Source organism: Ranitomeya imitator, chromosome 9 (assembly GCF_032444005.1).
Source record: "Ranitomeya imitator isolate aRanImi1 chromosome 9, aRanImi1.pri, whole genome shotgun sequence".
In the NCBI taxonomy this organism is placed as follows: Eukaryota; Metazoa; Chordata; class Amphibia; order Anura; family Dendrobatidae; genus Ranitomeya; species Ranitomeya imitator.
Genome location: NC_091290.1, coordinates 153,595,656 through 153,661,995, shown reverse-complemented (window position 1 = coordinate 153,661,995; position 66,340 = coordinate 153,595,656). Strand labels below are relative to the sequence as shown.

Genomic DNA, 66,340 nt, shown 5'->3' with positions numbered 1-66,340 from the left:
GCCCTCCTGATGTGATAGCACTGGGCCTCATTGTGACATTACCGCCCTCCCGATGTGATAGCACTGGGCCTCATTGTGACATTACCGCCCTCCTGATGTGATAGCACTGGGCCCCCATCGTGACATTACCGCCCTCCCGATGTGATAGCACTGGGCCTCCATCGTGACATTACCGCCCTCCCGATGTGATAGCACTGGGCCTCATTGTGACATTACCGCCCTCCTGATGTGATAGCACTGGGCCCCCATCGTGACATTACCGCCCTCCCGATGTGATAGCACTGGGCCCCCATCGTGACATTACCGCCCTCCCGATGTGATAGCACTGGGCCTCCATCGTGACATTACCGCCCTCCCGATGTGATAGCACTGGGCCCCCATCGTGACATTACCGCCCTCCCGATGTGATAGCACTGGGCCTCCATCGTGACATTACCGCCCTCCCGATGTGATAGCACTGGGCCTCCATCGTGACATTACCGCCCTCCCGATGTGATAGCACTGGGCCTCTATCGTGACATTACCGCCCTCCTGATGTGATAGCACTGGGCCTCATTGTGACATTACCGCCCTCCCGATGTGATAGCACTGGGCCTCATTGTGACATTACCGCCCTCCCGATGTGATAGCACTGGGCCTCATTGTGACATTTCCGCCCTCCCGATGTGATAGCACTGGGCCTCATTGTGACATTACCGCCCTCCCGATGTGATAGCACTGGGCCCCCATCGCGACATTTCCGCCCTCCCGATGTGATAACACTGGGCCTCTATCGTGACATTACCGCCCTCCCGATGTGATAGCACTGGGCCTCCATCTAGTTACTATCATATATGCGATTCGCCTGAATACTTTTTGTGAAGGAAACCCAGGTTCCTCCCACGTCACCAAGCAAGTGGCCGCCAGGGAGACTGCCCTGTTACCCATACTGGGTATTCTAAGATTCGCAATCAGAGTAAAAGGATCAGCCCAAAATTAATTTATGATTTAATTGCCTTAAGGGCGCACTAGGTAATTACAAGTAATATACAGACAAAATATATCAAGAGTTACAGTCAGTAAAATATAACAATCACAATACAGGGCTTAAAGGTATACAGCTGGAAGTCAATTTACCAGGTTGAAGGTCGCTTGTGGAAGCCGGGGGGGCGCAGCCTTCCGCAGGTCCAAGACTTAGTTGCCGGGCAGCCCCCAGAAAGCGTGTGCTTGCTCCCCTCTGGCTGGCGTACCCTGTTCCTTAGTTTATCATCATCTTCTTCTGTTGTGAGTTCCAGTGTCCTCAGCTCTTAAACCTTCTATGACTGTAACTGGGTGGGCTAGCAATCTCCACCCCTCAGCTTAACTGCAAAATCTGTGCCCAGTATCTAATATATGGAATAGCTGCTCTCAGGGTGGTCGGGTCAGTATACGGGCAGTACCAGCACATGAGGTTTGTTCTGCCAGTCGTAAAGGGATCAAACCTGGACTCATTCAGTCGCTGTGGGAGGCTGATCTCCATATCTCAGGTTTCAGAACTCCCACGGACCCGGGAGTTGCACGGTCAGATGCGCAATTTCTTCAGGGCCATGAGGATATTTTTTATGAGCCTGTACCTCGGATGACGCGTTCATAATTTCATGGCGGAGACAGTCCGGCTGGGCAGATAATAGACTTAGGCTCCTGGAGCCACCTGACATGCGTGCTTTAATTGATCCCTCAGGTTTCTCCATGCCCCCTGCTGGTGTGACTTTCTCATTAAAGGGACTCTGTCACCTGAATTTGGAGGGAACAATTTTCAGCCATAGGGGTGGGGTTTTCGGGTGTTTGATTCACCCTTTCCTTAACCGCTGGCTGCATTATTGGATTGAAGTTCATTCTCTGTCCTCCATAGTACACTCCTGCGCTGTGCAAGATTACCTTGTGCAGTCATATGTACTACGGAGGACAGAGAATGAACTTCAATCCAATAATGCAGCCAGCGGGTAAGGAAAGGGTGAATCAAACACCTGAAAACCCCGCCCCTATGGAAAATTGTTCCCTCCAAATTCAGGTGACAGTGTCCCTTTAAGCTTTGAAGTACCTTCTGCCTGCTACACTGAGCTTAACTTCATTACCATGCTAAAAGGAACTTTATTCATCACACTTTTCATTGTAAAAACTGAAGATTTATTTTGAAACGTCGCGTCGGTGTCTCAACAGCAGCGATAATTTCTGCTCCAACTGTGGAGAATATACAATGAAAGCCCAAAAGGAAATGACTCTACTTGTTGAGAAAGCGTAGGAACTATTCTTTGAATTTTGAATTGGAGATCAGGACAAACACCGGCCCCTCATATACGTTGTGCGTTTTCCTCTAGAAGCCTTAGAGCTGGCGGAATGGATCACAACCTTCAATGCCGTCCGCTGTCCCAATGATATGGAGAGAGCAGAGATCATTGCTACTTCTGCCTCACAAATGTGACAGGATCTTCAGCAAAGAACAAGAAATCAATAGAATATCCTAATCTTCCTTCAGCCATAAGACCGGTGCCACCCGATTAAAGTCTTCATGTTCCAAAGTATGGACAATGGAGGACGACGAAGAACTAGCAACGTCTGTGGATAATGAAGCTGCTGCAGACCCAGACTTTGAGCCTTCTACATCTAATCCACATTGGCCGAGCTGATCGGAGGGACTTGGTCAGAGATATGAAATTGTCCAAGAGGTGGAATTATTGGGATCAAGGCTACAAGAACGGAATCTCTTATTACCAGGAACAAGAGTTTCTGTTTTTTGCAGTCGTCAAGAAGACCTTAATCAATTTTTCAACCATGTTGACAGTTTAACCTTTTGCAGCGACGTCTCGGGGTTGTTCGATTCTCTTGGATGCGAACATGACCAGAAGGAATGGCGACTGTTCATTGACTCATCAGTTTTAAGTCTGAAGGCTGCTTCACCACACAACGGAAATATCTATCCTTCTATACGTACTGGACAGGCCATACACATGGAAGCAATGTAGGAGAATATGGAGTAACTGTTGACCCACATTAATTATAGAAATTATAACGTGGTGATCTAGAAGTTGTTGCACTTCTTGGATATACCAAGTGTTGTTGTTTTTTGTGAGTGGGACAGTCGGGCACGAGAAAGCCACCATTTCAGAAAGGACTGGCCGCTCCGCGAAAACCTGGCTGCTGGACAGAAGATTGTTAAACATAATCGTCTCGTTGATCCAGCAAAGATATTTCTCCCCGCTTTGCATATTAAACTTGGGCTTATGAAGAATTTTGTCAAAGCGATGAACAAAGAATCGGAAGCCTTTTCTTACTTGCGACAGAAGTTTCCAAAAATAAGTGATGCAAAGATGAAAGCCGGTATTTTTATTGGCCCACAGATCTAATGAATGACGGTGGCTTTGATGGACTTTTCCAAGGTGCTGAACAAGTGGCATGGAGAAGCCTTCAGAGATGTGACCTTCAGCTTCCGTGGCCACAGCACCGAACTGTGAACAACTTGTGGCCAACATGCTCGCAGCTGCAATAAGTCACTAATTGATCTATCAATAAAAAAAATTTACCTGATCGCTAAACGGCGTAAGGATAAAAAAAATCAAAGCTCCAGAATTACGTTTTTTTTTTTGGGTCACCGCGACATTGCATTAAAATGCAATAACGGGCGATCAAAAGAACGTATTTGCTCAAAAGTGGTATCATTAAAAATGTCAGCTCGTCCCACAAAAAATAAGACCTCACACGGACATATTGACGGAAAAATAAAAACATTATGGCTCTGGAAAAAGGTGAGCAAAAAATCGAAAAAAGCTCCGGTCATGTAGGAGTTAAAAACCTTACGTGACACAGACTTTTGGAGCAAACATTCGTGTTCAGCAGATCAAAATCTACAAGATACAGTGACGTTTTCTCAGGGGACAAGAACGTCCCTGACATTTGTTGATTCGCAGTGTAATTGTCCCCATCCAATAGTGGCACAGTCGCCTCGCCGGGTGCGGACCCCGGGGACTCGCTGAACGCCGCGACCACTACACACAGGAAACCTAGATGTCATTGTTTGCACATATTTAACATACACAGATGATGGAGATCAATATGGCGCCTGCAGAGAGGGACGAGTGTTGTGAATTCTGTGGCTGAATTCACTCCTGTGGTCACAAGTGGTACTGCAGCTTCTGAGCTTCCTCCCTCAGGTGTTCTGGTGAGCTCGTTAACTGCTTCATTACTTAACTCCGCCTGATGCTGCTATCCTTGCTCCTTGTCAATGTTTCAGTGTTGGATCTGAGCTTCTCCTGATTGTTCCTGTGACCTGCTGCTCTGTATAGCTAAGTGCTTTTTGCTTTTTTGTTGTTTTTTTTTCTGTCCAGCTTGGCTTTTGTTTTGCTGGAAGCTCTGAGACGCAAAGGGTGTACCGCCGTGCCGTTAGTTCGGCACGGTGGGTTTTTTTTGCCCCCTTTGTGTGGTTTTGCTTTAGGGTTTTTTGTAGACTGCAAAGTTCGCTTTACTGTCCTCGCTCTGTCCTAGAATATCGGGCCCCACTTTGCTGAATCTATTTCATTCCTACGTTTTGTCTTTTCATCTTACTCACAGTCATTATATGTGGGGGGCTGCCTTTTCCTTTGGGGAATTTCTCTGGGGCAAGTCAGGCCTATTTTTCTATCTTCAGGCTAGCTAGTTTCTTAGGCTGTGCCGAGTTGCCTAGGTAGTTGTTAGGCGCAATCCACAGCCGCTTTTAGTTGTGTTTAGGATAGGATCAGGTGTGCAGTCTACAGAGTTTCCACGTCTCAGAGCTCGTTCTTGTATTTTTGGGTATTTGTGAGATCACTGTGTGCGCTCTGATCGCTAAGCACACTGTGTTTCTGGATTGCCTTCATAACACCTGTCATTAGCAAACATAACAGACGAGGATGCCGCCCACTGAAGATCCGATGTGACAGTCTCCCCAATCACTGATCTGTATAGAGGGAATAGCCGCCTGCCGTCCTGTGCAGCGATCAGGTAACGTGCGTCCAGGTGATAACTGTCATCTAGTGAGGGGACGACATCCTGCGGGGAGGAGGCGAAGAGCGAGAATAGCGCGAGCACCTGAGACGTAAGATGGGGCAGGAGATACTCGGGTCATGAATGGACGTAATATTCATGTGTTACCAATTTGGGGTCTGCTGTAAAGATGAGTAATTGAGAGCAGTGTAGAGCCCGGTATACAGGCTGCCACTTATTAGTGTAGTGCGTCCCTCTTCCCCGACGCGCGTTTCGTCCACACTTCGGGGGACTTGTCACAGGAGAGCGTCACTGTACCTTAAATGTGAGCTCAATTAATAGACGTGAACCATATCATGTGCGAAGATGTAATATAGGAAATTTCCTAAATGGGAGGGTAATATGCGGTGCAGTGTGAGGAGAGTGCTGGAGATTGGTGCTAGTACTATGGGCCGCCTGATTGTGGTTTATGTGGATGTAAATGAGCTTATTACTGCAGGAACGGTATGATATAATAAGGGACAGTGACAGAAATGACAATACCAGTGACACACCGGCACTGGGACTAAATGGCAATCGGCATAATGTGACTGAATCCTGAGCTGAATATTCTGTCCGTGTAAATTGGGCGAGTTGTGCGGCTGCGTGAACAGACCGATGTGGGGAGGGGCACAATCCGCGTGTACGGAGGCGCTGCACTAAACTAATCCACAGTCCTGATATACGGCATCTTTTCTGTCTCACCGTAGGTGAATCTGTTACGTAGACGTTCTAATATTTATCATCAAAGAACGTAAATGTGTGATGATTTCTGTGGATATTCTCATAATGAATCGTCGGGGCCATGAGAAAAAGGCCAAAGTTTGCTCCAAGGACAACATCCGCCAGCATGCAGACAGTATGGGGGGGGTAGAGAGAGCCGTGACGGTGGAATCTGAAAATCAAAAAGATGAACAAAAAAAACAGCCAGCCCCCTCCATCCATCCCTCTAAAACACCAGAATGGAACCGCGATGCCTGAAAAGATTACAGAACTTCTCGTTAAGTCCATATGGGGTGATGCCCTCTACTCTAAAGATCTATTTGCTTTCCATTTTGGCAAGAGACTGATTCAGTTACCCCTCTAGGGCCCAAGGAAGCCATGTCTGTAGCCGTTACTTTTAGAAGACTGGCGTTGCTTTGATGACGCTGATGGCAGTGTCTCGGTCAGGGTTTCGGTAGCGATGGCTCCTCCGTGGTCAGGCCTTTCTCAGTGCCGCGGCTGTGCTACTTAGTGCGACTTCTTCATTCCCATGTGGTCAAGGCCACGTATGTGTCCGCATGGGCATCCTGCACAGTATACTCCGGCCTTGGAGGCCCAGGATACCTGATGTCGCAGGGGCGACCTACACCAGTGTTGGGGCAAGTCTCGCGGTTGCACATACTGCAGCGGGCTCTTCAATGGCCGCAGGGATCAAATCTGTTGGTCTTGGTTGGTGGCTGCGTTCCACTAGATCTGGCATTTCTTCAGGTCCACTAGTAACACTGGCCACCGACTGTGGTTTTCAAACAGTCTGGTCATGTCAGGGGTTAACTTTCGCTGCTATTTCCCTGCGCTGCATCCTGCAGGCAGTGGCAGTTATATTTCCTGCCTACGGCATTCCATAAGGTAACGTTTCCACCATGGCCCTGCTCTTCATCAGACCTTATAATAGAGGTTTGCTTTTCTCTACTGCAGTGAAGCAATTTTCTTTATTTGATGATTGAAATAAATCCTTTTTTTTTTTTAAATGATATGAGACTGAGTGCGACTGTTTATCCTGTGGATTACGGTGAGTGGAATATATTCACGTTCAGTCAGCAGCTCCCAAGCCGGAGTGCGCGTCTTTATATCCGCGGCACAGAGTATCAGAGCTGTGCCTGGCACCACCGCCTCGCCACCAGGAGGGGCAGCATCTCGGGAATCCATCGGCTGCAGTGCGGACCCTTCCCTCACTATAAACACCACCGGCTTGTGGGAAAAGCTAGAAATAGGAGACAAACTATGCAGCGGCCCCCCGGGACCGGCCGGCGCTTCCCAGCCTCCTCCGTCATATCAGCTACTTTCCTATGTGAACACTGGCCCATCGTTCATGGCTCCGGCCCCGTGCCCCTCTGATCCTGACCTGCACCGCGGAGACCCCCAAAGGACCGAAAAGCCTTCCCAAAGTTACACTGCACAGATCTGATTATGGGGGAGGGGTACAGGACGAAACCCTGATATAATGTATCCCGTCCGTGCCCCCCATGGTGTCATATACCCGCAGTGTTGTAATCGCTGGCACCGCGCGGCCCCGGAGGGGAAGGGGCCACAAGGACGGACCGAGAGGGCAACAATGGCCGACATGTTACACTGAGGTCTGCTGTATCCAGTATAAGTCAGTGTATGGTCCCCACTGTTCCCAGTACAGATCCCCGCGGTCCCCACTGCTCCCGGTACAGATCCCAGCGGTCCCCACTGCTCCCAGTACAGATCCCCGCGGTCCCCACTGCTCCCGGTACAGATCCCGCGGTCCCCACTGCTCCCAGTACAGATCCCCGCAGTCCCCACTGCTCCCAGTACAGATCCCCGCGGTCCCCACTGCTCCCGATACAGATCCCAGCGGTCCCCACTGCTTCCAGTACAGGTCCCCACTGCTCCCAGTACAGGTCCCCACTGCTCCCAGTACAGATCCCCACGGTCCCCACTGCTCCCAGAACAGATCCCCGCGGTCCCCACTGCTCCCAGTACAGATCCCCGCGGTCCCCACTGCTCCCGGTACAGATCCCGCGGTCCCCACTGCTCCCGGTACGGATCCCAGCGGTCCCCACTGCTCCCAGTACAGATCCCCGCGGTCCCCACTGCTCCCGGTACAGATCCCGCGGTCCCCACTGCTCCCAGTACAGATCCCCGCGGTCCCCACTGCTCCCGGTACAGATCCCGCGGTCCCCACTGCTCCCAGTACAGATCCCCGCAGTCCCCACTGCTCCCAGTTCAGATCCCCGCGGTCCCCACTGCTCCCGGTACAGATCCCAGCGGTCCCCACTGCTTCCAGTACAGGTCCCCACTGCTTCCAGTATAGATCCCCGCGTCCCCACTGCTCCCAGTACAGATCCCCGCGGTCCCCACTGCTCCCAGTACAGATCCCCGCGGTCCCCAATGCAGATCCCAGCGGTCCCGACTGCTCCCAGTACAGATCCCCGCGGTCCCCACTGCTCCCAGTACAGATCCCCGCAGTCCCCACTGCTCCCAGTACAGATCCCCGCGGTCCCCACTGCTCCCGGTACAGATCCCAGCGGTCCCCACTGCTTCCAGTACAGGTCCCCACTGCTCCCAGTACAGATCCCCGCGGTCCCCACTGCTCCCAGAACAGATCCCCGCGGTCCCCACTGCTCCCAGTACAGATCCCAGCGGTCCCCACTGCTTCCAGTACAGGTCCCCACTGCTCCCAGTACAGATCCCCGCGGTCCCCACTGCTCCCAGAACAGATCCCCGCGGTCCCCACTGCTCCTAGTACAGATCCCCGCGGTCCCCACTGCTCCCAGTACAGATCCCTGCGACCCCCACTGCTCCCAGTACAGATCCCCGCGGCCCCCACTGCTCCCAGTACAGATCCCCGTGGCCCCCTCTGCTCCCAGTACAGATCCCCGCGGTCCCCCCTGCTCCCAGTACAGATCCCCGAGGTCCCCACTGCTCCCAGTACAGATCCCCGCGGTCCCCACTGCTCCTAGTACAGATCCCCGCAGTCCCCACTGCTCCCAGTACAGATCCCCGCGGCCCCCACTGCTCCCAGTACAGATCCCCGCGGCCCCCACTGCTCCCAGTACAGATCCCCACGGCCCCCTCTGCTCCCAGTACAGATCCCCGCGACCCCCACTGCTCCCAGTACAGATCCCCGCGGCCCCCACTGCTCCCAGTACAGATCCCCGTGGCCCCCTCTGCTCCCAGTACAGATCCCCGCGGTCCCCCCTGCTCCCAGTACAGATCCCCGAGGTCCCCACTGCTCCCAGTACAGATCCCCGCGGTCCCCACTGCTCCCAGTACAGATCCCCGCGGCCCCCACTGCTCCCAGTACAGATCCCCGCGGCCCCCACTGCTCCCAGTACAGATCCCCGCGGCCCCCACTGCTCCCAGTACAGATCCCCGCGGCCCCCACTGCTCCCAGTACAGATCCCCGCGGCCCCCACTGCTCCCAGTACAGATCCCCGTGGCCCCCTCTGCTCCCAGTACAGATCCCCGCGGTCCCCCCTGCTCCCAGTACAGATCCCCGAGGTCCCCACTGCTCCCAGTACAGATCCCCGCGGTCCCCACTGCTCCTAGTACAGATCCCCGCAGTCCCCACTGCTCCCAGTACAGATCCCCGCGGCCCCCACTGCTCCCAGTACAGATCCCCGCGGCTCCCACTGCTCCCAGTACAGATCCCCGCGGCCCCCACTGCTCCCAGTACAGATCCCCGTGGCCCCCTCTGCTCCCAGTACAGATCCCCGCGGTCCCCCCTGCTCCCAGTACAGATCCCCGAGGTCCCCACTGCTCCCAGTACAGATCCCCGTGGCCCCCTCTGCTCCCAGTACAGATCCCCGCGGTCCCCCCTGCTCCCAGTACAGATCCCCGAGGTCCCCACTGCTCCCAGTACAGATCCCCGCGGTCCCCACTGCTCCTAGTACAGATCCCCGCAGTCCCCACTGCTCCCAGTACAGATCCCCGCGGCCCCCACTGCTCCCAGTACAGATCCCCGCGGCCCCCACTGCTCCCAGTACAGATCCCCGCGGCCCCCACTGCTCCCAGTACAGATCCCCGTGGCCCCCTCTGCTCCCAGTACAGATCCCCGCGGTCCCCCCTGCTCCCAGTACAGATCCCCGAGGTCCCCACTGCTCCCAGTACAGATCCCCGAGGTCCCCACTGCTCCTAGTACAGATCCCCGCAGTCCCCACTGCTCCCAGTACAGATCCCCGCGGCCCCCACTGCTCCCAGTACAGATCCCCGCGGCCCCCACTGCTCCCAGTACAGATCCCCGTGGCCCCCTCTGCTCCCAGTACAGATCCCCGCGGTCCCCCCTGCTCCCAGTACAGATCCCCGAGGTCCCCACTGCTCCCAGTACAGATCCCCGCGGTCCCCACTGCTCCTAGTACAGATCCCCGCGGCCCCCACTGCTCCCAGTACAGATCCCCGCGGCCCCCACTGCTCCCAGTACAGATCCCCGCGGCCCCCACTGCTCCCAGTACAGATCCCCGCGGCCCCCACTGCTCCCAGTACAGATCCCCACGGCCCCCACTGCTCCCAGTACAGATCCCCACGGCCCCCTCTGCTCCCAGTACAGATCCTTGTGGTCTCCTCACTGATCTCTGGGGTGGCGTGTCTCTGCTTTGTGGGGGGGACATGTTGGGGTCTCCTCTGCTCTGTGGGGGGGGTTATATTGGGGTCTCCTCTGATCTGTGGGGGGACACGTTGGGGGTCTCTGCTCTGTGGGGGGTTATATTGGGGTCTCCTCTCTGCTCAGGGGGGACATGCTGGGGGTCACCTCTCTGCTCTGAGGGGGATATATTGGGGTCTCCTCTGGTGTGTGGTGGGACATGTTGGGGTCTCCTCTGGGGGGGGGGGTATATTGGTGTCTCCTCTGTGGGGGGATACATTGGGGTCTCCTCTGTGGGGGGGTACATTGGGGTCTCTGTGGGGGATACATTGGGGTCTCCTCTGTGGGGGATACATTGGGGTCTCCTCTGTGGGGGGATACATTGGGGTCTCCTCTGTGGGGGGTACATTGGGGTCTCCTCTGTGGGGGGGTACATTGGGGTCTCCTCTGTGGGGGGGTACATTGGGGTCTCCTCTGTGGGAGGGTACATTGGGGTCTCCTCTGTGGGGGGTACATTGGGGTCTCCTCTGTGGGGGGATACATTGGGGTCTCCTCTGTGGGGGGGTACATTGGGGTCTCCTCTGTGGGGGGGTACATTGGGGTCTCCTCTGTGGGGGATACATTGGGGTGTCCTCTGTGGGGGGATACATTGGGGTCTCCTCTGTGGGGGGATACATTGGGGTCTCCTCTGTGGGGGGATACATTGGGGTCTCCTCTGTGGGGGGTACATTGGGGTCTCCTCTGTGGGGGGATACATTGGGGTCTCCTCTGTGGGGGGATACATTGGGGTCTCCTCTGTGGGGGGATACATTGGGGTCTCCTCTGTGGGGGGTACATTGGGGTCTCCTCTGTGGGGGGGTACATTGGGGTCTCCTCTGTGGGGGGTACATTGGGGTCTCCTCTGTGGGGGGACACATTGGGGTCTCCTCTGTGGGGGGGTACATTGGGGTCTCCTCTGTGGGGGGATACATTGGGGTCTCCTCTGTGGGGGGATACATTGGTGTCTCCTCTGCGGGGGGTACATTGGGGTCTCCTCTGCGGGGGGTACATTGGGGTCTCCTCTGCGGGGGGTACATTGGGGTCTCCTCTGCGGGGGGTACATTGGGGTCTCCTCTGCGGGGGATACATTGGGGTCTCCTCTGTGGGGGGATACATTGGGGTCTCCTCTGTGGGGGGATACATTGGGGTCTCCTCTGTGGGAGATACATTGGGGTCTCCTCTGTGGGGGGTACATTGGGGTCTCCTCTGTGGGGGGTACATTGGGGTCTCCTCTGTGGGAGATACATTGGGGTCTCCTCTGTGGGGGATACATTGGGGTCTCCTCTGTGGGGGGATACATTGGGGTCTCCTCTGTGGGGGGTACATTGGGGTCTCCTCTGTGGGGGGTACATTGGGGTCTCCTCTGTGGGGGGATACATTGGGGTCTCCTCTGTGGGAGATACATTGGGGTGTCCTCTGTGGGGGATACATTGGGGTCTCCTCTGTGGGGGGATACATTGGGGTCTCCTCTGTGGGGGGTACATTGGGGTCTCCTCTGTGGGGGGTACATTGGGGTCTCCTCTGTGGGGGGATACATTGGGGTCTCCTCTGTGGGGGGGTACATTGGGGTCTCCTCTGTGGGGGGGTACATTGGGGTCTCCTCTGTGGGGGGTACATTGGGGTCTCCTCTGTGGGGGGATACATTGGGGTCTCCTCTGTGGGGGATACATTGGGGTCTCCTCTGTGGGGGGGTACATTGGGGTCTCCTCTGTGGGGGGTACATTGGGGTCTCCTCTGTGGGGGGTACATTGGGGTCTCCTCTGTGGGGGGATACATTGGGGTCTCCTCTGTGGGGGGATACATTGGGGTCTCCTCTGTGGGGGGTACATTGGGGTCTCCTCTGTGGGGGGTACATTGGGGTCTCCTCTGTGGGGGGTACATTGGGGTCTCCTCTGTGGGGGGATACATTGGGGTCTCCTCTGTGGGGGGATACATTGGGGTCTCCTCTGTGGGGGGTACATTGGGGTCTCCTCTGTGGGGGGATACATTGGGGTCTCCTCTGTGGGGGGTACATTGGGGTCTCCTCTGTGGGGGGATACATTGGGGTCTCTCTGGGGCTGCTCTCAGGTCCCGACGCTCTGGCGCACTGATCCCGCCGCAGCACATTCCTCCGTGACGTCGCACCGCCGTCTCCCTCCGCACATTCCTGTCCGGGAGCCGCAGACACAGAAGAGCAGCGGCGGCAGCAGGAAAAGAGTCCGCCCGCCCCCTGCCCTCTCCTCCCTGCTGCCCTCTCCTCCCTGCTGCCCTCTCCTCCCTGCTGCCCTCTCCTCCCTGCTGCCCTCTCCTCCGCCCGGCGGGGTCCCAGCCGCCCCCGGAGCCCCGCACCTCGCAGCCCGGGCTGGGATGAAGCTTCCCCCCTCGCCAGCATGGAGCAGTATCCGGAGGAGGAGGACGTGGGCCGGCTGATGGACGAGCTGTGCCTGGAGGAGGGCCGGCCCCGGAGGCTGAACGGCGCGGGCCTCCAGCTCTACCACTGCCCGGCCGAGCCGTACCGGAGCCGCCAGGAGGCGGAGGTGGCGCTGCCCTGCTACCCGGGCCGGCCGGGCATGTACCCCGGGAGCAGCGGCGGCAGCAGTCCCCGCTCCAGCACCGCCTGCCCGGAGCTCGGCCGCCTGTCCAGCCCCCGCTGCAGCCTGGCCCAGTACGAGGCGCCCAGCCCGCGCTCCAGCTACGCCAGCACCGCCAGCGACACCAGCAAGCACTCGAGCCCGCGGGCCAGCCTGCACGACGGCGGCTCCAAGCCGAGCAGCGCCCGCACCAGCGGCATCAGCCTGGGCTACGACCAGCGGCACGGCAGCCCGCGCTCCAGCTACTGCCCCGGGGAGGCGGCGGCGGACGGCGGCGGGGGAGGAGGAGGAGGAGGCCGCAGCCTGCAGGACGGCCGCGCCAACACCCTGGCCAGCCCGCGCTCCAGCATCTCCAGCCACAGCTCCCGGAGCTCCCGCGGCTCCATGGGGCCCTCGCCCCGCTCCTCCATGCTGGCGCCGGGGCTGCAGGAGGAGGCGCTGCCGGGGGAGGGCGCGGAGCTCGGCGGCTACAAGCTGCTGGCGCACTCTCCCCCCCGACACGAGCAGCTCACGGCCGAGCCCGCCACCGCCTCGTACGGCTACAGCTCGGCCCGCGGCTCCGCCACCCTGCACCGCTTCAAGCTGCCCTACCAGGTGACCCCCGGGAAGGAGAGCGGCCCGAGCCCGGCGGAGAGGAGGCTGGAGGCCCTGACCCTGGAGCTGGAGCGGGAGCTGGAGATGCACATGAAGAAGGAGTACTTCGGTAAGAGCCGGGGCGGGGGGGACCGGAGGACTGGGGGGGACCGGAGGACTGGGGTAACCTGGGGGGGACCGGAGGACTGGGGTAACCGGGGGAGGCTGGAGGGACCGGAGGACTGGGGTAACCGGGGGGGGCCGGAAGACTGGGGTAACCGGGGGAGGCTGGAGGCCCTGACCCTGGAGATAAACATGAAGAAGGAGTACTTCGGTAAGAGCCGGGGCGGGGGGGGACCGGAGGACTGAGGGGGACCGGAGGATGGGGGGGACGGAGGGCAGGGGGGACCGGGGGACGGAGGGCAGGGGGGACCGGAGGACCGGGGGACGGAGGACTGGGGGGACCGGGGTAACCGGGGGACGGAGGGCAGGGGGACCGGAGGACTGGGGTAACCGGGGGAGGACTGGGGGGGACCGGAGGACTGAGGGGGACCGAAGGATGGGGGGGACGGAGGGCAGGGGGGACCGGAGGACTGAGGGGACGGGGGTAACCGGAGGAGGCTGGAGGCTCTGACCCTGGAGATGCACATGAAGGAGTACTTCGGTAAGAGCCCGGGGACCGGAGGATGGGGGGGACCGGAGGACTGGGGTAACCGGGGGGGACCGGAGGACTGGGGTAACCGGGGGGGACCGGAGGACTGAGGGGACCGGAGGACTGGGGTAACCAGGGGACGGGGGTAACCGGAGGAGGCTGGAGGCCCTGACCCTGGAGCGGGAGCTGGAGATGCACATGAAGAAGGAGTACTTCGGTAAGAGCCGGGGCGGGGGGGACCGGAGGACTGAGGGGATCGGGGGACGGAAGGGGGGGGGACACCGGGGTAACCGGGGGACGGAGGGCAGGGGGACCGGAGAACTGGGGTAACCGGGGGGAGCCGGAGGACTGGGGTAACCGGGGGGGACCGGAGGACTGGGGTAACCGGGGGACGGAGGGCAGGGGGGACCAGAGAACTGGGGCAACCGGAGGAGGCTGGAGGCCCTGACCCTGGAGATACACATGAAAGAGTACTTCGGTAAAACCCAAGGACGGGGGGACGGAGGACTGAGGGGACAGGGATGTCCGGGGGACGGGGGTGTCTGTGGGACCGGAGGACTGGGGTAACCGGGGGACCAGAGGACTGAGGGGACGGGGGTGTCTGTGGAACCAGGGTGTCCGGAGGGCAGGGGGGACCGGGGTGTCCAGAGGACTGGGGAAATGGTGGTGTCTGGGGGACCGGAGGACTGAGGGGATGGGGGTTTCAGGGGATGGGGTTTCAGGGGACGGGGGTGTCAGGGGACAGGGGGTGTCCGGAGGACTGAGTGGATGGGGGTTTCAGGGGACGGGGTTGTCAGGGGACGGGGGGTGTCCGGAGGACTGAGGGGACGGGGGGGTGCAGGGAGAGGACGGAGGGTCCCGTCGCCGGCCTGTGTAACCCTTTGTGCACCGGGCTTCATCTCCGGCCGTGTCGTCTCTCGCTCGTCATTGGTGACGACTGCGCTCTGATCTGACACATGACGTTGCCCGGCGGTGGCCACTTGCGCAGATCTGATTGGTCGGCCTTGTTTCCCTCGTTGCAGCGTCTCGCGGTGTTGCGCTCTGGAGCTGACGCTCTCCGTCCCTTGTGTCCTACTTGCGGCGCCGTTAGAGATGGAGCAGAGCTGATGCGACGCCGGCTGCAGTGACCGGACGTGATGTGCATGTGACTGACTTTTTGTTCTTTTGTTGGGGGCTTCTGTGGACCCCTCCAACACTCATCATCTTGTAACAGCAGATTTTTGGGGTCTCTTTAGTGATTATCTGGGGTTCTGCCTCATTGACCCCGCTGACCTGTCAAAATCCAAACACAGGCCGCAGTCATGCATGAGGTGAGAAATGTCCATCATTATGGAGCATCTTGAGGGGTGCATGGGATCGATGTGCTGAAGACCCCACATGCCTGCTCGGGGGTCACAGTTGGGTACTGTCATTTCCCAGTGCAAGACCGACCCCACTGACCATAAGAGCTTACACTCTACAGGAGAGAGGACCCCACTGACCATAAGAGCTTACACTCTACAGGAGAGAGAGAGGACCCCACTGATCATAAGAGCTTACACTCTACAGGAGAGAGAGAGGACCCCACTGACCATAAGAGCTTACACTCTACAGGAGAGAGAGGACCCCACTGACCATAAGAGCTTACACTCTACAGGAGAGAGAGGACCCCACTGACCATAAGAACTTACACTCTACAGGAGGGAGAGGACCACACTGACCATAAGAGCTTACACTCTACAGGAGAGAGAGGACCCCACTGACCATAAGAGCTTACACTCTACAGGAGAGAGAGGACCCCACTGACCATAAGAGCTTACACTCTACAGGAGAGAGGACCCCACTGACCATAAGAGCTTACACTCTACAGGAGAGAGAGGACCCCACTGACCATAAGAGCTTACACTCTACAGGAGAGAGGACACCACTGACCATAAGAGCTTACACTCTACAGGAGAGAGAGGACCTCACTGACCATAAGAGCTTACACTCTACAGGAGAGAGAGGACCCCACTGACCATAAGAGCTTACACTCTACAGGAGAGAGAGGACCTCACTGACCATAAGAGCTTACACTCTACAGGAGAGAGAGGACCTCACTGACCATAAGAGCTTACACTCTACAGGAGAGAGAGGACCCCACTGACCATAAGAGCTTACACTCTACAGGAGAGAGAGGACCCCACTGACCATAAGAGCTTACACTCTACAGGAGAGAGAGGATCCCACTGACCATAAGAACTTACACTCTACAGGAGAGAGAGGACCCCACTGACCATAAGAGCTTACACTCTACAGGAGAGAGAGGACCCCACTGACCATAAGAGCTTACACTCTACAGGAGAGAGGACCCCACTGACCATAAGAGCTTACACTCTACAGGAGAGAGGACCCCACTGACCATAAGAGCTTACACTCTACAGGAGAGAGAGGACCCTACTGACCATAAGAGCTTACACTCTACAGGAGAGAGAAGACCCCACTGACCATAAGAGCTTACACTCTACAGGAGAGAGGACCTCATTGACCATAAGAGCTTACACTCTACAGGAGAGAGAGGACCCCACTGACCATAAGAGCTTACACTCTACAGGAGAGAGAGGACCCCACTGACCATAAGCTCTTACACTCTACAGGAGAGAGAGGACCCCACTGACCATAAGAGCTTACACTCTACAGGAGAGAGAGGACCCCACTGACCATAAGAGCTTACACTCTATAGGAGAGAGAGAGGACCCCACTGAACATAAGAGCTTACATTCTACAGGAGAGAGAGGACCCCACTGACCATAAGAGCTTACACTCTACAGAAGAGAGATGACCTCACTGACCATAAGAGCTTACACTCTACAGGAGAGAGAGGACCCCACTGACCATAAGAGCTTACACTCTACAGGAGAGAGAGGACCCCACTGACCATAAGAGCTTACACTCTATAGGAGAGAGAGAGGACCCCACTGACCATAAGAGCTTACATTCTACAGGAGAGAGAGGACCCCACTGACCATAAGAGCTTACACTCTACAGGAGAGGACCCCACTGACCATAAGAGCTTACACTCTACAGGAGAGAGAGGACCCCTCTGACCATAAGAGCTTACACTCTACAGGAGAGAGAGGACCCCACTGATCATAAGAGCTTACACTCTACAGGAGAGAGAGAGAGGACCCCACTGACCATAAGAGCTTACACTCTACAGTAGAGAGAGAGAGGACCCCACTGACCATAAGAGCTTACACTCTACAGGAGACAGAGGACCCCACTGATCATAAGAGCTTACACTCTACAGGAGACAGAGGACACCACTGATCATAAGAGCTTACACTCTACAGGAGAGAGAGGACCCACTGACCATAAGAGCTTACACTCTACAGTAGAGAGAGGACCCCACTGACCATAAGAGCTTACACTCTACAGGAGAGAGGACCCCACTGATCATAAGAGCTTACACTCTACAGGAGAGAAGACCCCACTGATCATAAGAGCTTACACTCTACAGGAGAGAGGACCCCACTGACCATAAGAGCTTACACTCTACAGGAGAGAGGACCCCACTGATCATAAGAGCTTACACTCTACAGGAGAGAAGACCCCACTGATCATAAGAGCTTACACTCTACAGGAGACAGAGGACTCCACTGACCATAAGAGCTTACACTCTACAGGAGAGAGAGAGGACCTCACTGACCATAAGAGCTTACACTCTACAGGAGAGAGAGGACCCACTGACTATAAGAGCTTACACTCTACAGGAGACAGAAGACACCACTGACCATAAGAGCTTACACTCTACAGGAGAGAGAGGACCCACTGACCATAAGAGCTTACACTCTACAGGAGAGAGAGGACCCACTGACCATAAGAGCTTACACTCTACAGGAGAGAGAGGACCCACTGACCATAAGAGCTTACACTCTACAGGAGAGAGAGGACCCACTGACCATAAGAGCTTACACTCTACAGGAGAGAGAGAGGACCCCACTGACCATAAGAGCTTACACTCTACAGGAGAGGACTCCACTGACCATAAGAGCTTACACTCTACAGGAGAGAGGACCCCACTGACCATAAGAGCTTACACTCTACAGGAGAGAGAGGACCCCACTGACCATAAGAGCTCACACTCTACAGGAGAGAGAGGACCCCACTGACCATAAGAGCTTACACTCTACAGGAGAGAGAGGACCCCTCTGACCATAAGAGCTTACACTCTACAGGAGAGAGAGGACCTCACTGACCATAAAAGCTTACACTCTACAGGAGAGAGAGGACCCCACTGACCATAAGAGCTTACACTCTACAGGAGAGGACTCCACTGACCATAAGAGCTTACACTCTACAGGAGAGAGGACCCCACTGACCATAAGAGCTTACACTCTACAGGAGAGAGAGGACCCCTCTGACCATAAGAGCTTACACTCTACAGGAGAGAGAGGACCCCACTGATCATAAGAGCTTACACTCTACAGGAGAGAGAGGACCCCACTGACCATAAGAGCTTACACTCTACAGGAGAGAGAGGACCCCACTGACCATAAGAGCTTACACTCTACAGGAGAGAGCGGATCCCACTGACCATAAGAGCTTACACTCTACAGGAGAGAGAGGATCCCACTGACCATAAGAGCTTACACTCTACAGGAGAGAGAGGACCCCACTGATCATAAGAGTTTACACTCTACAGGAGAGAGAGAGGACCCTGCTGACCATAAGAGCTTACACTCTACAGGAGAGAGGACCCCGCTGACCATAAGAGCTTACACTCTACAGGAGAAAGAGGACCCCACTGATCATAAGAGCTTACACTCTACAGGAGAGGACTCCACTGACCATAAGAGCTTACACTCTACAGGAGAGAGGACCCCACTGACCATAAGAGCTTACACTCTACAGGAGAGAGAGGACCCCACTGACCATAAGAGCTTACACTCTACAGGAGAGAGATGACCTCACTGACCATAAGAGCTTACACTCTACAGGAGAGAGAGGACCCCACTGACCATAAGAGCTTACACTCTACAGGAGAGAGAGGACCCCACTGACCATAAGAGCTTACACTCTACAGGAGAGAGAGGACCCCACTGACCATAAGAGCTTACACTCTACAGGAGAGAGAGGACCCCATTGACCATAAGAGCTTACACTCTATAGGAGAGAGAGAGGACCCCACTGACCATAAGAGCTTACATTCTACAGGAGAGAGAGGACCCCACTGACCATAAGAGCTTACACTCTACAGGAGAGAGAGGACCCCACTGACCATAAGAGCTTACACTCTACAGGAGAGAGAGGACCCCACTGACCATAAGAGCTTACACTCTACAGGAGAGAGAGGACCCCATTGACCATAAGAGCTTACACTCTATAGGAGAGAGAGAGGACCCCACTGACCATAAGAGCTTACACTCTACAGGAGAGAGAGGACCCCACTGACCATAAGAGCTTACACTCTACAGGAGAGAGAGGACCCCATTGACCATAAGAGCTTACACTCTATAGGAGAGAGAGAGGACCCCACTGACCATAAGAGCTTACATTCTACAGGAGAGAGAGGACCCCACTGACCATAAGAGCTTACACTCTACAGAAGAGAGATGACCTCACTGACCATAAGAGCTTACACTCTACAGGAGAGAGAGGACCCCACTGACCATAAGAGCTTACACTCTACAGGAGAGAGAGGACCCCACTGACCATAAGAGCTTACACTCTACAGGAGAGAGAGGACCCCATTGACCATAAGAGCTTACACTCTATAGGAGAGAGAGAGAGGACCCCACTGACCATAAGAGCTTACATTCTACAGGAGAGAGAGGACCCCACTGACCATAAGAGCTTACACTCTACAGGAGAGAGAGGACCTCACTGACCATAAGAGCTTACACTCTACAGGAGAGAGAGAGGACCCCACTGACCATAAGAGCTTACACTCTACAGGAGAGGACTCCACTGACCATAAGAGCTTACACTCTACAGGAGAGAGGACCCCACTGACCATAAGAGCTTACACTCTACAGGAGAGAGAGGACCCCACTGACCATAAGAGCTCACACTCTACAGGAGAGAGAGGACCCCACTGACCATAAGAGCTTACACTCTACAGGAGAGAGAGGACCCCACTGACCATAAGAGCTTACACTCTACAGGAGAGAGAGGACCTCACTGACCATAAAAGCTTACACTCTACAGGAGAGAGAGGACCCCACTGACCATAAGAGCTTACACTCTACAGGAGAGAGGACCCCACTGACCATAAGAGCTTACACTCTACAGGAGAGAGAGGACCCCACTGACCATAAGAGCTTACACTCTACAGGAGAGAGATGACCTCACTGACCATAAGAGCTTACACTCTACAGGAGAGAGAGGACCCCACTGACCATAAGAGCTTACACTCTACAGGAGAGAGAGGACCCCACTGACCATAAGAGCTTACACTCTACAGGAGAGAGAGGACCCCACTGACCATAAGAGCTTACACTCTACAGGAGAGAGAGGACCCCATTGACCATAAGAGCTTACACTCTATAGGAGAGAGAGAGGACCCCACTGACCATAAGAGCTTACATTCTACAGGAGAGAGAGGACCCCACTGACCATAAGAGCTTACACTCTACAGGAGAGAGAGGACCCCACTGACCATAAGAGCTTACACTCTACAGGAGAGAGAGGACCCCACTGACCATAAGAGCTTACACTCTACAGGAGAGAGAGGACCCCATTGACCATAAGAGCTTACACTCTATAGGAGAGAGAGAGGACCCCACTGACCATAAGAGCTTACACTCTACAGGAGAGAGAGGACCCCACTGACCATAAGAGCTTACACTCTACAGGAGAGAGAGGACCCCATTGACCATAAGAGCTTACACTCTATAGGAGAGAGAGAGGACCCCACTGACCATAAGAGCTTACATTCTACAGGAGAGAGAGGACCCCACTGAACATAAGAGCTTACATTCTACAGGAGAGAGAGGACCCCACTGACCATAAGAGCTTACACTCTACAGAAGAGAGATGACCTCACTGACCATAAGAGCTTACACTCTACAGGAGAGAGAGGACCCCACTGACCATAAGAGCTTACACTCTACAGGAGAGAGAGGACCCCACTGACCATAAGAGCTTACACTCTACAGGAGAGAGAGGACCCCATTGACCATAAGAGCTTACACTCTATAGGAGAGAGAGAGAGGACCCCACTGACCATAAGAGCTTACATTCTACAGGAGAGAGAGGACCCCACTGACCATAAGAGCTTACACTCTACAGGAGAGAGAGGACCTCACTGACCATAAGAGCTTACACTCTACAGGAGAGAGAGAGGACCCCACTGACCATAAGAGCTTACACTCTACAGGAGAGGACTCCACTGACCATAAGAGCTTACACTCTACAGGAGAGAGGACCCCACTGACCATAAGAGCTTACACTCTACAGGAGAGAGAGGACCCCACTGACCATAAGAGCTCACACTCTACAGGAGAGAGAGGACCCCACTGACCATAAGAGCTTACACTCTACAGGAGAGAGAGGACCCCACTGACCATAAGAGCTTACACTCTACAGGAGAGAGAGGACCTCACTGACCATAAAAGCTTACACTCTACAGGAGAGAGAGGACCCCACTGACCATAAGAGCTTACACTCTACAGGAGAGAGGACCCCACTGACCATAAGAGCTTACACTCTACAGGAGAGAGAGGACCCCACTGACCATAAGAGCTTACACTCTACAGGAGAGAGAGGACCCACTGACCATAAGAGCTTACACTCTACAGGAGAGAGAGGACCCCACTGACCATAAGAGCTTACACTCTACAGGAGAGAGAGGATCCCACTGACCATAAGAGCTTACACTCTACAGGAGAGAGAGGACTCCACTGACCATAAGAGCTTACACTCTACAGGAGAGAGAGATGACCTCACTGACCATAAGAGCTTACACTCTACAGGAGAGAGAGGATCCCACTGACCATAAGAGCTTACACTCTACAGGAGAGAGAGGACTCCACTGACCATAAGAGCTTACACTCTACAGGAGAGAGAGAGGACCCCACTGACCATAAGAGCTTACACTCTACAGGAGAGAGAGGACCCCACTGACCATAAGAGCTTACACTCTACAGGAGAGAGAGATGACCTCACTGACCATAAGAGCTTACACTCTACAGGAGAGAGAGGACCCCACTGATCATAAGAGCTTACACTCTACAGTAGAGAGAGGACCCCACTGACCATAAGAGCTTACACTCTACAGGAGAGAGAGGACCCCACTGACCATAAGAGCTTACACTCTACAGGAGAGAGAGAGGATCCCACTGACCATAAGAGCTTACACTCTACAGGAGAGAGAGGACTCCACTGACCATAAGAGCTTACACTCTACAGGAGAGAGAGATGACCTCACTGACCATAAGAGCTTACACTCTACAGGAGAGAGAGGACCCCACTGATCATAAGAGCTTACACTCTACAGGAGAGAGAGGACCCCACTGACCATAAGAGCTTACACTCTACAGGAGAGAGCGGATCCCACTGACCATAAGAGCTTACACTCTACAGGAGAGAGAGGATCCCACTGACCATAAGAGCTTACACTCTACAGGAGAGAGAGGATCCCACTGACCATAAGAGCTTACACTCTACAGGAGAGAGAGGACTCCACTGACCATAAGAGCTTACACTCTACAGGAGAGAGATGACCTCACTGACCATAAGAGCTTACACTCTACAGGAGAGAGAGAGGACCCCACTGACCATAAGAGCTTACACTCTACAGGAGAGAGAGAGGACCCCACTGACCATAAGAGCTTACACTCTACAGGAGGGAGAGGACCCCGCTGATCATAAGAGTTTACACTCTACAGGAGAGAGAGAGGACCCTGCTGACCATAAGAGCTTACACTCTACAGGAGAGAGGACCTCACTGACCATAAGAGCTTACACTCCACAGGAGAGAGAGAGGATCCCACTGATCATAAGAGCTTACACTCTACAGGAGAGAGAGAAGATCCCACTGATCATAAGAGCTTACACTCTACAGGAGAGAGAGAGGATCCCACTGATCATAAGAGCTTACACTCTACAGGAGAGAGAGGACCCCACTGACCATAAGAGCTTACACTCCACAGGAGAGAGAGGACCCCACTGACCATAAGAGCTTACACTCTACAGGAGAGAGAGGACCCCACTGACCATAAGAGCTTACACTCTACAGGAGAGAGAGGACCCCACTGACCATAAGAGCTTACATTCTACAGGAGAGAGAGGACCCCACTGACCATAAGAGCTTACACTCTACAGGAGAGAGAGAGAGGACCCCACTGACCATAAGAGCTTACACTCTACAGGAGAGAGAGGACCTCACTGACCATAAGAGCTTACACTCTACAGGAGAGAGAGGACCTCACTGACCATAAGAGCTTACACTCTACAGGAGAGAGAGAGAGGACCCCACTGACCATAAGAGCTCACACTCTACAGGAGAGAGAGGACCCCACTGACCATAAGAGCTTACATTCTACAGGAGAGAGAGGATCCCACTGACCATAAGAGCTTACACTCTACAGGAGAGAGAGGACCCCGCTGACCATAAGAGCTTACACTCTACAGGAGAGAGAGGATCCCACTGACCATAAGAGCTTACACTCTACAGGAGAGAGAGGACCCCACTGACCATAAGAGCTTACACTCTACAGGAGAGAGAGGACCCCACTGACCATAAGAACTTACACTCTACAGGAGAGAGAGGACACCACTGACCATAAGAGCTTACACTCTACAGGAGAGAGGACCCCACTGACCATAAGAGCTTACACTCTACAGGAGAGAGGACCCCACTGACCATAAGAGCTTACATTCTACAGGAGAGAGGACCCCACTGACCATAAGAGCTTACACTCTACAGGAGAGAGAGGACACCACTGACCATAAGAGCTTACACTCTACAGGAGAGAGGACCCCACTGACCATAAGAGCTTACACTCTACAGGAGAGAGGACCCCACTGACCATAAGAGCTTACACTCTACAGGAGAGAGGACCCCACTGACCATAAGAGCTTACACTCTACAGGAGAGAGAGGACCCCACTGACCATAAGAGCTTACATTCTACAGGAGAGAGGACCCCACTGACCATAAGAGCTTACACTCTACAGGAGAGAGAGGACACCACTGACCATAAGAGCTTACACTCTACAGGAGAGAGGACCCCACTGACCATAAGAGCTTACACTCTACAGGAGAGAGGACCCCACTGACCATAAGAGCTTACACTCTACAGGAGAGAGGACCCCACTGACCATAAGAGCTTACACTCTACAGGAGAGAGAGGACCCCACTGATCATAAGAGCTTACACTCTACAGGAGAGAGGACCCCACTGACCATAAGAGCTTACACTCTACAGGAGACAGAGGACACCACTGACCATAAGACCTTACACTCTACAGGAGAGAGAGGACCCCACTGACCATAAGAGCTTACACTCTACAGGAGAGAGAGGACCCCACTGACCATAAGAGCTTACACTCTACAGGAGAGAGGACCCCACTGACCATAAGAGCTTACACTCTACAGGAGACAGAGGACACCACTGACCATAAGAGCTTACACTCTACAGGAGAGAGAGGACCCCACTGACCATAAGAGCTTACACTCTACAGGAGAGAGAGGACCCCACTGATCATAAGAGCTTACACTCTACAGGAGAGAGGACCCCACTGACCATAAGAGCTTACACTCTGCAGGATAGAGAGGACCTCACTGACCATAAGAGCTTACACTCTAAAAGAGAGAGAGGACCCCACTGACCATAAGAGCTTACACTCTACAGGAGAGAGAAGACCCCACTGACCATAAGAACTTACACTCTACAGGAGAGAGAGGACCCCACTGATCATAAGAGCTTACACTCTACAGGAGAGAGGACCCCACTGACCATAAGAGCTTACACTCTACAGGAGAGAGAGGACCCCACTGATCATAAGAGCTTACACTCTACAGGAGAGAGGACCCCACTGACCATAAGAGCTTACACTCTACAGGAGACAGAGGACACCACTGACCATAAGACCTTACACTCTACAGGAGAGAGAGGACCCCACTGACCATAAGAGCTTACACTCTACAGGAGAGAGAGGACCCCACTGACCATAAGAGCTTACACTCTACAGGAGACAGAGGACACCACTGACCATAAGACCTTACACTCTACAGGAGAGAGAGGACCCCACTGACCATAAGAGCTTACACTCTACAGGAGAGAGAGGACCCCACTGACCATAAGAGCTTACACTCTACAGGAGAGAGGACCCCACTGACCATAAGAGCTTACACTCTACAGGAGACAGAGGACACCACTGACCATAAGACCTTACACTCTACAGGAGAGAGAGGACCCCACTGACCATAAGAGCTTACACTCTACAGGAGAGAGAGGACCCCACTGACCATAAGAGCTTACACTCTACAGGAGAGAGGACCCCACTGACCATAAGAGCTTACACTCTACAGGAGACAGAGGACACCACTGACCATAAGAGCTTACACTCTACAGGAGAGAGAGGACCCCACTGACCATAATATCTTACACTATACAGGAGAGAGAGGACCCCACTGACCATAAGAGCTTACACTCTACAGGAGAGAGAGGACCCCACTGACCATAAGAGCTTACACTCTACAGGAGAGAGAGGACCCCGCTGACCATAAGAGCTTACACTCTACAGGAGAGAGAGAGGACCCCACTGACCATAAGAGCTTACACTCTACAGGAGAGAGAGAGGACCCCACTGACCATAAGAGCTTACACTCTACAGGAGAGAGAGAGGACCCCACTGACCATAAGAGCTTACACTCTACAGGAGAGAGAGAGGACCCCACTGACCATAAGAGCTTACACTCTACAGGAGAGAGAGAGGACCCCACTGACCATAAGAGCTTACACTCTACAGGAGAGAGAGAGGACCCCACTGACCATAAGAGCTTACACTCTACAGGAGAGAGAGAGGACCCCACTGACCATAAGAGCTTACACTCTACAGGAGAGAGAGGACCCCACTGACCATAAGAGCTTACACTCTACAGGAGAGAGGACCCCGCTGACCATAAGAGCTTACACTCTACAGGAGAGAGGACCCCACTGACCATAAGAGCTTACACTCTACAGGAGAGAGAGGACCCCACTGACCATAAGAGCTTACACTCTACAGGAGAGAGAGGACACCACTGACCATAAGAGATTACACTCTACAGGAGAGAGAGGACCCACTGACCATAAGAGCTTACACTCTACAGGAGAGAGAAGACCCCACTGACCATAAGAGCTTACACTCTACAGGAGAGAGAGGACGCCACTGACCATAAGAGCTTACACTCTACAGGAGAGAGAGGACGCCACTGACCATAAGAGCTTACACTCTACAGGAGAGAGAGGACCCCACTGATCATAAGAGCTTACACTCTACAGGAGAGAGAGGACCCCACTGACCATAAGAGCTTACACTCTACAGGAGAGAGAGGACCCCGCTGACCATAAGAGCTTACACTCTACAGGAGAGAGAGGACCCCACTGACCATAAGAGCTTACACTCTACAGGAGAGAGAGAGGACCCCACTGACCATAAGAGCTTACACTCTACAGGAGAGAGAGGACCCCACTGACCATAAGAGCTTACACTCTACAGGAGAGAGAGGACCCCACTGATCATAAGAGCTTACACTCTACAGGAGAGAGAGGACCCCACTGACCATAAGAGCTTACACTCTACAGGAGAGAGGACCCCGCTGACCATAAGAGCTTACACTCTACAGGAGAGAGGACCCCACTGACCATAAGAGCTTACACTCTACAGGAGAGAGAGGACCCCACTGACCATAAGAGCTTACACTCTACAGGAGAGAGAGGACACCACTGACCATAAGAGATTACACTCTACAGGAGAGAGAGGACCCACTGACCATAAGAGCTTACACTCTACAGGAGAGAGAGGACCCCACTGACCATAAGAGCTTATACTCTACAGGAGAGAGAGGACCCCACTGACCATAAGAGCTTACACTCTACAGGAGAGAGAGGACCCACTGACCATAAGAGCTTACACTCTACAGGAGAGAGAGGACCCCGCTGACCATAAGAGCTTACACTCTACAGGAGAGAGAGGACCCCACTGACCATAAGAGCTTACACTCTACAGGAGAGAGAGGACCCCACTGACCATAAGAGCTTACACTCTACAGGAGAGAGAGAGGACCCCACTGACCATAAGAGCTTACACTCTACAGGAGAGAGAGGACCCCACTGACCATAAGAGCTTACACTCTACAGGAGAGAGAGGACCCCACTTACCATAAGAGCTTACACTCCACAGGAGAGAGAGGACCCCGCTGACCATAAGAGCTTACACTCTACAGGAGAGAGAGGACCCCACTTACCATAAGAGCTTACACTCCACAGGAGAGAGAGGACCCCACTGACCATAAGAGCTTACACTCTACAGGGGAGAGAGGACCCCACTGACCATAAGAGCTTACACTCTACAGGGGAGAGAGGACCCCACTGACCATAAGAGCTTACACTCTACAGGAGAGAGAGAGGATCCCACTGACCATAAGAGCTTACACTCTACAGGAGAGAGAGGACCCCACTGACCATAAGAGCTTACACTCTACAGGAGAGAGAGAGGACCCCACTAAACATAAGAGCTTACACTCTACAGGAAAGTGAGAGGATCCCACTGACCATAAGAGCTTACACTCCACAGGAGAGAGAGAGGATCCCACTGACCATAAGAGCTTACACTCTACAGGAGAGAGAGGACCCCACTGACCATAAGAGCTTACACTCTACAGGAGAGAGAGGACACCACTGACCATAAGAGCTTACACTCTACAGGAGAGAGAGGACCCCACTGACCATAAGAGCTTACACTCTACATGAGAGAGAGGACCCCACTGACCATAAGAGCTTGCACTCTACAGGAGAGAGAGGACCCCACTGACCATAAGAGCTTACACTCTACATGAGAGAGAGAGGACCCCACTGACCATAAGAGCTTACACTCTACAGGAGAGAGAGGACCCCACTGACCATAAGAGCTTACACTCTACAGGAGAGAGAAGTTCCCACTGACCATAAGAGCTTACACTCTACAGGAGAGAGGACCCCACTGACCATAAGAGCTTACACTCTACAGGAGAGAGGACCCCACTGACCATAAGAGCTTACACTCTACAGGAGAGAGAGGACCCCACTGACCATAAGAACTTACACTCCACAGGAGAGAGAGGACCCCACTGACCATAAGAGCTTACACTCTACAGGAGAGAGAGGACCCCACTGACCATAAGAGCTTACACTCTACAGGAGAGAGAAGACCCCACTGACCATAAGAGCTTACACTCTACAGGAGAGAGAAGACCCCACTGACCATAAGAGCTTACACTCTACAGGAGAGAGAGGACCCCACTGATCATAAGAGCTTACACTCTACAGGAGAGAGAGGACCCCACTGATCATAAGAGCTTACACTCTACAGGAGAGAGAGGACCCCACTGACCATAAGAGCTTACACTCTACAGGAGAGAGAGGACCCCACTGACCATAAGAGCTTACACTCTACAGTAGAGAGAGGACCCCACTGACCATAAGAGCTTACACTCTACAGTAGAGAGAGGACCCCACTGACCATAAGAGCTTACACTCTACAGGAGGGAGAGAGGATCCCACTGACCATAAGAGCTTACACTCTACAGGAGGGAGAGAGGATCCCACTGACCATAAGAGCTTACACTCTACAGGAGAGAGAAGACCCCACTGACCATAAGAGCTTACACTCTACAGGGGAGAGAGAGGACCCCACTGACCATAAGAGCTTACACTCTACAGGAGAGAGAGGACCCCACTGACCATAAGAGCCTACACTCTACAGGAGAGAGAGGACCCCACTGACCATAAGAGCTTACACTCTACAGGATAGAGAGAGAGGACTCCACTGACCATAAGAGCTTACACTCTACAGGAGAGAGGACCCCACTGACCATAAGAGCTTACACTCTACAGGAGAGAGAAGACCCCACTGACCATAAGAGCTTACACTCTACAGGGGAGAGAGAGGACCCCACTGACCATAAGAGCTTACACTCTACAGGAGAGAGAGAGGATCCCACTGACCATAAGAGCTTACACTCCACAGGAGAGAGAGGACCCCACTGACCATAAGAGCTTACACTCTACAGGAGAGAGAGGACCCCACTGATCATAAGAGCTTACACTCTACAGGAGAGAGAGGACCTCACTGACCATAAGAGCTTACACTCTACAGGAGAGAGAGAGGATCCCACTGACCATAAGAGCTTACACTCCACAGGAGAGAGAGGATCCCACTGACCATAAGAGCTTACACTCCACAGGAGAGAGAGGACCCCACTGACCATAAGAGCTTACACTCTACAGGAGAGAGAGGACCCCACTGACCATAAGAGCTTACACTCTACAGGAGAGAGAGAGGACCCCACTGACCATAAGAGCTTACACTCTACAGGAGAGAGAGGACCCCACTGACCATAAGAGCTTACACTCTACAGGAGAGAGAGGACACCACTGATCATAAGAGCTTACACTCTACAGGAGAGAGAGAGGACCCCACTGACCATAAGAGCTTACACTCTACAGGAGAGAGAGGACCCCACTGACCATAAGAGCTTACACTCTACAGGAGAGAGAGGACACCACTGACCATAAGAGCTTATACTCTACAGGAGAGAGAGGATCCCACTGATCATAAGAGCTTACACTCTACAGGAGAGAGAGGACCCCACTGATCATAAGAGCTTATACTCTACAGGAGAGAGAGGATCCCACTGACCATAAGAGCTTACACTCTACAGGAGAGAGAGGACCCCACTGATCATAAGAGCTTATACTCTACAGGAGAGAGAGGATCCCACTGATCATAAGAGCTTACACTCTACAGGAGAGAGAGGACACCACTGACCATAAGAGCTTATACTCTACAGGAGAGAGAGGATCCCACTGACCATAAGAGCTTACACTCTACAGGAGAGAGAGAGAGGACCCCACTGACCATAAGAGCTTACACTCTACAGGAGAGAGAGAGGACCCCACTGACCATAAGAGCTTACACTCTACAGGAGAGAGAGGACCCCACTGACCATAAGAGCTTACACTCTACAGGAGAGAGAGGACACCACTGACCATAAGAGCTTATACTCTACAGGAGAGAGAGGATCCCACTGATCATAAGAGCTTACACTCTACAGGAGAGAGAGGACCCCACTGATCATAAGAGCTTGCACTCTACAGTAGAGAGAGGACCCCACTGACCATAAGAGCTTACACTCTACAGTAGAGAGAGGACCCCACTGATCATAAGAGCTTGCACTCTACAGTAGAGAGAGGACCCCACTGATCATAAGAGCTTACACTCTACAGGAGAGAGAGGACCCCACTGACCATAAGAGCTTACACTCTACAGGAGAGAGAGGACCCCACTGACCATAAGAGCTTACACTCTACAGGAGAGAGAAGACCCCACTGACCATAAGAGCTTACACTCTACAGGAGAGAGAGGACCCCACTGACCATAAGAGCTTACACTCTACAGGAGAGAGAGGACTCCACTGACCATAAGAGCTTACACTCTACAGGAGAGAGAGAGAGAGGACCCCACTGACCATAAGAGCTTACACTCTACAGGAGAGAGAAGACCCCACTGACCATAAGAGCTTACACTCTACAGGAGAGAGAGGACCCCACTGACCATAAGAGCTTACACTCTACAGGAGAGAGAGGACCCCGCTGACCATAAGAGCTTACACTCTACAGGAGAGAGAGGACCCCACTGACCATAAGAGCTTACACTCTACAGGAGAGAGAGGACCCCACTGACCATAAGAGCTTACACTCCACAGGAGACAGAGGACCTTACTGACCATAAGAGCTTACACTCTACAGGAGAGAGGACCCCACTGACCATAAGAGCTTGCACTCTACAGGAGAGAGAAGACCCCACTGACCATAAGAGCTTACACTCTACAGGAGAGAGAGGACCCCACTGACCATAAGAGATTACACTCTACAGGAGAGAGAGGACGCCACTGACCATAAGAGCTTACACTCTACAGGAGGGAGAGGACCCCACTGACCATAAGAGCTTACACTCTACAGGAGGGAGAGGACCCCACTGACCATAAGATCTTACACTCTACAGGAGAGAGAGGACACCACTGACCATAAGAGCTTATACTCTACAGGAGAGAGAGGATCCCACTGATCATAAGAGCTTACACTCTACAGGAGAGAGAAGACCCCACTGATCATAAGAGCTTACACTCTACAGGAGAGAGAGGACCCCACTGACCATAAGAGCCTACACTCTCCAGGAGAGAGAGGACCTCACTGACCATAAGAGCTTACACTCTACAGGAGAGAGAGGACCCCACTGATCATAAGAGCTTGCACTCTACAGGAGAGAGAGGACCCCACTGACCATAAGAGCTTACACTCTACAGGAGAGAGAGGACCCCACTGACCATAAGAGCTTACACTCTACAGGAGAGAGGACCCCACTGATCATAAGAGCTTACACTCTACAGGAGAGAGAGGACCCCACTGACCATAAGAGCTTACACTCTACAGGAGAGAGAGGACCCCACTGATCATAAGAGCTTACACTCTACAGGAGAGAGGACCCCACTGACCATAAGAGCTTACACTCTACAGGAGAGAGAGAGGACCCACTGATCATAAGAGCTTACACTCTACAGGAGAGAGAGGACCTCACTGATCATAAGAGCTTACACTCTACAGGAGGGAGAGAGGATCCCTTTGACCATAAGAGCTTACATTCTACAGGAGAGAGAGGACCCCACTGACCATAAGAGCTTACACTCTACAGGAGAGAGAGGACCCCACTGACCATAAGAGCTTGCACTCTACAGGAGAGAGAGGACCCCACTGACCATAAGAGCTTACACTCTACAGGAGAGAGGACCCCACTGACCATAAGAGCTTACACTCTACAGGAGAGAGAGGACCCCACTGATCATAAGAGCTTACACTCTACAGGAGAGAGAGGACCCACTGACCATAAGAGCTTACACTCTACAGGAGAGAGAGGACCCACTGACCATAAGAGCTTACACTCCACAGGAGAGAGAGAGGATCCCTTTGACCATAAGAGCTTACACTCTACAGGAGAGAGAGGACCCCACTGACCATAAGAGCTTACACTCTACAGGAGAGAGAGAGGACCCCACTGACCATAAGAGCTTACACTCTACAGGAGAGAGAGGACCCCACTGACCATAAGAGCTTACACTCTACAGGAGAGAGAGAGGACCCCACTGACCATAAGAGATTACACTCTACAGGAGAGAGAGGACCTCACTGATCATAAGAGCTTACACTCTACAGGAGAGAGAGAGGACCCCACTGACCATAAGAGATTACACTCTACAGGAGAGAGAGGACCCCACTGACCATAAGAGCTTACACTCTACAGGAGAGAGAGAGGACCTCACTGACCATAAGAGCTTACACTCTACAGGAGAGAGAGAGGACCTCACTGACCATAAGAGCTTACACTCTACAGGAGAGAGGACCTCACTGACCATAAGAACTTACACTCTACAGGAGAGAGGACCTCACTGACCATAAGAGCTTACACTCTACAGGAGAGAGAGGACCCCACTGACCATAAGAGCTTACATTCTACAGGAGAGAGGACCCCACTGACCATAAGAGCTTACACTCTACAGGAGAGAGAGGACACCACTGACCATAAGAGCTTACACTCTACAGGAGAGAGGACCCCACTGACCATAAGAGCTTACACTCTACAGGAGAGAGGACCCCACTGACCATAAGAGCTTACACTCTACAGGAGAGAGGACCCCACTGACCATAAGAGCTTACACTCTACAGGAGAGAGAGGACCCCACTGATCATAAGAGCTTACACTCTACAGGAGAGAGAGGACCTCACTGACCATAAGAGCTTACACTCTACAGGAGAGAAGACCCCACTGACCATAAGAGCTTACACTCTACAGGAGACAGAGGACACCACTGACCATAAGACCTTACACTCTACAGGAGAGAGAGGACCCCACTGACCATAAGAGATTACACTCTACAGGAGAGAGAGGACCCCACTGACCATAAGAGCTTACACTCTACAGGAGAGAGGACCCCACTGACCATAAGAGCTTACACTCTACAGGAGACAGAGGACACCACTGACCATAAGAGCTTACACTCTACAGGAGAGAGAGGACCCCACTGACCATAAGAGCTTACACTCTACAGGAGAGAGAGGACCCCACTGATCATAAGAGCTTACACTCTACAGGAGAGAGGACCCCACTGACCATAAGAGCTTACACTCTGCAGGATAGAGAGGACCTCACTGACCATAAGAGCTTACACTCTAAAAGAGAGAGAGGACCCCACTGACCATAAGAGCTTACACTCTACAGGAGAGAGAAGACCCCACTGACCATAAGAACTTACACTCTACAGGAGAGAGAGGACCCCACTGATCATAAGAGCTTACACTCTACAGGAGAGAGGACCCCACTGACCATAAGAGCTTACACTCTACAGGAGAGAGAGGACCCCACTGATCATAAGAGCTTACACTCTACAGGAGAGAGGACCCCACTGACCATAAGAGCTTACACTCTACAGGAGACAGAGGACACCACTGACCATAAGACCTTACACTCTACAGGAGAGAGAGGACCCCACTGACCATAAGAGCTTACACTCTACAGGAAAGAGAGGACCCCACTGACCATAAGAGCTTACACTCTACAGGAGAGAGGACCCCACTGACCATAAGAGCTTACACTCTACAGGAGACAGAGGACACCACTGACCATAAGAGCTTACACTCTACAGGAGAGGACCCCACTGACCATAAGAGCTTACACTCTACAGGAGAGAGAGGACCCCACTGACCATAATATCTTACACTATACAGGAGAGAGAGGACCCCACTGACCATAAGAGCTTACACTCTACAGGAGAGAGAGGACCCCACTGACCATAAGAGCTTACACTCTACAGGAGAGAGAGGACCCCGCTGACCATAAGAGCTTACACTCTACAGGAGAGAGAGAGGACCCCACTGACCATAAGAGCTTACACTCTACAGGAGAGAGAGAGGACCCCACTGACCATAAGAGCTTACACTCTACAGTAGAGAGAGAGGACCCCACTGACCATAAGAGCTTACACTCTACAGGAGAGAGAGAGGACCCCACTGACCATAAGAGCTTACACTCTACAGGAGAGAGAGAGGACCCCACTGACCATAAGAGCTTACACTCTACAGGAGAGAGAGAGGACCCCACTGACCATAAGAGCTTACACTCTACAGGAGAGAGAGAGGACCCCACTGACCATAAGAGCTTACACTCTACAGGAGAGAGAGAGGACCCCACTGACCATAAGAGCTTACACTCTACAGGAGAGAGAGAGGACCCCACTGACCATAAGAGCTTACACTCTACAGGAGAGAGAGAGGACCCCACTGACCATAAGAGCTTACACTCTACAGGAGAGAGAGGACCCCACTGACCATAAGAGCTTACACTCTACAGGAGAGAGAGAGGACCCCACTGACCATAAGAGCTTACACTCTACAGGAGAGAGAGGACCCCACTTACCATAAGAGCTTACACTCCACAGGAGAGAGAGGACCCCGCTGACCATAAGAGCTTACACTCTACAGGAGAGAGAGGACCCCACTGACCATAAGAGCTTACACTCTACAGGAGAGAGGACCCCGCTGACCATAAGAGCTTACACTCTACAGGAGAGAGGACCCCACTGACCATAAGAGCTTACACTCTACAGGAGAGAGAGGACCCCACTGACCATAAGAGCTTACACTCTACAGGAGAGAGAGGACACCACTGACCATAAGAGATTACACTCTACAGGAGAGAGAGGACCCACTGACCATAAGAGCTTACACTCCACAGGAGAGAGAGGACCCCACTGACCATAAGAGCTTATACTCTACAGGAGAGAGAGGACCCCACTGATCATAAGAGCTTACACTCTACAGGAGAGAGAGGACCCCACTGACCATAAGAGCTTACACTCTACAGGAGAGAGAGAGGACCCACTGACCATAAGAGCTTACACTCTACAGGAGAGAGAGGACCCCGCTGACCATAAGAGCTTACACTCTACAGGAGAGAGAGGACCCCACTGACCATAAGAGCTTACACTCTACAGGAGAGAGAGGACCCCACTGACCATAAGAGCTTACACTCTACAGGAGAGAGAGAGGACCCCACTGACCATAAGAGCTTACACTCTACAGGAGAGAGAGGACCCCACTGACCATAAGAGCTTACACTCTACAGGAGAGAGAGGACCCCACTTACCATAAGAGCTTACACTCCACAGGAGAGAGAGGACCCCGCTGACCATAAGAGCTTACACTCTACAGGAGAGAGAGGACCCCACTGACCATAAGAGCTTACACTCTACAGGAGAGAGAGAGGACCCCACTGACCATAAGAGCTTACACTCTACAGGAGGGAGAGGACCACACTGACCATAAGAGCTTACACTCTACAGGAGGGAGAGGACCACACTGACCATAAGAGCTTACACTCCACAGGAGAGAGAGGACCCCACTGACCATAAGAGCTTACACTCTACAGGAGAGAGAGGACCCCACTGACCATAAGAGCTTACACTCTACAGGAGAGAGAGGACTCCACTGACCATAAGAGCTTACACTCTACAGGAGAGAGAGGACTCCACTGACCATAAGAGCTTACACTCTACAGGAGAGAGGATCCCACTGACCATAAGAGCTTACACTCTACAGGAGAGAGAGGACCCCACTTACCATAAGAGCTTACACTCCACAGGAGAGAGAGGACCCCGCTGACCATAAGAGCTTACACTCTACAGGAGGGAGAGAGGACCCCACTGACCATAAGAGCTTACACTCTACAGGTGAGAGAGAGGACCCCACTGATCATAAGAGCTTACACTCTACAGGAGAGAGAGGACCCCACTGACCATAAGAGCTTACACTCTACAGGAGAGAGAGGACCCCACTGACCATAAGAGCTTATACTCTACAGGAGAGAGAGGATCCCACTGATCATAAGAGCTTACACTCTACAGGAGAGAGAGGACCCCACTGATCATAAGAGCTTGCACTCTACAGTAGAGAGAGGACCCCACTGACCATAAGAGCTTACACTCTACAGTAGAGAGAGGACCCCACTGATCATAAGAGCTTACACTCTACAGGAGGGAGAGAGGACACCACTGACCATAAGAGCTTACACTCTACAGGAGAGAGAGGACACCACTGACCATAAGAGCTTACACTCTACAGGAGAGAGAGGACCCCACTGACCATAAGAGCTTACACTCTACAGGAGAGAGAGGATCCCACTGATCATAAGAGCTTACACTCTACAGGAGAGAGAGGACCCCACTGATCATAAGAGCTTGCACTCTACAGTAGAGAGAGGACCCCACTGACCATAAGAGCTTACACTCTACAGGAGAGAGAGGACCCCACTGACCATAAGAGCTTACACTCTACAGTAGAGAGAGGACCCCACTGATCATAAGAGCTTACACTCTACAGGAGGGAGAGAGGACCCCACTGACCATAAGAGCTTACACTCTACATGAGAGAGAGAGGACCCCACTGATCATAAGAGCTTGCACTCTACAGTAGAGAGAGGACCCCACTGACCATAAGAGCTTACACTCTACAGGAGAGAGAGGACACCACTGATCATAAGAGCTTACACTCTACAGGAGGGAGAGAGGACACCACTGACCATAAGAGCTTACACTCTACAGGAGAGAGAGGACCCCACTGACCATAAGAGCTTACACTCTACAGGAGAGAGAGGATCCCACTGATCATAAGAGCTTACACTCTACAGGAGAGAGAGGACCCCACTGATCATAAGAGCTTGCACTCTACAGTAGAGAGAGGACCCCACTGACCATAAGAGCTTACACTCTACAGTAGAGAGAGGACCCCACTGATCATAAGAGCTTGCACTCTACAGTAGAGAGAGGACCCCACTGATCATAAGAGCTTGCACTCTACAGGAGAGAGAGGATCCCACTGACCATAAGAGCTTACACTCTACAGGAGAGAGAGGACCCCACTGACCATAAGAGCTTACACTCTACAGGAGAGAGAAGACCCCACTGACCATAAGAGCTTACACTCTACAGGAGAGAGAGGACCCCACTGACCATAAGAGCTTACACTCTACAGGAGACAGAGGACCTTACTGACCATAAGAGCTTACACTCTACAGGAGAGAGGACCCCACTGACCATAAGAGCTTGCACTCTACAGGAGAGAGAAGACCCCACTGACCATAAGAGCTTACACTCTACAGGAGAGAGAGGACCCCACTGACCATAAGAGATTACACTCTACAGGAGAGAGAGGACGCCACTGACCATAAGAGCTTACACTCTACAGGAGGGAGAGGACCCCACTGACCATAAGAGCTTACACTCTACAGGAGAGAGGACCCCGCTGACCATAAGAGCTTACACTCTACAGGAGGGAGAGGACCCCACTGACCATAAGATCTTACACTCTACAGGAGAGAGAGGACACCACTGACCATAAGAGCTTATACTCTACAGGAGAGAGAGGATCCCACTGATCATAAGAGCTTACACTCTACAGGAGAGAGAAGACCCCACTGATCATAAGAGCTTACACTCTACAGGAGAGAGAGGACCCCACTGACCATAAGAGCCTACACTCTCCAGGAGAGAGAGGACCTCACTGACCATAAGAGCTTACACTCTACAGGAGAGAGAGGACCCCACTGATCATAAGAGCTTGCACTCTACAGGAGAGAGAGGACCCCACTGACCATAAGAGCTTACACTCTACAGGAGAGAGAGGACCCCACTGATCATAAGAGCTTACACTCTACAGGAGAGAGGACACCACTGACCATAAGAGCTTACACTCTACAGGAGAGAGGACCCCACTGATCATAAGAGCTTACACTCTACAGGAGAGAGAGGACCCCACTGACCATAAGAGCTTACACTCTACAGGAGAGAGAGGACCCCACTGATCATAAGAGCTTACACTCTACAGGAGAGAGGACCCCACTGACCATAAGAGCTTACACTCTACAGGAGAGAGAGGACCCCACTGATCATAAGAGCTTACACTCTACAGGAGAGAGAGGACCTCACTGATCATAAGAGCTTACACTCTACAGGAGGGAGAGAGGATCCCTTTGACCATAAGAGCTTACATTCTACAGGAGAGAGAGGACCCCACTGACCATAAGAGCTTACACTCTACAGGAGAGAGAGGACCCCACTGACCATAAGAGCTTGCACTCTACAGGAGAGAGAGGACCCCACTGACCATAAGAGCTTACACTCTACAGGAGAGAGAGAGGACCCCACTGACCATAAGAGCTTACACTCTACAGGAGAGAGAGGACCCCACTGATCATAAGAGCTTACACTCTACAGGAGAGAGAGGACCCCACTGATCATAAGAGCTTATACTCTACAGGAGGGAGAGAGGATCCCTTTGACCATAAGAGCTTACACTCTACAGGAGAGAGAGGACCCCACTGACCATAAGAGCTTACACTCTACAGGAGAGAGAGAGGACCCCACTGACCATAAGAGATTACACTCTACAGGAGAGAGAGGACCTCACTGATCATAAGAGCTTACACTCTACAGGAGAGAGAGAGGACCCCACTGACCATAAGAGATTACACTCTACAGGAGAGAGAGGACCCCACTGACCATAAGAGCTTACACTCTACAGGAGAGAGAGGACCCCACTGATCATAAGAGCTTACACTCTACAGGAGAGAGGACCCCACTGACCATAAGAGCTTACACTCTACAGGAGAGAGAGAGGACCTCACTGACCATAAGAGCTTACACTCTACAGGAGAGAGAGAGGACCTCACTGACCATAAGAGCTTACACTCTACAGGAGAGAGAGGACCCCACTGACCATAAGAGCTTACACTCTACAGGAGAGAGAGAGGACCCCACTGATCATAAGAGCTTACACTCTACAGGAGAGAGAGAGGACCTCACTGACCATAAGAGCTTACACTCTACAGGAGAGAGGACCTCACTGACCATAAGAACTTACACTCTACAGGAGAGAGGACCTCACTGACCATAAGAGCTTACACTCTACAGGAGAGAGAGGACCCCACTGACCATAAGAGCTTACACTCTACAGGAGAGAGGACCTCACTGACCATAAGAGCTTACACTCTACAGGAGAGAGAGGACCCCACTGACCATAAGAGCTTACACTCTACAGGAGAGAGAGAGGACCCCACTGATCATAAGAGCTTACACTCTACAGGAGAGAGAGAGGACCCCACTGACCATAAGAACTTACACTCTACAGGAGAGAGGACCTCACTGACCATAAGAGCTTACACTCTACAGGAGAGAGAGGACCCCACTGACCATAAGAGCTTACACTCTACAGGAGAGAGAGAGGATCCCACTGATCATAAGAGCTTACACTCTACAGGAGAGAGAAGACCCCACTGACCATAAGAGCTTACACTCTACAGGAGAGCGAGGACCCCGCTGACCATAAGAGCTTACACTCTACAGGAGAGAGAGAGGACCCCACTGACCATAAGAGCTTACACTCTACAGGAGAGAGAGGACCCCACTGACCATAAGAGCTTACACTCTACAGGAGAGAGAGGACCCCACTGACCATAAGAGCTTACACTATACAGGAGAGAGAGGACCCCACTGACCATAAGAGCTTACACTCCACAGGAGAGAGAGAGGACCCCACTGACCATAAGAGCTTACACTCTACAGGAGAGAGAGGACCCCGCTGACCATAAGAGTTTACACTATACAGGAGAGAGAGGACCCCACTGACCATAAGAGCTTACACTCTACAGGAGAGAGAGGACCCCACTGACCATAAGAGTTTACACTATACAGGAGAGAGAGGACCCCACTGACCATAAGAGCTTACACTCTACAGGAGAGAGAGGATCCCACTGATCATAAGAGCTTACACTCTACAGGAGAGAGAGGACCCCACTGACCATTATATCTTGCACTATACAGGAGAGAGAGGACCCCACTGACCATAAGAGCTTACACTCTACAGGAGAGAGAGGACCCCACTGACCATAAGAGCTTACACTCTACAGGAGAGAGAGGACCCCACTGACCATAATATCTTACACTATACAGGAGAGAGAGGACCCCACTGACCATAAGAGCTTACACTCCACAGGAGAGAGAGGACCCCACTGACCATAAGAGCTTACACTCTACAGGAGAGAGAGAGGACCCCACTGACCATAAGAGCTTACACTCTACAGGAGAGAGAGAGGATCCCACTGATCATAAGAGCTTACACTCTACAGGAGAGAGAGGACCCCACTGACCATAAGAGCTTACACTCTACAGGAGAGAGAGAGGACCCCACTGACCATAAGAGCTTACACTCTACAGGAGAGAGAGAGGATCCCACTGATCATAAGAGCTTACACTCTACAGGAGAGAGGACCCCACTGACCATAAGAGCTTACACTCTACAGGAGAGAGAGGACCCCACTGATCATAAGAGCTTACACTCTACAGGAGAGAGAGGACCCCACTGACCATAAGAGCTTACACTCTACAGGAGAGAGAGGATCCCACTGACCATAAGAGCTTACACTTTACAGGAGAGAGAAGACCCCACTGATCATAAGAGCTTACACTCTACAGGAGAGAGAGGACCCCACTGACCATAAGAGCTTACACTCTACAGGAGAGAGAGGACCCCACTGATCATAAGAGCTTACACTCTACAGGAGAGAGAGGACCCCACTGACCATAAGAGCTTACACTCTACAGGAGAGAGAGGATCCCACTGACCATAAGAGCTTACACTCTACAGGAGAGAGAGGACCCCACTGACCATAAGAGCTTACACTTTACAGGAGAGAGAGGATCCCACTGACCATAAGAGCTTACACTCCACAGGAGACAGAGGACCTCACTGACCATAAGAGCTTACACTCTACAGGAGAGAGGACCCCACTGACCATAAGAGCTTACACTCTACAGGAGAGAGAGGACCCACTGACCATAAGAGCTTACACTCTACAGGAGAGAGAAGACCCCACTGATCATAAGAGCTTACACTCTACAGGAGAGAGGACCCCACTGATCATAAGAGCTTACACTCTACAGGACAGAGGACCCCACTGACCATAAGAGCTTACACTCTACAGGAGAGAGAGGACCTCACTGACCATAAGAGCTTACACGCTGCAGGAGAGAGAGGACCCCACTGACCATAAGAGCTTACACTCTACAGGAGAGAGGACCCCACTGATCATAAGAGCTTACACTCTACAGGAGAGAGGACCCCACTGACCATAAGAGCTTACACTCTACAGGAGAGAGGACCCCACTGATCATAAGAGCTTACACTCTACAGGAGAGAGGACCCCACTGACCATAAGAGCTTACACTCTACAGGAGAGAGAGGACCCCACTGACCATAGGAGCTTACACTCTACAGGAGAGAGAGGACCCCACTGACCATAAGAGCTTACACTCTACATGAGAGAGAGAGGACCCCACTGATCATAAGAGCTTACACTCTACAGGAGAGAGGACCCCACTGATCATAAGAGCTTACACTCTACAGGAGAGAGGACCCCACTGACCATAAGAGCTTACACTCTACAGGAGAGAGAGGACCCCACTGACCATAAGAGCTTACACTCTACAGGAGAGAGAGGACCCCACTGACCATAAGAGCTTACACTCTACAGGAGAGAGAGGACCTCACTGACCATAAGAGGTTACACTCTACAGGAGAGAGAGGACCCCACTGATCAGAAGAGCTTACACTCTACAGGAGAGAGAGAGGACCCCACTGACCATAAGAGCTTACACTCTACAGGAGAGAGAGGACCCCACTGACCATAAGAGCTTACACTCTACAGGAGAGAGAAGACCCCACAGATCATAAGAGCTTACACTCTATAGGAGAGAGAGGACACCACTGACCATAAGAGCTTACACTCTACAGGAGAGAGAGGACCCCACTGACCATAAGAGCTTACACTCTACAGGAGAGAGAAGACCCCACTGACCATAATATCTTACACTATACAGGAGAGAGAGGACCCCACTGACCATAAGAGCTTACACTCTACAGGAGAGAGAGGACCCCACTGACCATAAGAGCTTACACTCTACAGGAGAGAGAGAGGATCCCACTGACCATAAGAGCTTACACTCTACAGGAGAGAGAGGACCCCACTGACCATAACAGCTTACACTCTACAGGAGAGAGAGGACCCCACTGACCATAAGAGCTTACACTCTACAGGAGAGAGAGGACCCCACTGACCATAAGAGCTTACACTCTACAGGAGAGAGAGGACCCCACTGACCGTAAGAGCTTACACTCTACAGGAGAGAGAGGACCCCACTGACCATAAGAGCTTACACTCTACAGGAGAGAGAGGACCCCACTGACCATAAGAGCTTACACTCTACAGGAGAGAAGACCCCACTGACCATAAGAGCTTACACTCTACAGGAGAGAGAGGACCCCACTGACCATAAGAGCTTACACTCTACAGGAGAGAGAGGACCCCACTGACCATAAGAGCTTACACTCTACAGGAGAGAGAGGACACCACTGACCATAAGAGCTTACACTCTACAGGAGAGAGAGGACCCCACTGACCATAAGAGCTTACACTCTACAGGAGAGAGAGGACCCCACTGACCATAAGAGCTTACACTCTACAGGAGAGAGAGAGGACCCCAGGAGGTTGCCGGGTTGGTCATTCGCCCCTCATCTGCAGATCGGGGCTGTCGTGCCAGGACTTGTCTGTCTTTGATGCTGACGTTCCGCTTGCGCCATCGAGGTGTTTCACGTCTTAGGTGTTTGTTCTGCCGCCGGTTTGTGTTCCCCTCCCCCATTGTGTCTAGGGTCAGGTTCCCGGTTAATTTGGCTGTACATTGGATCTCTGGGCCCTCAGGGGCCAATTCTAAGTTCTTCATCTGTTTGACTGGAGTTTATGTCCTTGGGGATGCAGGTCACTCAGAAATGATTTGTGAGTGTGGCTCCTGCTTGGGCCCCCAGAGCTCTGGTTCGGGGGGCAGGACCCCTGGGTGCTGTAGTTCTGCAAGCATAGGACCCCCTGGTGCTGTAGTTCGTGAGTGTAGGACCCCGTAGTGCTGTAGTTCGTGGGTGTGGTGAAGTGTGTGTGTGTGTATATATATATATATATATATATATATATATATATATATATATATATATATATATATATATATATATATATATATAATTACAGTGCCTACAAGTAGTATTCAACCCCCTGCAGATTTAGCAGGTTTACACATTTGGAATTAACTTGGCATTGTGACATTTGGACTGTACATCAGCCTGGAAGTGTGAAATGCACTGCAGCAAAAAAGAATGTTATTTCTTTATTTTTTTTTTTAAATTGTGAAAAGTCTTTTCAGAGGGTCATTTATTATTCAACCCCTCATCCCACCAGAATTCTGTTTAGTTCCCCTAAAGTATTAAGAAGTAGTTAATACCCAGATAGATTAGCGAAATTAGGATTATTTAGTCTAGAAAAAAGACGACTGAGGGGCGATCTAATAACCATGTATAAGTATATAAGGGGACAATACAAATATCTCGCTGAGGATCTGTTTATACCAAGGAAGGTGACGGGCACAAGGGGGCATTCTTTGCGTCTGGAGGAGAGAAGGTTTTTCCACCAACATAGAAGAGGATTCTTTACTGTTAGGGCAGTGAGAATCTGGAATTGCTTGCCTGAGGAGGTGGTGATGGCGAACTCAGTCGAGGGGTTCAAGAGAGGCCTGGATGTCTTCCTGGAGCAGAACAATATTGTATCATACAATTAGGTTCTGTAGAAGGACGTAGATCTGGGGATTTATTATGATGGAATATAGGCTGAACTGGATGGACAAATGTCTTTTTTCGGCCTTACTAACTATGTTACTATGTTAGTTCAGGCACAAAGAACAATGAGCTTCACATGTTTGGATTAATTATCTCTTTTTCCAGCCTTTTCTGACTATTTAAGACCCTCCCCAAACTTGTGAACAGCACTCATACATGGTCAACATGGGAAAGACAAAGGAGCATTCCAAGGCCATCAGAGACAAGATCGTGGAGGGTCACAAGGCTGGCAAGGGGTACAAAACCCTTTCCAAGGAGTTGGGCCTACCTGTCTCCACTGTTGGGAGCATCATCCGGAAGTGGAAGGCTTATGGAACTACTGTTAGCCTTCCACGGCCTGGACAGCCTTTGAAAGTTTCCTCCCGTGCCGAGGCCAGGCTTGTCCGAAGAGTCAAGGCTAACCCAAGGACAACAAGGAAGGAGCTCCGGGAAGATCTCATGGCAGTGGGGACATTGGTTTCAGTCAATACCATAAGTAACGTACTCCACCGCAATGGTCTCCGTTCCAGACGAGCCCGTAAGGTACCTTTACTTTCAAAGCGTCATGTCAAGGCTCGTCTACAGTTTGCTCATGATCACTTGGAGGACTCTGAGACTGACTGGTTCAAGGTTCTCTGGTCTGATGAGACCAAGATCGAGATCTTTGGTGCCAACCACACACGTGACGTTTGGAGACTGGATGGCACTGCATACGTCCCCAAGAATACCATCCCTACAGTCAAGCATGGTGGTGGCAGCATCATGCTGTGGGGCTGTTTCTCAGCCAAGGGGCCTGGCCATCTGGTCCGCATCCATGGGAAGATGGATAGCACAGCCTACCTGGAGATTTTGGCCAAGAACCTCCGCTCCTCCATCAAGGATCTTAAGATGGGTCGTCATTTCATCTTCCAACAAGACAACGACCCAAAGCACACAGCCAAGAATACCAAGGCCTGGTTCAAGAGGCAAAAAATCAAGGTGTTGCAGTGGCCTAGTCAGTCTCCTGACCTTAACCCAATTGAAAACTTGTGGAAGGAGCTCAAGATTAAAGTTCACATGAGACACCCAAAGAACCTAGATAACTTGGAGAAGATCTGCATGGAGGAGTGGCCAAGATAACTCCAGAAACCTGTGCCGGCCTGATCAGGTCTTATAAAAGACGATTATTAGCTGTAATTGCAAACAAAGGTTATTCCACAAAATATTAAACCTAGGGGTTGAATAATAATTGACCCACACTTTTATGTTTAAAATGTATAAAAATTTAACTGAGCAACAAAACCTTTTGGTTTGTAAGATTTATGCATCTGTTAATAAATCCTGCTCTTGTTTGAAGTTTGAAGGCTCTAACTTATTTGCATCTTATTAAACCTGCTAAATCTGCAGGGGGTTGAATACTACTTGTAGGCACTGTAAATATAATATGTACCGTATATACTCGAGTATGAGCCGACCCCCCCCCCTATCACGAATCCCTTCTCCGTGGTGTCACTTATTCGTCACGTGCCTGCTCTCACATGTGACTTGGGGTTGTGCCTGCAAGGGTTAATCTATCTTCCCACTCTCCGTCCAGCATTCAACCTCTGTCCTATGCTGTAAGGGGAGCATAAATCACACACCGACCCAGGCCACACACCCGCTCATACACGCTGCCACCACTCACCGAATACACGGGCGATGAGTCCCGGAACTAACAATGCTAATAATGCCTACCACTCATAAGGCTCACACACCTTTTGGCTATGGATTCTTTAGAACATTCAAGGTTCAACTTGTTAAAGTTTTATACTTTAATAGCAAAAAGTTCAATGCTTACAAAAAGAATAAGGTATAAAAATAAATAAAAAGACATACAACTTATGCAAACAATGTCAAAATAAACAGGATAAACTTAAGGTACCTTCACACTCAGCAACTTTACAACGAGAACGACAACGATCCGTGACGTTGCAGCGTCCTGGATAGCGATCTCGTTGTGTTTGACACGCAGCAGCGATCAGGATCCCGCTGTGCCATTGCTGGTTGGAGCTAGAAGTCCAGAACTTTATTTGGTCGTCAGGTCGGCGTGTATCGTCATGTTTGACATCAAAAGCAACGATGCCATTAATGTTTTTACATGGAGCTAACAACCAGCGAGAACAATAAGTAAGTCACTGGATCGCTCCTGCATCGTTCTGGTGTTGCCGTGTTTGACGTCTCTACAGCGACCTAAACAGCGACGCTGCAGCTATTGGCTCCTTGTCTATATCGCTGCAGCGTTACTGAGTGTGACGATACCTTTACAGAAATTATCTAACTGGTCTTTGCTTTCTGCTCCCTGAGGGGGGTGAATGGAGTTGGTGGAACACATCAGCTTCTCATGCTTCCCTCATCATGTGAACACAATTCTCTGTCTGCAGCCTAAATTTATAACTTTGGTCTGAGGTCAGGTTTCTAGACCGGCCCCTCAGGTTAATATCATAATTGCGGTCTGTTTGATTGGGCCACGGCCGCTCTACTAATGAATATATTATTTTCTCTTGTGGAGAGGTTCTCAGGGATAGATTCCCTCAGGCCGCAATTTAGCATCTCCCCTCCAAGACCTCAGAGGTGTCAAGTGTTCCTTTGTTTTCGGCCCTAGCTAGACCCCCTGGTGAGATCTGGAAACAGAATTTCTACTATTCCCAAGGAAGTGCCTATTAACACCTAGGGGCGACTTGCCTTCAGGACAGATGTTACATTATCACTGGTCACACATATAACCCGAGACATATTGAGATATATATATATATATATATATATATTTATATATATATATATATATATATATATATATATATATTTCACCACACCCCCTATTTTTGCCACAAGAAAAACTTGAGAGGTGAGTGTGATTTTTTTTTTTTTTTTAATCGCAGCAACAGCAAATGGGGCAAGTGTCTGTATGGAGCATCTTATGGGGCCATAATTTTTGTGCAGCACTATATGGGGCCATAACGTTTGTGCAGCACTATATGGGGCCATAACGTTTGTGCATCACTATATGGGGCCTTAACGTTTGTGCAGCACTATATGGGGCCTTAACGTTTGTGCAGCACTATATGGGGCCTTAACGTTTGTGCAGCACTATATGGGGCCATAACGTTTGTGCAGCACTATATGGGGCCTTAACGTTTGTGCAGCACTATATGGGGCCATAACGTTTGTGCAGCACTATATGGGGCCATAACGTTTGTGCAGCACTATATGGGGCCTTAACGTTTGTGCAGCACTATATGGGGCCTTAACGTTTGTGCAGCACTATATGGGGCCTTAACGTTTGTGCAGCACTATATGGGGCCATAACGTTTGTGCAGCACTATATGGGGCCTTAACGTTTGTGCAGCACTATATGGGGCCATAACGTTTGTGCAGCACTATATGGGGCCTTAACGTTTGTGCAGCACTATATGGGGCCTTATCGTTTGTACAGCACTATATGGGGCCATAACGTTTGTGCAGCACTATATGGGGCCTTGACGTTTGTGCAGCACTATATGGGGCCTTAACGTTTGTGCAGCACTATATGGGGCCTTGACGTTTGTGCAGCACTATATGGGGCCTTAACGTTTGTGCAGCACTATATGGGGCCTTAACGTTTGTGCAGCACTATATGGGGCCTTAACGTTTGTGCCGCACTATATGGGGCCTTAACGTTTGTGCAGCACTATATGGGGCCTTAACGTTTGTGCAGCACTATATGGGGCCTTAACGTTTGTGCAGCACTATATGGGGCGTTAACGTTTGTACAGCACTGTATGGGGCAAATATCTTTATGGGGCCATAATCACCATTTGTGCAGCATTATATGGGGCAAATATCTTTATGGAACATCTTATGGGGCCCCTAATGAACTATGGAGCATTATACGGGGCTCCTGATTAAATATTAATATTCAAAAACACTTAACCTACTGATGTCTCAATTAATTTTACGTTTATTGGTATCTTTACTTTTGAAATTTACCAGTAGCTGCTGCATTTGCCACCCTAGGCTTATACTCGAGTCATTAAGTTTTCCCAGTTTTTTTGTGGCAAAATTAGGGGTCTCCGCTTATACTCGAGTATATATGGTTTTCATTGGAGGGTGCAGCCGTGGTCCAATCAAAACCAAGCAATTATGATATTAACCTGAGGGGCCGGTCTAGAAATCTGACCTCCAGACCAAAGTTATAAATTAGACCTGTATACAGAGACACGTGTTCACATAATGGGGGCGGCCGAGCTGGTGTGATCCAATCTACATTCGTCCTACCCCCAGGGAGCAGAAAGCAGACTACCAAGTTAGATGATTTTTGTAAGTTTATCCTGTTTATATTGATACTGTTTTGCATAAGTTGTATGTCTTTTTATTACCATATTTTTGTATCTTTTTCTTATTGTAAGCATTGAACTTTTTGTATTAAAGCTTAAAACTTTAACAAGTTGAACCTTGCATGCTCTAAAGAATCTATAGCCTAAGGTGTGTGAGCCTTATGAGTGATAGACATTATTAGTATTAATATTTCTGGGACTCATCGCCCGTGTATTCGATGAGTGGTGGCAGCGTGTATGAGCGGGTGTGTGGCCTGGGTCGGTGTGTGATTTATGCTCCCATTACAGCATAGGACAGAGGTTGAATGCTGGACTGAGAGTGGGGAGATAGATTAACCCTTGCAGGCACAACCCCAAGTCACGTGTGAGAGCGGGCACGTGACGAATAAGTGACACCACGGAGCAGCGATCCGTGACAGGGGGGTATAGAACACCTGGGTGCTGTAGTTCGGGGGGAATAGGAACCCCAGGTGCTGTATTTTTGGGAGGTCTTTCATTTATTGTGTAAAGTCTCAGCATCGTCCCCACAGACTTCCTCGCTTCATGGTTGTCAGGGTCTCTGCTTGTTGTCAGTGCAGACTGTTACTTCACATGTGATTATCCCGACTTGATACATTGTAACGAAATCCCAGCTACATGAAAACCTGTCCCTGCTGAGTATAGGGGGCTGCGTCCTCACTTTCTCAGGACCCTCTGCTGTGTGCGATCAGCGTCCGCTTCTACTCACTGATATCAGTCTTTGGTGCGTGAGTGGTCTCTGGTGTCTCTTCCTGTGCTTCTCCGGGGGTCTCGGCCTTCGGACTGTGTGACTGCCTTGTTTTCAGACCTCCCCTTTAAGACCATTGACCTGAGATCTGGGAGGCGTCCGCTCGCCCCTCTACTTTAACATGGCAGAGCTTAAATGGCCCGGCCCCTCGTACCAGCAGAAGGGGTTAATGTTTGCAAAAGTATTTTCCCAAACCCTCTGTCCCATCTCCACCCACATAACCACATTCCAAGACAAGTCTGCACCAGGACCTGGGAATAGTGACCGCAGCTCTGGGGGTGACTGGAGGATGAGACATGTAACAGCAGAATAGTGACTGCAGCTCTGGAGGTGACTGGAGGATGAGACACGATGTAACAGCAGAATAGTGAGTGCAGCTCTGGAGGTGACTGGAGGATTGGATTACTCTAGTAGTGGTATGTGCAGGTGGAGCCGCCCTCAGTGTCCTGGGTGGGCTGGATGTGTTGCTGGTGGTACCGGTGACCCCTCTCCCTCTGGTGGCGGCAGCGGCCATGTTGTCTCTTTCCACTGCCATGTTTGCGGGTTGTGACAGTTTCTCTTTTCTTTCTCAGGTATCTGTATCAAGTGTGGGAAGGGCGTGTACGGGGCGAGCCAAGCGTGCCAGGCCATGGGCAACCTGTTCCACACCAACTGCTTCACCTGCTGCTCGTGCGGTAAGACCCCAGTGCGGGATCACAGCGGGGGGCAGTGACCGGGGGTCTGTGCTCATCTACCACTGATTGCTGTCAGGGGACATTGTTGTATTAGGAAGTGGCAGAACGTTCCATTAGTGATGAGATCCGTTCTCTCCTGTGCCCCCCGGGGCTCCAGCCTCTCCTGGCCTCCGGCCTCCCCTGTGTCCCCCCGGGCTTGGGCTCCGGCCTCCCCTGTGCCCCCGGGTTTGGGCTCCGGCCTCCCCTGTGTCCCCCCGGGCTTGAGCTCCGGCCTCCCCTGTGTCCCCCCGGGCTTGAGCTCCGGCCTCCCCTGTGTCCCCCCGGGCTTGAGCTCCGGCCTCCCCTGTGTCCCCCCGGGCTTGGGCTCCGGCCTCCCCTGTGCCCCCGGGTTTGGGCTCCGGCCTCCCCTGTGCCCCCCGGGGCTCCGGCCTCCCCTGTGCCCCCGGGTTTGGGCTCCGGCCTCCCCTGTGCCCCCCGGGGCTCCGGCCTCCCCTGTGTCCCCCCGGGCTTGGGCTCCGGCCTCCCCTGTGCCCCCGGGTTTGGGCTCCGGCCTCCCCTGTGCCCCCCGGGGCTCCGGCTGTGTGGTTGGGCTCCGGCCTCCCCTGTGTTCCCCCGGGCTTGGGCTCCGGCCTCCCCTGTGCCCCTTGGGGCTCCGGCATATTATCCCTGGCTGCGGTGTAATGATAGCGGTCTCTTCTCACGTGGCGGCTCCGTCCTGCTCTGCTGCTCGTTGTGTGCAGTCCGGATGGCGGGGTCCCGCAGGGAGGTGTTTCGGTCGCCCTCTCGCCCCGGTCTCCTCCTGGGTCATCTCTCTGGACACATCTGCAGTTTGGCAGGAAACATGGCGCTCGGGGGAGGGGAGCAGCTATTTTTGCCGCTGTGAGACAGGATATGGTATAAACTCCGCAGTCAGAGGGTGAAACGTAAAGTTTAGCAGAGACGAGCGCTCGTCCCGCCCCGTGAGAATCTCCATTGTCCCTCCAGTAATGCTGGGACTTATAGTCCCACAGCCCAGATGATCGTCTTGAGGGGAGATGGTGTTGGACAACTCCAGGTCACCCCGTCCCGTCCGCACCATCATGTACACTGTGCGTTATAAATAGGTCACCTGTTACTGGTAGATACAATGTATCCGGCAGACAGCCGCGGCGTCTGATTAGCTGCAATGTGTGATTGGCTGCAGCGCCTGATTGGCTGCAGCGTCTGATTTGCCGCAGTGATGTGACGCTCGCTCTGCTGCAGGAGCTTCTTCTGTGATCAGAGGAGTAACAACACCCAGCGGATTCCTGCCCCAGTTACTGCTGACGGAGCGCTCCTCCCAGCAGCCTCCTGGGTTCTGTCCTTCCTGAACTCACCCTTTTTTGCAAAAAGAGTGCAGCACTGAGGATGGCCGACCGGGAAGAGAACCCTGCTGCACCGAGGATGGCCGAACGGGAAGAGAACCCTGCTGCACCGAGGACGGCTGACCGGGAAGAGAACCCTGCTGCACCGAGGATGGCCGACCAGAAAGAGAACCCTGCTGCACCGAGGACGGACGACTGTGAAGAGAACCCTGCTGCACCAAGGACAGACGACCGGGAAGAGAACCCTGCTGCACCGAGGACGGCCGACCAGGAAGAGAACCCTGCTGCACCGAGGGCGGCCGACCAGGAAGAGAACCCTGCTGCACCGAGGACGGCCGACCGGGAAGAGAACCCTGCTGCACCGAGGACGGCCGACCAGGAAGAGAACCCTGCTGCACCGAGGACGGTCGACCGGGAAGAGGGACGCGGCTGCACCGAGGACGGTCGACCGGGAAGAGGGACGCGGCTGCACCGAGGACGGTCGACCGGGAAGAGGGACGGGTGGAGCTTTACAATAGTGCTAGGACGTGTACATATAATGCCTAGGGGGGAGGGGCGGCACAGTATATATTGGATATGCACTCATTATCACCATGTTTTATTTTTTAGGGAGAAGATTACGCGGTAAAGCCTTTTATAACGTCAATGGGAAAGTTTACTGTGAGGAGGATTTCCTGGTGAGTGTTGGTGCCACGCTCCTGTTATTACAGCGCCACTGTTCCATGCTCCTGTTATTACTGCGCCGCTGTTCCACGCTCCTATTATTACAGCGCCGCTGTTCCACGCTCCTGTTATTACAGCATCACTGTTCCGCGCTCCTGTTATTACGGTGTCGCTTTTCCGCGTTCCTATTATTACGGCGTCGCTGTTCCACTCTCTTGTTATTACGGCGTCGCTGTTCCGCGCTTCTGTTATTACAGCGCTGCTGTTCCGCGCTCCTGTTATTACAGCGCTGTTGTTCCGCGCTCCTGTTATTATGGCGTCGCTGTTCCGTGCTTCTGTTATTACTGCATCGCTGTTCCGCGCTCCTGTTATTACAGCGCTGTTGTTCCGCGCTCCTGTTATTATGGCGTCGCTGTTCCGCGCTCCTGTTATTACAGCGCTGTTGTTCCGCGCTCCTGTTATTATGGCGTCGCTGTTCCGTGCTTCTGTTATTACTGCATCGCTGTTCCGCGCTCCTGTTATTACAGCGCTGTTGTTCCGCGCTCCTGTTATTATGGCGTCGCTGTTCCGCGCTCCTGTTATTACAGCGCTGTTGTTCCGCGCTCCTGTTATTATGGCGTCGCTGTTCCGCGCTCCTGTTATTACAGCGCTGTTGTTCCGCGCTCCTGTTATTATGGCGTCGCTGTTCCGTGCTTCTGTTATTACTGCATCGCTGTTCCGCGCTCCTGTTATTATGGCGTCGCTGTTCCGTGCTTCTGTTATTACTGCATCGCTGTTCCGCGCTCCTGTTATTACAGCGCTGTTGTTCCGCGCTCCTGTTATTATGGCGTCGCTGTTCCGTGCTCCTGTTATTACGGCGTCGCTGTTCCGTGCTCCTGTTATTACAGTGTCGCTGTTCCGCGCTCTTGTTATTACAGCGCTGTTGTTCCGCGCTCCTGTTATTATGGCGTCGCTGTTCCGTGCTCCTGTTATTACGGCGTCGCTGTTCCGTGCTCCTGTTATTACAGTGTCGCTGTTCCGCGCTCTTGTTATTACGGCGCCGCTGTTCCGTGCTCCTGTTATTATGGCATCACTGTTCCACGCTCCTGTTATTACGGCGTCGCTGTTCCGCGCTCCTGTTATTACGGCGTCGCTGTTCCGCACTCCTGTTATTACGGCGTCGCTGTTCCGCGCTCCTGTTATTACGGCGTTGCTGTTCCGCGCTCCTGTTATTACAGTGTGACCTGTATAATGTGATATATCATTCCTGACCATCAGACTCTGAAAGACCGCTGGGGGAAGGGGGTGATGCATGCTGGGAGTTGTAGTCTCAAGTTGCTGGAGTTAGCAGATTTGCATTGTAGGGTGTCATTAGGATTCTTGGGCCCCTGACCAGAGGGACCACTGCAGAGTTAGGAGGATTGTTGTCCCCACATTGGACAGATGGTGACGTGTGATTCAGGCTGGGCCTCCTCTGGATTATCAGATATTCTGGATTATCGGCAGCCACAGACAAGGTCTGGTCACATTGGGTTCAGTCCATCCTGATACCTCAGTGCCAGATGGTGGGCGGCAAAGGCGCTGCAGGGGGGGGGGGGGTGTGGGAGTGCGGGGCGCTCCTGCTGGGGTGGTGGGGCGCTGCCTCTGGTGGGGGGTCCTGATGGCGGGCGGCCGGGGGCGTTGCTCCTGATGGGCGGCAGAGGTGTTGCTGGGAGGCGCTGCTGCTGGGGGGTGTGCGAGCCGCTCTTGATGGGGGGGATGGGACGCTGCTGCTGGTGGTTGGCATGGGGTGGGGGGGGTTGGTTCTGGTGGATGGCGGGGGCGTGCTGTGGTGGGGGTGCTGGTGTTGGTGGGCAGGAGCTGCCGGTGGGCGGCGGTGCTGCTGGTTGGACGGCGGGGGAGCGCTCCTGTGGCGGGGCTGCTGGTGGGTGGCGGGGCTGCTGGTTGGGCGGCGGGGGAGCGCTGCTGCGGCGGGGCTGCTGGTTGGACGGCGGGGGAGCGCTCCTGCGGCGGGGCTGCTGGTTGGACGGCGGGGAGCGCTGCTGCGGCGGGGCTGCTGGTTGGGCGGCGGGGGAGCGCTGCTGCGGCGGGGCTGCTGGTTGGGCGGCGGGGGAGCGCTGCTGCGGCGGGGCTGCTGGTTGGACGGCAGGGAGCGCTGCTGCGGCGGGGCTGCTGGTGGGCGCTGTGTAATCCTAGACGATCCCTGTTGGGTTTTGTGATGTCGGGCGGCTTCTCTCCTGACCTGGCGCCGCTGATCTCCGCTTCCTCTTGCAGTACTCCGGCTTCCAGCAGACGGCGGACAAGTGTTTTGTGTGCGGACACCTCATTATGGAGATGGTGAGTTACTGGCGGTGATCGCTGCTCGCGGCCGGGGACCCCACATGCTGCTGCGCGTTACGTCGGCTCCCGCACACGTGCCGTATTCACCGTATGTACGCAGACTCGTCCGTCCTCACATTCCTCCCGCTAGGGCCGGACCTCCACACACCCGGCTGTCGCCTTCTCCGCTGCCGCCATTGTCGGGTCGGTGTGGTGCCAATTGATTGCGTGTCCGGCCGCTTACTGACGGGATCGTCTCATTCACAGTGTAATGTCCTGACTGCCACCGGGGGGCGCCGCTGATCTCTTCTCCATATTCCAGATCTTACAGGCTCTGGGGAAGTCGTACCATCCGGGCTGCTTCCGCTGCGTCGTCTGTAACGAGTGTCTGGACGGCGTCCCCTTCACCGTGGACGTGGAGAACAACATCTACTGTGTCAAAGATTACCACACGTAAGAAGCCAGAAAAAAACCTGCAGCCACATGTGAGGGGTAGGACCTGCGGCCACCGCTGCACGTGGGGGAGGGGTAGGACCTGCGGCCACCGCTGCACGTGGGGGAGGGCTGGACCTGCGGCCACCGCTGCACGTGGGGGAGGGGTAGGACCTGCGGCCACCGCTGCACGTGGGGGAGGGGTAGGACCTGCGGCCACCGCTGCACGTGGGGGAGGGGTAGGACCTGCGGCCACCGCTGCACGTGGGGGAGGGCTGGACCTGCGGCCACCGCTGCACGTGGGGGAGGGGTAGGACCTGCGGCCACCGCTGCAGGTGGGGGAGGGGTAGGACCTGCGGACACTGCACTGGGGGGAGGGGTAGGACCTGTGGCCACCACTGAGTATCCTCGCTTTCTTCCTCTGCTGTTTTCTGCTGCCGCCGCCTTGTGTGTTGCCGCCTCGCGTGTGGGAGGGGTACGTTGGACGTATACGGTGTATACTGCCATATGTTAACCCTTCTTGCTATTCCTCAAATTAATCTTAATTATTTCTTTCTCTTTCAGAGTCTTTGCTCCTAAATGTGCCTCGTGCAACCAGCCGATCCTGCCCGCTCAGGTAATGTCCGCCCGCCGCCAGTGCAGGAGATGATTCCCTGGCTGACTTAGTATATATCGTTACAATGTATCACTGCAGCACAGATCTCGCCCTGTCCTGACACATTGTAACAAACAGCATGGTGGGGGCTTTTTTGGCTTCTGGATGTTTCTATTTGCTGGCAGTAAGGATCGGGTATGTGGCATGTGACGTGGTCTGACCGCCAGGGAAGGGGCCTGTGAAGTGACTGTCGCTGTGCATAGTGACGGTGGGTCTGTGCCTTTACCACCCATGATGGGCCACAGGCCAGAGTGTACCTGCTGTATGGTTATGGGAATAACCGCGGCCCACCCTCACCTGCTGTCGCTTCTTCTCCAGGGGTCGGAGGAAACGATCCGAGTGGTTTCCATGGATAAAGATTACCACGTGGAGTGTTATCACTGTGAGGTAAGAGACGAGGCCACCGCACACCCGGGCGAGGCCACCGCACCCCCTGCCCCGTGCCGCCTGCAGCAGTGCGTTATTAAAGGGCCAGTGCACCTTCCTAATAGACTTTGGGCAGATTTATGAAGCTTTCTGCACCAGGTGTCAGTCTGCACTAGTCCATTGATTTCTATGGTCCACGCACATGACCGCTGTAAACAATCACTGAGCTCAGCACTGCTGTGATTGGCTGCAGCCGTCATGTGCGGTGCTGGGGACGTCCCTGCACATTAGTGCAGATATTCCTCGGTGTGCACTTACAGTGTGTGGTTGTGTGTACACAAGAGGGGTCTGTAGACGTCACTTCATTGGAACAGTAGTTGTGCATGGTGGAAGACAATTAGAAAGCTGCAGAGCGTTACTAACATAGGACTGCACCGGTCCTTTACCGCTACTTAGATATTAATGTTATCTTTGGGGTCCGGTGTACTTCACACTGATCATCTGGTTTCAGGATAGCGCCATTCAGCGGGCAGTGGCTGTTCTCAGTACTGCAGCACCTTTTGAAGTGATGTGAGGAGCTGCAGTACCGAGAATGACCACTGCGGGGTGCATGGAGATGTGAGGAGCTGCAGTACCGAGAATGACCACTGCGGGGTGCATGGAGATGTGAGGAGCTGCAGTACCGAGAATGACCACTGCGGGGTGCATGGAGATGTGAGGAGCTGCAGTACCGAGAATGACCACTGTGGGGTGCACGGAGATGTGGGAAGCTGCAGTACCGAGAATGACCACTGTGGGGTGCACGAAGATGTGAGAAGCTGCAGTACCGAGAATGACCACTGCGGGGTGCATGGAGATGTGAGAAGTTGCAGTACCGAGAATGACCACTGCGTGGTGCATGGAGATGTGAGAAGTTGCAGTACCGAGAATGACCACTGCGTGGTGCATGGAGATGTGAGGAGCTGCAGTACCGAGAATGACCACTGCGGGGTGCACGGAGATGTGAGAAGCTGTAGTACCGAGAATGACCACTGCGGGGTGCACGGAGATGTGAGGAGCTGCAGTACCGAGAATGACCACTGCGGGGTGCATGGAGATGTGAGAAGCTGCAGTACCGAGAATGACCACTGCGGGGTGCACGGAGATGTGAGGAGCTGCAGTACCGAGAATGACCACTGCGGGGTGTACGGAGATGTGAGGAGCTGCAGTACCGAGAATGACCGCTATGTGGTGCACAAAGCATGGCCTATATCCAGCTGATCGGTGGGGTCTCAGACCACTGTTCTTGTACTAATGTCCCAGCCTTAGGCCGGTTTCACATGTCCTTTTATTTCCGGTACCGGAGATATCCGTGTCAGTGTTTTGTGAATGAAATACTTGCGGCACACATGTGCCACATCAGTACCACACAGACGGCCGCCGGGGAAGAAGCGCTACAGTAAGGCTGGGTTCACACTGTGTTGTGTGAACCCATGGACTATGTTACACCGCGGCGTAACGTAGACCGTTAACGCCGCCATTACTGGCAATGGCGAACGCATCGCTAGCACACGCCCACAATGGGCGTGCGCTAGCGATGTGCCGTTATTGAGTGACGGACCCGAGATGCGGGCTGCAGCGTTTCCGGGTCCATCACTAGTAGCGCACTGCTAGCGCACATGGAGCTAGCAGATGCTCCATCTGCGCTAGCGCAGTGCCAAAGTCAGCACTTGCGTTAGTGCAGTCTAACGGATTTGTTGAAAGGACTGCACAACGCAAGTGTGAACCTGGCCTAAGCGCTGTTCCCCGGCAGCGGGTGCTGAAGATGGCTCTCCTCATTCTCCTCTGCTCTTGTCGATGATTGGCGTGAACAGAGGAGAGCGATGACAGCGGGGTTAGGGGCTTTTGGGACTTACCTGGCGTGGGGTCCCTCCTCTTTTCTTGATCCGACCAGTCAAAAATCACAGCTGGGGGCTGCAACCCTCACTGTCAGCTTCAGCAAGGCTGGTTGTCAATAATAGCAACGTCTAATTCCACTGAAGCCACCGTCTCCTGTAATAAACCAAAAATAAAATACAACAATATCTCTCACCTGTCAGTCGTTCTGTCCCGCTCCGTAATCCATGTCTGGGGGCCAAATAGCTTTCAACCAGGACAGGTGCCAAGATGCGACTGTACCGGCTGAGAGTCACTGGGGATTGAGCTGCTGAGAGTGCAGCGTCAGTGACGTCATCGCGGTCGGGCTGAACTGCGGTGACCTCAGTACTGTGGGATAACCCTAATGACGTCACTGACGCTGCGCTCTCAGCAGCTTATTCCCCTGTGGCTCTCAGCCGGTACAGTCGCATCTTGGCACCTGTCCTGGTTGAAAGCTATTTAGCCCCCAGACATGGATTACGGCGCGGAACAGAACGGCTGACAGGTGAGAGATATTGTTGTATTTTATTTTTGGTTTATTACAGGAGACGGTGGCTTCGGTGGAATTAGACGTTCCAGTGAGTATGGTTTCATTAAGGATATTAAAGGAGTCTGTCATTTTTTAAATTAAAGGACTTTGGCTGTGCCTTTATTTACCATATAACTATAGGATTAGTAATTGATAGGGGTCTTATAGACACTTCTCCATTACTAAGCTGTGGGCTTGATGTCACCTGACAATACAAAGGTGACAATAACCCCACAACTATGAACCCTACTTGCCACTGCTACAGGGCAAGTGGGAAGAGCCGGCCAAAGCGCCAGAATTGGCACATCTAATAGATGCACCTTTTCTGGGCAGCTGCAGGCTGCTGTTTTTAGGGAGGGGGGGCAATATCCATGGCCCCTTACCAGCCTGAGAATACCAGCCCCCAGCTGTCAGCTTTAGCAAGGCTGGTTGTCAAAAATGGGGGAACCCCATGCTGTTTTTTATTTAAATAAAAAAAAACAGCATGAGGACCCCTCTATTCTTGATAACCAACCTTTCTGAAGCGGACAGATGAGGGTTGCAGCCCCCAACTGTGATTTTTGCCTGGTTGGTTCAAGAAAATAGGAGGGACCCCACGCCGGGTTTTTCATTCATTTATTTCATTCTATTGCAGGCGGCGGCTGTGGAATACCCCGATCATCCACACCTACTGTTACTGTTATTAGCGGCAGCAGATGTCGGATTATGGGAGTAAGAGTCCCAAAAGCCCCCAGCTGGTGTCATTGTTCTGACTTTAATATAATTCTTCTCATTCTCTGGTGGCACCGATCGTTGGCAGAGCAGGGGAGAATGTTGAGAGCCGACTTCAGCCCCGCCACTGGAGAACAGCGCTTACTGTGGCACTCCTTCCCCGGTGGCCGTCCGTGTTACACGGAGGACATCCATGTGTGTGTTCCGTTTGCGGGACGTTTTGCCACCCGTGCTGATGGTAAAAAATGGACATGTCTACGTGTGGGGCCTGCGGATACACGGTCCATGGAAACACACTAACATATGCACAGACACTATTCATTTCATTGGGTCTACGTGTGTCCGTGTCTCCAGTACGTGTGAAAACAATCACACAGGAGACACAGACGTGTGGAAGAGGCCTTAGGGCAAGTCCTGGTACCTGAGACACGGGGAGGGGTTTGCCCATCATGATGCAGATTTATTATTGCTCCACGGCTGGACGGTGTGATTGTCAGGTGCCACTTGTGCACCAGACCTGTCCCTCATGGTGGGAGCCGCAGGACCCTGGTGCTCTGTCGCACGCTTCTGTTCACACTGCGGTTTCTCTGTATCATCGGTTTTGGGTGGGTTGGTTGATAATGAGACCCCGCTGTGAGCGTCCTCTCACCTGACTGACCGTTCTCTGGCTTCTCTCCATGCAGGACTGTCACCTGCAGCTGAACGACGAGGAGGGTCACCGCTGTTACCCGCTACAGGGCCACCTCCTGTGCCACGGTTGCCACATCCGACGCATCAGCGTGAACATTCCTGCCCCGCACCCGGCCAACTACCCCATGCACGTCACCGAGCTGTGAGCGCCAGGAAGCCACCGAGAAAGACTTGTCTCCTAGCGGAGGGTCTGCCATACGTTTCTACAGAGAGCCGGACACCGCCATTATTTATTGTCCGCTCGCCCGGGACGCAGCGCCTCCGTACTGAGAATTAGCACTTAACCCGCATTAACCCTTCTGTGGCCGGCGGACAGTCTGTAGTGGGGGAGGGGAGCGCTCTGAGCTGCGTTCAGTCACGTACCGTCCGGGGCCTGGAATAAGCCGCGACCTCAGCGTGTGATTGCGTCCGCAAGGATTAACCCTTTACAACAACTCATTGTGAGGGACGTGGACGCCCTGCGCCTGTCACATTGACCGCGAGAAGTAACGCACCTCCTGCTATGACAATGCCAAGAACCAAGTCCTGGGAGTGAGCGGCGATCCCACGAGGTCGTGTGTGTAGTGCTCCCGTTCACTGACAGCAAGCGGAGCTGTATCGCACCTTCCCGAGACCGACCTGGTAACCAGCGGACAGTTCTGGGAATGGTGGCTTTACTGACCGCCAGCGCTGCGATGGAATCACGTCGTCTCATGGTCGCCCCTCCAGTCAGTGACCCCTCGAGAACGGGCGCTGCGAGTCACAGATCAGGCCAGTGCCATGAGGTCATCTCTGCGGAAAGCTGAGGGTCCTGGATCCGCGGGGGAGGTCATCTCTGCGGAAAGCTGAGGGTCCTGGATCCGCGGGGGAGGTCATCTCTGCAGAAAGCTGAGGGTCCTGGATCCGCGGGGGAGGTCATCTCTGCGGAAAGCTGAGGGTCCTGGATCCGCGGGGGAGGTCATCTCTGCAGAAAGCTGAGGGTCCTGGATTCGCGGGGGAGGTCATCTCTGCAGAAAGCTGAGGGTCCTGGATCCGCGGGGGAGGTCATCTCTGCAGAAAGCTGAGGGTCCTGGATCCGCGGGGGAGGTCTGCTGCTCAGTATTTGTCCCTCATTGGCTGACTGGCGATTGATTCTAGCTCCTCCCACACAGCCGCCATCCTGGAGGAGGGGTTAACCCTACGTCTCCAGCATCGACATCTACAAAGAATAAGCATTCCCTGTTTGCCACACTGCTACATTTCAGACTGTTTGCTGGCGGTGATCGCTGCACCGTCACAGGACGACGGGGGCACAGATGGCCGAGTGTCACCGTCACCACCCTGCAGGCTTATTTATTGCTGATCATGGGTCTTGCCTGCAGAGCTCTCGATCTCATGAGGTCCCCGACACTGGAATGAACACTGTAGAATCACTGTGGGCTGCGGATACTCTGTATATATCAGTGATATAATATGTTCCCATATAGTGCCTTAGTCACCGCCGCGCCGTCACCAGGATCCACCCAAATCCCTCCGATCCGGCATCACTGGGACGTGGAGCGCCAGTCTCCTCATCCTCCGCTCTCAGGAACACGAGGATCAGCAGATGCCAGATTATAGGAATGGCCACAGACCGGACGACGGCGTGGCCTCATCCCTGAAAGCCATAGATGGTGAGATCCGAGGAGGAACGGCTGCCGCAGCGCCTACAAGCTGCCGGACGGCTGGAGAAAGATGGCGGCCGCAGCGTGAGCGAGGTGTGACCATGCGGCGTCCCCCCATCCTCAATGTATTACGTTATTACAGTACAATAACAGGCAGCCGGCGCCTCAATGGTTAATTGCGGCTGTCGTTTCAGTATTTAACCCCGCAGCCGCCACGTCCTGAACGGTTCTACTGTAACTAATGTCTTAACTGTAGAATATAAGTGACTTAAATTAAGTTTTTCCCTTTAAGAATCTATTTTCGTTTTCTGAGAGAATATAGTTTTTGCGTTTTATTCTATTATTATTATTATTGGACCAGCGGATTAGGATCCGCCGCCCGCGCACCGCCCCGCCGCGGCACAACCAGCGGGATTAGCTGAACTATTTTTGTATAAATTGTTGCTTTGGACACGTAGCTCCGTAGGACGATTGTGGTTATTTTATTATCCGCCGTGTTTAATTCTCCCGATTGTTTAAAAAAAATAAGAAAAGAAATAAAAAGCGAGAAGCGTAGATATTTATCGGAGGAGCAGTAATAAGTTATTTAATGTTACAGACGCCTCGTACCTTAGTTGTTATAATCTGCTTTTTACAATAAACACTTTTTGTAGTTTACGCTCATTGCCTGATTGTAATTCCGACAGTCACCACCAGAGGCTCTTCATTATTACAGGACTACAACTCCCAGCATGTCCATCCAGCTCACACATGAGCTGTTTGGACATCAACTGATTTTCACTGTCCTATTAAAGGAATAGAAGAATCCAGGATATCTGTAAACAGAAAGATAGTGAGGAAACACTTAGCTAACATAAATGAGTTCAAGTCTCCAGGTCCAGATTAATTACACCCCAAAGCACTGAAGGAGATAGCAGAAGAAATTTTTGAACCACTCTCCATAATCTTGGAAAATTCTTGGAGAACAGGAAAAGTCCCAGAAGACTGAAGAAGAGCAAATGTTGTTCCTATCTTCAAAGAGGGGAAGAAGGTGGACCCAGGGAACTATAGGCCGGTGAGTCTGATGTCTATACCAGGAACAATCTTTGAACAAATTATTAAACAACATGTATGTAAGTACCTGGATAAGAATGAAGTCATTAACCAGAGTCAGCATGGGTTTGTAATTAATTAGTCATGTCAGACGAACTTAATTTCCTTCTATGACAGAATCACTGACTGGGTGGATCAGGGAAATGCTGTACATATAGTATATCTTGACTTCAGCAAAACATTTGACTAAGTATCTCACACCATCCTTATTGAAAAAATGACTAAGTATGGAATGGACAAGGCAACTGTTAGGTGAATTCATAACTGGCTTAGGTTACTTTCACACTAGCGTCGGTACGGGGCCGTCGCCATGCGTCGGCCTGACGCACGTTGTGAAAGAAATTAACAACGGGGGCAGCGGATGCAGTTTTTCAACGCATCCGCTGCCCCATTGTAATGTCCAGGAAGGAGGGGGCAGAGTTTCGGCCGCGCATGCGCGGTCGAAAATGGCGGACTCAACGCACAAAAAAGTTACATGTAACGTTTTTTGTGCCGAGGGTCCGCCAAAACATGACGCATCCGTCGCACGATGGATGTGACGTGTGACCATACGTCGCTAATGCAAGTCTATGGAGAAAAAACGCATCCTGCGGGCACATTTGCAGGATGCGTTTTTTCTCCAAAACGACGCATTGCGACGTACGCCAAGCAACGCTAGTGTGAAAGTAGCATTAGTGATCGGACCCAAAGAGTGGTCGTAAATGGCTGCACATCCAGTTGGAAGAATGCCTCAAGTGGGGTACCGCAGAGTTCTGTCCCGGGCCCTGAATTGTTCCAACATTTCTATCAATGATTTAGATGAAGGAATTGAGGGTAAACTGATTAAATTTGCTGATGACACAAACCTAGGAGGATAGCTAATACTGGAGAAGAGAGAGGATTCGAAAAGATAAATAAACTGGAGCAGTTGGCAGCAACTAACAGAATGGTTTTTAACAAGGAAAAATGCAAAGTGCTACATCTGGGCAATAAAAATGAAAAAAACATATACAGAATGGGAGGAATAGGGCTAAGCAACAGCACATGTGAAAAAGACTTGGGTATACTAATAGATAACAGACTGAACATGAGTCAACAGTGTGATGCAGCAGCAAAAAAGGCAAATGGAATTCTGGTATGTATTAACAGAAGCATACAGTCTAGATCACGAGAAGTCATTATTGCCCTCTACTCCTCTTTGGTCAGACCTCACCTGGAATACTGTGTCCAGTTTTGGGCACCACGTTTTAAAAACACATCAACAAACTGGAGCAAGTTCAGAGAAGAGCGACCAGAATGGTGACCGGTCTGCAAACCATGTCCTATGAGGAACGGTTACAGGATCTGGGAATGTTCAGCTTGCAAAAAAGAAGACTGAGAGACTTAATAGCCGTCTACAAATATCTCCAGGGCCGTCACATTGTAGAAGGATCATCTTTATTCTCATTTGCGCGAGGAAAGACTAGAAGCAATGGGATGAAACTGAATGGGAGGAGACAGATTAGATATTAGAAAAAACTTTTTGACAGGGTGATCAATGAGTGGTACATGTGTGTAGACCAATCCGAGGACTCAAAAAGTAATGAAAACAAAATAGATTTATTGAAGTCACAACCAGTCATACAAGATGCCAACGTTTCGGCCGAAGCCTTTATCAGGGCATTTATTAAAATAAATAAAATAAAATAGTAAACCAAAATGAGTACAAATCATTACATATATTTTCCTTCCCTCCTCCTGCCTGTTTGCCCCACTTCCGTCGGCTTGTTTCTTGTGCGCCTGCGGCTGTTCTCTGAACACATCAGCGCCATCTTTTTCCTGCTGTTTGGATCTACCTCTGCCCCACTTCCGCTGGCTGCATGCATTTACACATGCGGCTGTCAGTATGTTGGTATCGCCGCTTGGCTGTTCTATTTCCGGGCCGTAGGTCAGTCTGCATTTAAATAGAGCGTCTTCCTCCTTCACCTGACTCCTTCAGCGGCAGCGCTCATTTCCCTTGCCTCGCTTCAGATGGTAGGTACATGCGGTCCCTTTTCTCTTGCTGTATTTTTTAGGTGTTATTCACTGTGTTCCTCTCTTTTTTTATTGTATCCCTTGTAGCTTTGTCTGCTACCACCATACAGGTAACCTCTCTGTGTTTCCATCTCCATAGGTAGATTTGACTCCATTTTGGTGAACACTTATGCGATCATTAGTGGTGTTGGACCTTTTCCTGGAATTTTTTGTTTCTTTTTCTTTTTTCTCCTGGGACCACTATAGTATAGTACTCTATATCTTGAACCTTTTTAGCATTTGGTAGGACGTTGTGCTACGGTACTTCATCCGATATGTACACTTATGTGGAAAGCTTTATGCAGTGCTTGTACGTTTTTTTCCTTTCTCTAGGACATGCTCTTACTCCACGGTTATATAGGACCTATGTGATTTAATATGTCTATTCGGCTATGAATTCCTTTTCTGTTATATGCACAACCTGTCATATGTATATAGTTTTATATATATGTAATGATTTGTACTCGTTTTGGTTTACTATTTTGTAGATAAATGCCCTGATAAAGGCTTCGGCCGAAACGTTGGCATCTTGTATGACTGGTTGTGACTTCAATAAATCTATTTTGTTTTCATTACTTTTTGAGTCCTCGGATTGGTCTACACACATATCGTATTTTTTCTGAGAACTCTGCTATACTTAGATTAAGATCCCCCTGACCTTTTTGTACAATGAGTGGTACAGGCGGCCACGAGAGGTGGTGAGTTCTCCTGCAATGGACGTCTTCACACAGAGGCTGGACAGACACCTGTCAGATGATTTAGTGACTCCTGCCTTGAGCAGCGGGTTGGACCTGATGACCCAGGAGGTCCCATCCATCTCTACCATTCTGATTCCCTGTTCTCTCATCACGATCTCACTGCAGCAGATGGAGGAGACTCGTCATAAACACCGAATGTCACAGACACCTCCGCACAAAATGTTCTGTCCGCAGGAAGACGCCGGAGACACAAAGCCACCAACAATCTCAAGATCGGCTGCTCCAGGCGCGACTGCAAGTGCCGGGAGATACTCGCCCAGGTTATACCAGCTGTACATATATAATTATATACAGGAGATGCCCAGGTTATACCGGCTGTACATATATAATTATATACAGGAGATGCCCAGGTTATACCGGCTGTACATATATAATTATATACAGGAGATACCCAGGTTATACCGGCTGTACATATATAATTATATACAGGAGATGCCCAGGTTATACCGGCTGTACATATATAATTATATACAGGAGATGCCCAGGTTATACCGGCTGTACATATATAATTATATACAGGAGATGCCCAGGATATACCAGCTGTACATATATAATTATATACAGGAGATGCCCAGGATATACCGGCTGTTCATATATAATTATACTAGCTGAAGAGCCCAGCGTTGCCTGGGCATAGTAAATATCTGTGGTTAGTTATAGCACGTCACTTCTCTTATTTTCCCATCACTCCTCTCATTTTCCCAATCACATCTCTCATTTTCCTCCTCACACCTCTCATTTTCCCCCTCACACCTCTCATTTTCTCCCTCACTCCTCTCATTCCCGCCTAACACTTGTCATTTCGACCTCACATCTGTCATTTTCCGATCACTCCACTATTTTCCCTCACTCCTCTCATTTTGCAATCACACCTTTTCATTTTCACCTCACACCTCTCATTTTCACCTCAGTATATACATGTTTGTCATCTCCCTTATATATAGTATACACCTGTATGTCATCTCCTGTATATAGTATATACCTGTTTGTCATCTCCCCTGTATATAGTATATACCTGCTGTGTGTCATCTCCCCTGTATATAGTATATACCTGTATGTCATCTTCTATATATAGTATATACCTGTATGTCATCTCCTCCTGTATATAGTATATATCTGTGTCATCTCCTGTATATAGTATATACCTGTATGTCATCTTCTATATAGCATATACCTGTATGTCATCTCCTCCTGTATATAGTATATACCTGTAGGTCATCTGCTCCTGTATATAGTATATACCTGTGTCATCTCCTCATGTATATAGTATATACCTGTAGGTCATCTGCTCCTGTTTATAGTATATACCTATGTGTCATCTCTTCCTGTATATAGTATATACCTGT

General features: G+C 52.1%; 1 protein-coding gene across 2 annotated transcripts; it reads left to right on the top strand.

Annotated features, from left to right (window-relative positions):
* The first annotated feature begins 12,482 nt into the window (after positions 1–12,482).
* On the top strand, positions 12,483–61,770 carry LOC138649265 (Wilms tumor protein 1-interacting protein homolog). 2 transcript variants are annotated; one of them, XM_069739504.1, is made up of 8 exons: positions 12,483–13,612; positions 49,807–49,908; positions 51,861–51,928; positions 54,168–54,230; positions 54,535–54,665; positions 55,209–55,260; positions 55,618–55,686; positions 59,485–61,770. In XM_069739504.1, exons 1-8 carry the CDS (start codon positions 12,709–12,711, stop codon positions 59,635–59,637), a joined length of 1,542 nt encoding a protein of 513 aa, XP_069595605.1. In that variant the 5' UTR covers positions 12,483–12,708; the 3' UTR covers positions 59,638–61,770. The 2 variants fall into 2 exon arrangements, with proteins under 2 accessions (XP_069595605.1, XP_069595606.1); XM_069739505.1 differs by lacking the exon at positions 12,483–13,612 and adding an exon at positions 14,307–14,351.
* Positions 61,771–66,340: the final 4,570 nt, after the last annotated feature.

What these genes read in the sequence shown, in the direction of transcription:
- LOC138649265 (XM_069739504.1), top strand. Translation starts at nt 12,709, where the DNA reads ATGGAGCAGTATCCGGAGGAGGAGGACGTGGGCCGGCTGATGGACGAG. An exon ending in CTTCACCTGCTGCTCGTGCG is followed by an intron (nt 49,909 to 51,860) that starts GTAAGACCCCAG and finishes TTTATTTTTTAG; the next exon opens with GGAGAAGATTACGCGGTAAA. An exon ending in TGTGTCAAAGATTACCACAC is followed by an intron (nt 54,666 to 55,208) that starts GTAAGAAGCCAG and finishes TTTCTCTTTCAG; the next exon opens with AGTCTTTGCTCCTAAATGTG.